Below are 72089 nucleotides of genomic sequence, written 5' to 3'. Positions count from 1 at the left end.
CAGGTCACCTTTAAAAAGGCCTTAATTCAAAGCTTAGGTCACTGCAAGAAAAAGGCCACAGTTTTCTGTGCATTCCATAATGCCTCGAATGTCACCAGAAGCAAGGGAGAGGGCCATTGGCATGCTGCAGGCAGGCATGTCATGTGCCAGTGTTGCCAGACACTATGGAGTAAGCTGCTCCACTGTGTCCTGACTGCAGAGAAGGTTTCAGCAGACCGGTAGGACAGATGACCGTCCAAGATCCGGTCACCCTCGAGTGACCAAACCAGAGCAGGACCGACATATCAGACTGGTCCATGTGAGAGATTGTTTCAGATCTGCCACCCCTACTGCTGCTGAAATTACCAGCAGACACAATGCCCACATCAGTGACAGGACAGTGAGGCTCCATGCTGCTGGCCTTAGAGCAAGGCGACCTGTCAGAGGCCCTCTGCTCACACCCGACTGGCTTGGGCCAGACAGAGGCTGCGATGGACTCGTCAGCAGTGGCATCAGGTCCTCTTCACGGATTAGTCACTCTTCAGCCTGTTCCACGCAGACGGGAGGGACAGAGTGAGGAGTTGTGTTTCTTTTTACCATCAGTATAACAGGATAGCAATGAAACCTCCTCCCCCAAATCATAGTCAACTAAATCACAGCAGAATCCAAATGACACTACCTCACCCACTGGGACATAAAAAACACCATCCAAATTGGAATTCTCTTGGGTCCTAACCAGACAACACACTCTGGCCAGGAATCAGATTAGAGTGAGTGACACTAAGCATAGACAGGCCCACACATAGTACATGCTCAATGTACTGTAGTTTTTCTAAAACTAGGACAAAAAAGCTCCTTTTATTCGCAAAACACTCTTATGCTTTTCATGTCTTTGATACACCTATCAGGTATTAAACTCTGAAGGGACTCGAAATAACCTTTTCATAGATTTATGTTGACTTCTGTGTACAATGATGTAGTAGATGTGTGGAGGATGATGGTTAACATTGGTTGTGCTATAAGAATTCACTCCCATTGCAAATATGAGCTTGTAAATATATACTTCAGTGGCTTGTGCCTTGTGTGTTTGCAGACTGTTTCATCATTTTTGTCTTGGATGCTAGCGAGCTGTTTATTTCTTCACCACAAAACTGCTCATGGAAAAGTAAAGAAGCCACATGACCTTGTCTGGTATTTCCTAACCAGTGGGGTGTGTACCAGCTTAAAGTTCATAGACGGCTTGTACTCTGCTGCTACAAAACAGCTCCCAACAAACATTGAGTTCATAGGTCTGAATAGTTATGCAATCAACATTTTTCAGTTTTCTTCTCTTTGATTTTGGCTGACATTTACTGCAACTCAGTTTACCCTTGGAAGTCTTCAGGCTGAACATTCAGGTTTTGAATAAAATCTGAATTAAAAAAAAGGAGGATGCATCAATTTGTAAATGTACACAACGGGACGGTCACGCGAGCCGTTATGCAGATGCTAGTGATCTCCCCACCAGCCTGTCTCCTTCCTCGGGCTGTCGCAAAAAACCCATCACTGGAGTCAGTCTATGACCACACCCATTCAGGGTGCTCCTCTGAATAAATACTCGGACCTGATCGAGCTCGGAACTCTGTCATCGACTTTGTCCCCATTTTTAGCCTTGATTGTACTCCCCGCTTTGTCCCGGACTATCTCCCCAGATCACCTCCTTGGCTCCATTAAACATGCGTCTCCCCGGCTTTGAATTTGGACTGAAACCTGATCGTGACTGCCGGATCTGCCCCTGCCCTTCGTTACCGTGTCTCCCCCCTGGCAACGAACCTTTCCTCGTCTTGGACTGCGGATCTGGGCTGTGCCTGCCTGCATCATGCACCAGCTCCCTGGCTAGCCAAAGCACCACATCTGCCTGCATGCATGGGTACTCAGCTCCCCAGTCTGCAAGCAGCCTGCTTCCCAGCTCCAGAGTGTACATCCCCCACCCCCTCTGGTCTAGGCAATGCATAAGCTCTGGGCAATTCCCTGTGTTCTGTTTGTGGGCTCCCGAACTCAGCTGCCTCTTGACTGCCACTTGGGCTCTTCAGCACTCCTGGATATTACAGGGTCTCCACAGGAAGGGTCTGAAGACTTCTGCAAGGCACTGAATATAAGAATATAATATATGTGTGAATATACTATGTGTACAGTATACAGTATGTGTAATCAGAAAATCAGCAGCAAAAATTTGATACATCAGTCAAATTCCGATAATGCTACCATTCCTAGGTACACAACAAAAGAAATGTCAGCTCTGGAGGTTGTTCACACTCACGGCACAATTTACAAATGTAGAGGAAACTCCTGCTGGCCACAAATGTGGTCACTCCAGTGCAGCCACCTTCTGATACACACAGACCTTGGCTGATGACCCCTATGGAAGATATGGACAGAGAAGGAAGATAAAGGAACTGGAGACTTGATGTGCCTATGTTATGCAAAGAACTGCATTGAATTTGTAGAGATAATGACTTCACACTTAGTGGCGAATCATTCATGCAATTCAGGATCGGTTTTGCAAGAAGACATGACGCACTCTGCATGCACTCTGAACCACAGCTAGAGGAGGCAGGAGGTGACCACTGGTGCACAGAACTGGGCCAACCCCATCCAAGCTACTTTTGGAAAGCCTCAACACTGGCGAATTAAAGACAGGCATATAAATGAATAATGAAACCATGTTACCAAAAAAGGAAAAAAAAAGTGCTGTGGAATGAGTCATGTCATATTTGAATTTATTAAGTTTCAGTGAGATTGCATCTTCAATTAAAAACAAAATACTTATGTGATCATTACCCTGGGAATTTTAGTAACCTTGTGAATGCACAGCAGGTTGCTTGGCCTTGCAGTTCAACAACCCCAGAAAATGCCAAATGATACAGTATAAATGTCATGGCTCTTATGGTGTATAATGAGTTCTTGTAAATGCAAGGAGAAGTAAATTAAACTGCATCTTTTCCTCCAAATAGCATTTCTGTTTTTTTTTTCTCATAACTGGCTTGGCAATGAATAGAATAAAGCCTGAAATGATACACATTTCATGCCAGTACTTTCTGCATCCATGCTGAATTGAAAAACAGACCAATGTACACATCAATGTACACGATTCTTTCAAGATGAAGAGAAAATGCACCCTAACAGACTTAAACTGTATTTTCAGAAGAGTTAGTGTTTTTCTCTCCTTAGAGCGCTTTATAATTTGAACCTGTTTTGTCAGGATACGCTTTAACCATTTTCAGATCACATTTTTGGGTCATTCTAGCAGCCTGATCACAAGAATCTTTAATACTGCCGCTAAATTAGACTTTTATGAGCCAGCAAAGGATTCTGAAATTACACCACATTCCAGCACTAATGCAGACACACTTCAACACACTGTGTTTATCAGACTCCTAGGCTATTGTTAAGGTTCAGACTTCTTTGATGCCAGAGACGTTGGTTTCCCACATTCAATATTGACGTCTGTCCAGGCACAACAAAAGAAGGCAACTGTTGTGCAGGTTTCTAACAGCTGGCACATGGATATTTTGTAAAGCCCTGGTTTCCCCAGCTCAACTGCCATTAAATTCAAAAAGCAACCTTGTGAGAAGTGTTCTGGCAGAGCATCTGAAAAGGTCACTGTCACGTAGTGTTGCAAAGAAAAGTGTTTTAACACAAAATGATTCCCGAAAAGGTCTCTGCTGCGGAACGGCGGGTAGTTGAGTAGCCTGTAAGCCGATAAAATTACACCTTGCAAGAAGGAGCTGCTATTTCAGTGCACCTGTTTTTTTTTCTGTGCACTGGCTATGGAAATGTAAATGTTCTCGGTGGCTGTGCACAGCAGGTTCAGACACTGTTGGGGCCATGAAAAGTGATGTATGTCAGCCATAATAATTTAGCACCCACTGCCAGCTTGAATACCTCATTTCTACAATCCCACCTTTCTACCCCAAAAGGAAACGTAGCCGGCATCCGAATGTAATTTACCTAAAATAATACTTTGTTTTAAACTGTATTCCTCTGTGACTTCCATTCATCTCCATACATGGTTCAAACGTCACATTGGCCAAAAAAACATTCCTATGAAAGGAAACACGGACTTCGACGATGTCTTCAGCTTTCCCATAGGAGCTAATGTTCTCGTATTCGTGTCCGGAGAATGTTTCATTGCAGCCCACAAAGTAAAAAACATATATAGAAGATTAACCCTAATAACCCTCTGATGCCTTACAGCAAGTGTTCCTCAATCATGTGTGTGAATGGATAAAGGGATAAGTATTTCAAACTGAAGGCAAGGCTGGACGTATTTGCAACAACTTGGGGAATTACTGCAATTCTTTACCTTTGCACGTGTACATGATAAAGTACTATACCTTGTTACAGTAGTGTGGTGTCAGCAATGGTATTTCTCTTAAATCAATACTCGTGGAAAGTAGTGCTGACCTCAGGCATGTGTACTGACTGTCCGATGTACTCCTTCTGTATCTGTAAGAGCAAAAGGAGAATGTCTCCTTTCTGTTCTACTGCCAGGGAAAATCTTAATTCTGCTCAGGTCTGCTCCTTGACAGCTCCTGAATGTTTTCGGTTCATTAAATTCAGATGTTCCTTTCTGCACTACTACCTCTGACAAGCCCATAAAAAATGAAATAAGAAAAACCCAAAAAGGCCAAAGTTTATTTAATCATTAAGGCCTTGTCTGCCGAATTTTAACATTCTCTTTCACTTTTCTTACTGGAGCAAAGTTTTCTAGGTCAAGGTATATCTTGAAAATTTACCAGTGACTGTTCATATAAACAAGCCGTTTTTCAGATGTCGCACACTTGTAGGAACCCTGGTTCCCCCCACACTCCCTTTCCCTGTGAAGCAGGACAGCAATAAAAATGACTTTCACTTAGGTTGTGTGCAGGAGGGTTGTGTAGGCAGGCCCAACATTGCACTGGGAGCTGTGAAGTGATGTGCAGCAACTGTGGACTATTACCATACGTGCATCTACACCTCAAAGGTCACCTGATTCTTTGTGCTTTAAATAATGGGGTTTTGCTTTAAATAAACTGATAGTCATTCACTGCCAGGCTGAGAGGAGATCTGCTTTAACAAGGAGTATAGAGTACTGCTACTGTAAAGGAAAGCTACCACTTACATAACTATCAATTTACACCAAGGTTTCAAAATGACTGAGATAAAAAACTGATAGCAAGACTACAATGACAGATATCTGTATTAAACTCTGACTTTTAAGCATTAACATGCTTATTGGAGTATGAATATTAATTTGCGCATCATTCAACAATATTAGAAAACAGAGCCCTCGAAACAGACTTATAATTCTTTAAAAACAGTATATAAATTGTCAAACTTAGCAGACGCAGACAGCTGTTCCTCCCTGAATTAGTGCTCATCAGCATGGCACAGTTAACCTTGACTACTGAAAAGGTAAATGCTTGCTCTTAAAACGCCGTCCTGACAGGTGTTAATTGATAGATATGCACAGAAGGCAATTCAACAAAACCTCTGAAAAAACAGTTCCTTGTATGATTATCCCCCCAATTAAAACAACACAAAATATATTTCAAATGATATCAAGGCACCATTTGAAAGTCCTCTGATCCCACATTTTGATTCATTAGGGATGATTCTCTCGCCTAGTTTATCTGTGACCTTACAGGAGGCAGGTGCTTTCCCTTCCTTTACAGAGCCCATCTGATGAAAGGCAAAGTCAGCTGAAGGATATGAAGACGTGGGGAAAGTAACCTCCAGCTGCAGAACCTGAGGGGTGTTCAGAGCGTGTGGGGCTCGGGCTTTAAAGCTCTGAGCAGCTCCGACGCACGTTCAGAGGGCCTCTGTATTATCAGCCATTCAGCTGGATCGTGACTTCAGATGGTGGAAAAGAAAGAGGCAGTGCCACATCTACGGCTGAATGAGGCTGCGATCAACCCGTCAGCTACTGCCTGTCCTTCTTGCATGACTTTCCTGTTAACATTGCGCTGCTTTCCTCTCCGTCTCAAGGGTGATTCAGGAGACCGGAGATCAGGGAATCACAAGAGAAAAGGCATATTGCCTAGCTCACCTGAGACTAGCGTCTCACATGCTCTCATCCTTATTAAGGTAGGGGTGCCTGCTTTAGCCCAGAACAGCGAAAGGAGAACTGGATCATTTGGGCATAGTACAGCAATAGTTTTTTTTCCAAAAAGCCCAATGCAGCATATGTAAAACATAATTTTGAAAGCAATAATTTTTCAAAGGCAAAAGGCTTATCAGTTTAGCCAAACGTTTCCCATGCTTAACATGATTATTTTTAAATATACCAAACGTTTTCTATTTTTCGCCTTTTGTGTTTGCGGAAACATGACCAAAACACTTAAACTGAAAAAGAATCTTGTTTGCCTCCCTTTTTTATTAAAAAAAAAGTCTCTGCCCATATAACAGATGCAGGATAAGCTGTTCCATTTTTAAATGATTGAAAAGTGTCAGATTCACTGTTGGGATACTTTTTGAAACAAAACTGCTGTTTTTTCCGGTTCTAAAGAATCTTAAAGGATGGATTAATCTCTTTCATCCGATTATTTTTTAACTCGTTAGACTGCCATACATTCTGTAGACATCCATTCATTTTCTAACCACTTCTGTGGGACTGTGGGAGGAAACTGAAGCCGAGACAAAACCCACACAGGGAGAACATGCAAACTCCACACCGATAGCCCCAAGGTCCAGAATTGAACCCAGGGCCTCAGTGCTGAAAGGCAGCAATCATAACCATTACCCACTATGCCACCCACTCTTTAGGCCCATACTAATTAGTTATTATCAGCTGGCTCAATAAAGTTCTGATAATTAGCATTCACTTCACAACATGAGATGCTTCAAAAACCCCGTAGGTTTTTACTCCTCTTCTATTTTTAATGCAACTAACACATTATCTAATTGCAGGGCTCATATCTTCAGGGATTGGCTGTCGTGCATAATAAAACTGTAACTAAGTGGCACTTGTCAACTCCTTACGCTGCTTGTAATCAGGCTGCCGAATGCCATGGGCACAGCCACAGTGGGCAGCAGGACGTCCTCATTACCTTCATGTTGGTCACCACTCCTTTGCCATACACAAGACACACATGTTATGAGGATGGCTCCTGTGAGGGGGGCTTTCTGGGGAGACTGTGTGGAAACAAGACAAAATGGATTCATTTTTACATTACAGGCAGCAACACACTGTCGAAAAGAGCTTACTAATTAGATGCTTCAGTGTGGTGGCTGACATTGTCCAAAGAGCAGACTGGCTCCTAGTACGGACATGCGTTGTGTTAGCTCATGTTGGGACAAACAAAACCATGGCATAAACAGCTCACTTTCCATAAGAGACAAATTCAAAGACCTTGAAGAAACAGAGGGTCAAAACAGTGTTTTTTGCTCAAGCCACTGCCTGCACCACACAAAGATGATGAGCTGCAAATGTTAATCCATAAACACATCACATGGCTGAGCACATGCTGAGCTGAGGAACGCTTCAGTTTCCTTGGCCACTGGAAGGCTATCCATGGCCCAGATTATCTGCACAGATATTGAACAAGATGAGGAAGGTGGGCAGCAGACAAGGCTTGGTTCACGGCTTTGCAGAGAAATTCCAAACAAATTCAACTAGAATGGGGAAAAAAACTACAAGAAAAAGACAAAGGGAGTGGAGTCGGAAAGAAAAAAACATGTGTCATAGAACCAGGAAATTAAAGTCCATATACCTTTCATCACATCAACTAGCAGTTGAGATGATGTAATCAGAATCACAGACAAATGCCCAAAAGAGCCATGGTGAAGAAAGCACTTTTAGCATATCCAGCAGAGTGGGGATGTAAATATAACTCTAGACTACACAGAAGACCTTTAAAGTTCTCACAATCTATATGGGGCTGACTTTCAAAAACACATTCAGAAGGCACATTGTTAGGAGCATGCTACAGACCACCAGCAGGAGATATCAGCTACACAGCCAGCTTATATAATGAATTCAGGAATGTATATGTAAAAGAAGAAGTGGTTCTAATGGACGACTTGAATTTTCCGAATACAGATTGGGGAAAAACCATAAGAGTTTTCAAACTTTCTTACGCAGTTTTTCAGAACACCCACAGGAGGGAAATCTTGTATCTTTTCAAATAATCAACGTAAAGGAAGGAAAACAACTGAGGGAAACATTGGGGACCTGTGATCATAATTGTACCACACTTGACCGAGGGTGTAGAGTCCAAAGAAAAAATAATTAGGATTTCAGACTGTGAAGGAATGAGAAATCGCTTCAGAGAAGGGGTTGAATAGATAAGGAATCAACAGAGTATGGTTGGTAAAAGTTTAAAGTTATCATGCCTGAAGTACAGAACAGAGTCATCCCTAGAGGAAGTAAATTAAACACAAGAAAGTAGTGCCCCCAATGATTCTGTAAATCCCTTCAACCATTTTTTGACCAACTTACTTCATCCAATTCAGAGCCACGGGGGAGCCGGAGCCTATCCCAGCAAGCAACAGGTGCAAGGCAGGATACACTCTGGATGGGACGCCAGTTCATTGCAAGGGCACACACTCATACCAGGGCCGGTTTTCCCAGAAGCCAAGTAACTTACCAGTATGTCTGTGCACCACAGCACCCAGATGAAAGCCACATGACCACAGGGAGAACATACAATCTCCATGCAGACAGCACCCCAGGTCTGAAACTGACTCCAGGGCTCCAGCACTGCAGGGCAGAAACGCTAACCACTGCATCACCTTGCCAAATATTAGAATCTAAAATAATTAAAGAAATTAATTAATAAATGTTTTTTATGCACCACAAAACCAGAAGAACAGGAAAGGATTAAGTGTTTCTATTTTAAATTGTATTAGTGTAACAGGAAGAAGTGTTACAAATATTAGAAGCACTTAACAAATCTCCAAGGCCCCATGATATTCTACTGATTGTACTTAAGGAAACACGAGTTGTCATTCATAGACCATTAACACAAGAGTTGTCATTCATAGGCCATTAACAGAACGTTTCCAAGTCACTCAAGACAATGGTAACATCCACTGACTAGAAAATTGCTAATGCATAGCCCACCCATAAAATGGTATTACAAAACCAAAGAAAGCAATTACTCACCAACAAGTTTTGTTTCTTTTACACAATAAGTAAAAGAAGCAATAATTAAACCTAAACTTGATTATCATCTGCATTGCAATAAGATTCTAGACAATAGTCAGTGTGAATTGAGAAAAGGTAGGTGTTGTTTAATATGTTATAGTTCTGCGAATAAGCAATAATGTACAGTTGTAACACAGATCATATAATAGGATGTATTTTTTTAGATTTTCATTTTTTGCTTCTGATAAAAATCCTCATTAAAGAGTATTTCTTCAATTGAAGGAAGTAGAAATGAAAGGCAATACTACCTCTTGGACTAAGAACTGTTTAAAGAAGAAAAGAGTGTACAGATTTAACAGGTGAAAGATTCAATTAGTCAGACATCCCTAGTAGTAAACTGCAGGTTTCTCAGAATCAACAGTGAACACCAACCATAGGACACAAGTAAAAAGTATAGGGGAGTATATGTTAAATTATGCAAAGAATGGGCATTTCATGGGAGTCATGGGATATCCTTTCTTCTTTCAAGATACAGCTGAATGAGATTCGTGGATCACCTTACTTCATGCAACTAAACGTGATGGACTGAACATTTTGATTGCCAGCTCTCTCCTTCATTCCAAGGCATGAAAAGCACAGAAACTGAAATGTCATCAGTTTATTGAAGATATGTCTAATATGTTTTTTAAATTAGAAAAATATTTCGTTTTAGTTTAATTTGCTTGTTTAGAAGTTAAGAAAGTGTTGGAGGCTGTAACTACGTGGCATCTAATTTTCTCTCCCCAGCCTGAAAGGTAGAAATGTCCCCAATTCTCCTGTATCTGGCTCCGTTATTTTTCATGGAGATAAAGTCTGAAATTTGGGTCATTCTCCTTTCCCCCAGGTTTCATAAAACAGGCCAGCGAGCAACGGGGAAGGTAGGGAGAGAGGGGTGGTATTTTTAGACAATTTTCATGCTCTGGGTAAAAGGACGAAAAAAATCTATGAGGAATTAATTTTTCACAGTGTATTAAAATAAACTGACCCATTATTTCACATACCTCCCTACGGGAAGTTACAATTGAGGGAATTGAAACTGATGAGTTAAACAACTAAATATAATGAAGATGATGACCCAAAACTGTTGTTACAACATTTAGTGTTGTTGTTCACAAGGTTCTGAACTCCTCTAAGCAAGCAAGCAAGCAACACATTTTTTTTTTTTAGTCACAAGAACATGACTTCTTTTCTTGACCTGGGCCTCTGTTGCCCTGTGTACAGCATTGTACCCCAACTGAATGTTATCTGGCAGGAGTGTTTAAAAACAAATGTGACCGTGAATCAATAAAAAGTACAAAAAAAACATGTGACACTTCCATGTGTGGTGTGGAAGCCAATTTAGAAACCCTTTCCCACCCTCACTCTGGAAGTCAGAGCTCTGCTGGCCACAGAATACACAGGCTTGGTCTGATTTAGACTAACAGGAAGGAGGGATCTTCATTGAGACAAACTGAAAAACTCAAAGAAATGTATCCTTTATCTTGGTTGCACTGTGTTAATAGTAATAATTATTTTAGGAGTGTTTGGTAAGTTTATTTCAGCCACATAACACCATCCCAATACACAATAAAATAATTGCTCTACATAGTCTTTATGTATGAAATGGGTTTGTTAGAGTTAAATATTACATGGTATTCAAATCTACTATCTTATTATCAACATCAGATGAATTGGGTAAAAATCCCTCCTAGCATTTGAACCAGCTTTGAAATGACTCCCTTCCTTGAAGTTTGAAAATACAGGACTAAGTGTTTGGGTGGAAAACTCTGGTTTGATCCTTTTGGGAATCAATTAACATTAACATTCACAGCAGGGGTCCCCAGTTCTGGTTGTTAAAGCTGGTGTCTGCAGCTTTTCCAGATCTCTTTAAAACAGCATCACCCGAAGAGCTGGGAGAAGCAGTTAAACTGGTCCAATTAAACGAATGACGATCTGATTCAGGCTGGTAAGAACCCTGTTGAACTGAAAACCCACAGACACAGGTGACCTCCAGCACTAAGCTTAGGGACACCTTTTTTATTGCCACAGTGTAAGACAGGTTTCATTGGAGAGTCACAAAAGAAGAACATGACGTTAATACAAATATGTTAACTGAAAGGAGAAACTGACCTCAAAGGGTCAGTTTCTAATTCAGTCTTACAGTGCAGGGGCGGGGTTTAATGGGGTACTTCTTTCACTAGTGGACATTGCGCAAGGCAATACATGACACTTAAAAAAAAGGAAAGCAAATGAAAATAAAAGGGAACTAGTCGGCATTGTTGCGATACACATTTGTGTCCCCTTCCATACTTGTTGACATCTACCCTGAGAAGACTATGCGGTTTTTCTTTCCCTGCGAGTACAGCGTCTGAACACAGAAGCAAGAATAACAAACCAATGTGAATGACGGTGTAGCAAAATGCAAATTGTGTAAACTGCTCTTTTAGTACTAATGTGATCATCATTTAGGTTCCAGGAAGGACAAGGATCAAACTGCAACACGTGTGGCCACTGCTGTATGTGACAGATGGCTTATTGATAGGGAAACGTCCAGCATTTGTGAGTGAGCAAAACACTTTTATTAGCTAAATAAAACCCATGGAGTGGCAGGGTAGCACCATGGTTGGCATTGCTGCCTCGCAGCACTGAGGCCCTGGGTTCAACTCCTGGGGTGCTGTCTGGGTGGAGTTTGTATGTTCCCTGCACGTTTGCGTGGGTTTCCTCCCGGAAAGATGATTGGCTTCTTTAAAAACAGGCCCTGTTGTGAGTGTGTGAGCGTGTCTGTGTGCGTCCTGCCAAGTGCCAGCTTCCCATCCAGTTTGTATGCTGCCTTGTGCCCAAGCCAGGATAGGCTCTGGTTTCCCCTGTGACCCTGTACTGGATAAAGCAGCTAAAAAAATTAGATGGATGAATACAATCCCACATTAGTCCTTCTGTGGAGCCTGACCTGCAAGGAATTCGGCGCTACTTTGATTCATAAAAGTCTTTCAGCGAAAGCCGACTTACCAGAAGTGACGTCAGCAGGTTTATGGTTCCAATAAAACAGGCCCGTCTTTCTCCCATCTCCATGCTTAACCCTCTTGCAGTAGTTTACGCTTGAGTCAGAAGACAGTGTTGTCATGAGAGGTTTCTTAGAAAAAAAAACACAGGAAGTAAAAGGAATCTGGGCTAAGAGAGTGACGGTGGGGGATCAGGCTGCATTGCTCTGGAATGGAAACCCTGCCTTTTGAGAACATAATTAAGTATGTTTATAATTCTGTGGTTAAAAGGCTGGCACAGTTTTTAGTAAATCCATTAAAAGTAAAGGCCCATAAAAGCTTCTTGTAGTGTCCAAACTGTGACAAAAATAAAAAACAAATAACGAGGGGATTTATTTATAAAGTCAGGAAAAAACATTTTAATGGAAAAGCTTTACTTTTTAACGAGGGGAAACTGTATCCATTACAAAGCAACATCCTGTGACAGGCTTTTTACTAGGAACCTTTGTCTCTGCTCTTCAACCAGTCGGATTCAATTTTTCACTATTAGCAAACCTGTTGTTGTTTTCTTGTTTTGAAACATACATTCCCTCAGAGATGTGTTGTACAGTGTAGGAAGCAAAGAGTTGAACACAGAGTGGTACTCTGCCTGTTCTACTGCATTCAACATCAATCATAACCAAACACACAAATGTACTGATCCGTCTATCACCATTAAGTCTTCCAAGGTGCTTTTCCCAAAAAACCTCAGCTGAACCAACATCTACAAACCGAGGTCCAGCAAAGTTCAAGGTCTACAAGATTTTTCAACAGGGCAAGAAACTTTTTCCGATATAGAACCCTGCACAGCAGCGTCATCACTGAAAAATGTTAAACACGCTGTCGGCAGTTTCAATGACAGTGGGGTTCAGTGCATCAGGGGCTGTCATTCATCAACTGCAATGAAGTGTTATACTTTTGTCCCCATTCCTGTTTGATCTAATTTGAAGAAAATGAGACCCAATGTGTAACAATAACCACTTCTATTATAATTAAATTCTATATGTAAAGCCCTTAAACATTCCATTATAAAACAGAGGTCACCTTGACCCCCTTGGCCTCTTACCATCCACCATAATCTAAATCCTTACCCTGAAACAGAAGCCTTTCACTGAAGTTATAAAATGATTCAAGGATTATTTTTGTCATTTTGAAGAGGTTCAGCGTTTTTTTTAAATATAACTAGAGAAAACCTAACTTCTGCCTGACTGAAATTCAGCATTCTTTCAAAAGCATTTTTTAGGAGAAAAAAAACACGTCTTATCATAATCTAGGAGAGAAGGAAATGACTCTTAATCCTTTCATTTAAGAGTGATTTGCAAAGCTTCCTGCGTTTTCTGAAACAGAAAACAACATATATTTCATTTTTATGTACACTAAAAAAGGTGCAGCATAATAGGACAGCAAAAACCATCAGATTTATGCTCTTGTCTAATTAGAGAAAACAGCTTAATTCCCTTTGTCACAGTCCCACAAGCCCTTCCCAGCAGTCATTCAGTCAGACTCCAGGCGTATTGTTATCGAACAAGCTGTTACTCTTTTCCACCCATTCTCCCGGGATGCTGCAAAGGCTAGTTTTCAATCAGGATGAGCCCCTGCTCAAAAAACAAAAGGGTATGAAAATACCCCAAACGCCCCAAAGCAAGCTCGCTTACCATTAGGCTAAATGAGCATACTTGCAATTTGTTTCCACTCAAGGTACCCCTTCAATAGATACGTTCCCTGCTAGCCCAACACTCTAAGTCTATGAAATTAAAATATGCACTCTAGGAAGTTCTTAACTGAGGTTTGAGAGGGATACTGACCGATAAAGCCAATGTCAACCAGCTGTTCTAATTCAAAAGCAATACTGTTGCATGCACCCCATCTCTACCTCTGCAGTTGCCCCTCCTCACTCCTCACTCTTCATGGGGGTCCTAGGCCCCCATCCTGTGTCCTGGGGGCTGCCCCTTAACCATACGGGTTGAGCCAGTACTTAAACTACTCAACCACGCATAAAGCGTTTGGTTCTTGGATGTCATTTTTCCTTGTGGAATAAATATTAATATGCACCAGACCCTTCCCTGCTTTATTAGTCCGTGTCTCACTCTTTCTCTTTATGCACAGTACAGATATTTACCTGGCTGTCAAGCTATGAGTCAGTCCAGTCAATGCCAATATTCCTATAAATATGATTACGATTCAAAACCAGTATCTATTGCTCTAAAGGATTTTATATACAGCAGCTGGCACAGATATACACACAGCATGATACATGTGACAAAGTAAAAAGTAAAAAATTCCTCTGCAGAAGGGGTTATTATTCCATTGACTCTGTCTATTTTTATTCACTGTTCTACACTCTACTGTACTAAAAAGACATGCGTAAAGTCGAGAATATAGATCCAAAACAAATACATTTCTGGAAATTTCAGATTTAGAAGATGCCATTTGGTTTAAAGAGTCTGGACATTCCCACGCCATCTGTTTGAGATTCGTTACTATATTTGTAGGGGCACTTTCTCAGGTTTTATCCACACATTACGAAAAATGTGCCCCCACACACGCAAACATTACCAAGTGAACGTGGATACGAAGTACAGTATACCGCTAACGAAGGGCCCCATCTTGTGGCCTCTTCGTGTAAAAAATACCACGCTTTTTTGTAATACAAAAAAGAACAGAAATCACCGTCTTCTGCCAAGAGTATATTTGTCGAAGAATGCTCAATTCCTCATATCAATAAAACATGCGCTGTTCTAAGATTTTAAAAAATCAGGACTCATTTTAGAACCCTGGCTAACAGGCCTAACATTAATCTTCGTGTAAGAGCTGCTTCTCTCCTTTCCGTATGCAGTTACTGATAAATATATATTTATTTTTACCTGATTTGAGCACTCCACCGAGACAAAATATCCTTTTGTGGTGATGCTAGCATAAGGTGTAATTGCATGATTCTTCCTTTATTTGGAGTAAAAAAATCACCAGGAGGTTTATAACTTATCCAAATGAACAAAAAACAAACAAACAAACACCAGCATTCAAAAAGCATTTAGTGTCTTCTATTAGAATCGCAGGCATTATTCTATGCTGTATATTTTTGGGGTCAACAAATTCCCCGGTATTTCTCTGAGAGCTGAAAAGCAATATCGGGAGGGCTAGAAATTGATGGACCTCCATCAGAGTGCTTGTTTGCTCATAATGGAGAAGAGCAGTTTAACCCGTTGACTTCCACACAGAAAAACGACAAAAGTGGTGAGCACAAAAGCCATTTTTCCCTTTTGCATTAATACGCAATACCTTGTTGATCTATCACATACAAGGGTCATCTATCGATCGGAGACAGTGGAGGAAGGATGAAGTAGGAGCTCATGGCCAAATTTACATTTAGGAAAATGTGAAAAGAATATGATCCTACATTATTTTAATAGCTTAAAAGTTTAATTCCCTTGAAACTGCAACTGTCACCTGCCAGGAAGAATGAAAGTTCAATAACCTCAAATGTGACTTTGCTGGATTTCAATGCTTAAATTCTGCAGCAATACATGCTCATATGCACATTTTTAGACACATTCTTATGTACTTAAGCATTTTCAAAAGACTGTGGATGAAAACTGCTGATCGGCTTATACAAAAGTGCCCTGTTGGCAACATACAAGCTAAGTTTTCATGCTTTTGTACAGATAAAACCTCTTTTGAGTCTTACTCCATTAATAGTACATCATAACGTCTGTCACTGTACTGTCCTTCACATTTGGCAAAATTAAAAATGCTGGAAAATGTAAGACAGTCTTTTTTAATGACTTGAATTATCCACCAGCACCATAAAAACCTTTGAACTCCACTCAGTGGCTAGCTGTTTGGGGTCTCCCTTCTTTATTACATTAAAAAAAAAACACACTGACATTAAAGTTTTCATTTTTAGCTCACTCTTTAGCTGTTAGATCCTTCTACCAGCTCTGTCTGCCCTTTGCCTGTTCCAGCGCATGTGCTGTTTGTCTGGAATGAGAGAGGATTTAAGGCATCAGCTGGCGTTTGAACCAAATCAAAAATAAAAATGTTATTTTAGTCTGTGCAGCCATAACAAGGGCATGACAGAGGGGACAGAGTCAAGGCAGGGGTGATGGGATTGCGATTTCAAAATGGCTAAATATAACTTTAAAACACAGAACAGACTAGACATGGTTGAGCCATAATGCATGTGTTCTAACACCGGACAGAAAATGAAGTCAAGAATTGTACTTTTCTGTATTGTTTACTCTCCTCAGAGAAATGATGGGTTGTCTTTGCACGTTTGCCTCCATGAAAAGAAATGTAGTCATCATTGAAGGAGAATCAACTTGTCAGTGATATCATACTGACACATTTGATCAAATTAGCTCCAAAGGAGCCAGGCACATCATCCCAAAAGGTCTGCCCTTTCTCCAAGTTGGGATGGCACGAGCTCTTCTGTGCCGTTGCTGCGTAAGGACAGGTAGGTCAGCTTATCGGTCTGCAAAGACGTTGATGATTGCATTGCTTTTCAGGGAAACCAAGGAAGACAGATAGCCTATCGTTCCTTTTCAATACAATCACCAGCACATGACCAGCAGCATCGATTATAGTCACTTGGGAGGTGGCTGCTCTTAGGAGCGCTTTCAAAAGGTTTGAGGTGTATGGCACATTCAGGTTGTAAAATCTGGGAAACATGGATGGAGAGAACCACACAACTGTCATGCAGATGTCCACTAAGGGAGGACCTTAGAATAGAACCCAGGAGGTGGCCAGAGGGGTTCTGGAGGACAGAGATGCAATTGAGAGTCATACAGACACGTCATCTGTGACCCAGTATGCCAGGTGGCGTTTTAGAGAGCTCAGATCCTGATGTTTTACTTCCAAGGTGACGACTAAGAAGTAGTAGGAACGAAGCAGAGCCGTGTCTCAGATGTCATCCACAGCACAGACAAGGCAGAGCAGATGCAGGAGCAGGGCTGGATCCATGACAGCCTGTTCTAGTTGAAAGGCTGGGGGGGACAACTGGCTGGAACAGTGATGGAGATTTTGGTAGAAAGGCTGGGTTGGGCTTCCGTGAAATCAAAGCCATGAACCACACAGTCGTGGTGTGCAGGGGCACAAAGGGGTGTTCTGTTACGGTCTGTAGAACCGAGACGAAGATCCACAGTACGATGTTTCGCGGGCAATAATTTTTGAGTTCTGAAGGTTCCAGTTGCTACCTTGAAAAACATTCCTCGACCCAAGAAGTGTTTGAGCTTCTCTCTTTCGAGTTAAAAGGCAGACCACGCAGTGGAGCTCCTACAGATTTTAAGACAATATCCTTCCGAGACGGTGAAAAAAATCACCCATTTGTGCCACACTACCATCGTCTGGGAGAGTGGCTTTGGCCTGTGACATGGAGCTGGCCCCTGCGAGTTGCTTTAGGGGCCCGAAGTTGCCCTGTGGATCTCGGAGGCAGGAGGGGGAGCCCTGTGCCTGGCTGAGGAGCAGAGGGAGGCTGCCATGAAGCAGTCTGCAGTCAAAGCAGCTAGCCTCTGACCCACTGCCTGGCCAAAGTGGCACATGAACTGTAGCCAGTGTGTGAATCCAGTCTGAATCTCTCGTCCCTCTGAGGGAGAGGTGGCCCGTTTTCTGTGCAGGGGAAAGACTCTGACATGAAGGCACACAGGGGTCATACTGACAGCTGAGATGGTGGATCCCTGGAGCCAGGCTTCACTCCTCTCTGCCTTTCTGGGTTTTGTTTCATGCTGACCCTTGGGACTGCGCTGGCAAGGGTACGATCTGTCACAATAGGTTTCTAAATAGAATTTAAAATGTGTCACACACTGGAAAGCTAAAATACATCTACCTTTTAAATTTCAAATAGAGGAGACTGAGAGGGGATCCGATATGGATATCGGAGATCCTGGAAACTATTGACTGAGTTAATCTAAAGCTATTGGATTGGGCTTCAGGATTGACAACAAAATAAGCACCTGGGGACAAAAATTAAGACCTTGCATTTCAGACTGAGAAGAAGAAGCACTTCTTTACTCATAGGGTGGTGGGAGTTGAGCATAATTTGTCCAGCCAGGTTTTTGAAGCTGATTACACTAGATAGACCAAGACCAGATCAAATAGTTAATAAACTGACCTAAAACCTATTTCTTTAATGTTTCTCTAAATATGCAAACACTGCTTTTGAGTGCTTAGTGCCTTTAGTATTAATGCAGCTTAGTAGCCACTTAAATAACATGGGGCTACATCTCTGCTTGCTCTTTTACCTAAAGCCCAACATCCAAGAATCAATATGCATCTTGACTGAAAAAGCTTTTGACATGTGTTAAAGCACATTACTATAATTCAATCCTGACACTTGCCACAGAGTTCAATAGAAAAGCATGTCATGCTGAAGTAAAAGGCAAACAGGATCAGACAGATCTTGAACAGAGATGTACAGTAACAAAACTGTAAAATGACCAGGCTTTTTAGATATTCAGTCAGAATTGCTCTGGGGTAGCTCCATTGCTCATTAGGTTGAGAAAAATATTCAAATGTATCAAGTGTATTGTTCAGAACATTCACACTATTGATTGCATTTTCTTCTAAAATTAAGATTCTCCATCATATGAAACTATATAATTCATTATATTAGAGTATTACACTGCAACTCTGCTGATATTCAAACCGTCATTGAATTCACATTTAAAATGTTTTATCTCACAGGAAACATTCTAACTGTTAAAATGTGTTCTATTTTTAAAAAAGGTCAGTTTCAGTTAGGTAGAGTTGAAACTTTGATTGAAAAATCTGACTAAAGAATCATATCAAACTGGTGGCCCTACTGCTCTTGATCCACACAAACAATAAGAACTGTCTTCTGCAGTTTTCTGAACAGCTGTGAAATCAGATCTCAAAAGAAAACAGAACTATGCTTTTAAAAAGGCTTTTAAAAAGACTAGACACTTTCGCTGCACTTTCTAAAGAGCAAAAAAGTGACCACAAGTGTTTTTTTCTTGGATGCCAGAATTTTTATTTTAAAAGTGCTGTGACATTGTGTTGCGTACGTTCCACATAAAGGGAACTTCTGATTCTGAATGGGTCTTCTGATTGTATATTTTATGCTTTTCCACTTACATGAAGCGAGTACATTATATCACGTCTGTATTCAGAACAATCAAGGCTGGTAATGTTTAGTTACTTTAACATGTAACCCATCTGAATTTATGTTAAGAGAGGGTAAGAGATCAAAACATTCATACACATTTGAATAAACCATCCTTTATGGCCAGCTTACAATAGCAGGCTGACATTATGCTCTTTTCAACTAAGGGGCTTCTATTGACTTACATCATATGGCCTGCCATTGCAGTGCCAGTGTAGGTACACCTCATCCATCATTGTTATGGCTTCTACCTTAATGCACCAACACCTTGAACAAATGACAATGCATTAACTCATAAATAACAGTCCCACTGTCCCTGACAGACCACTTTCACAGCCCCCTGATTAGTTTGAGACCAGTCCCTCCTTCCAAGTCAAAATGACATCCAGCTGTCTGGTTGTGAAAAGCTGGGCCTACTTTTCAGGGCCACTTTAAAAAAGAAAGAAAAAAATTGCTCCAGCTGTCTTTAAGTGCAGTTGAGGAAGAGGACAATACACTTCAAAACAATAAAACACAGTATGAAGACCCTCATAAATATTTACTGTGGTGTGAGGCATACCAGGTACAGAACACACAGTAAAGAAATCCAGCGACGAACAGTACCTGCTCCAGAATGAATAGTTAAGGCCATTTTCACGAGGTGAAAGAAAATAATGCTCCGCAATTAGCTTTCACTCTATGCAAAAACATAACATAACTCCTGGCTTTATTCCTCTGGTAGAATAGGATTCGCCCCTTTGTTTCTTGTTATAAGCCCCAGCATCAATTGTTTTTGTGCTTTGCAAAAGCAATTTCTTCGACGTGAAACAGGCTTCACCTCCTCTGACATGGACTGTGAGAAAAGCGGTACGAAAGTATAACGGAGAGTATTTTTATAAAGCAAGCCTACAGTGCAGGTCGTAAAATAGAATTGCCAATTATTTGTCTTATACCCACCCGGTATACAATCTCCAGCTGTTTTTTTTTCACGTCTCGCCATGCCGCTCCCTCACGCGTGGAAGAATGAAGAAATGCGATCAAACTTCTCTGCCCCGCCCACCTGCCTCTACTTGTCTTTTAACAACTCCCTGCCGGAGGTGCAACACCGATTGGAAGAGACGGACGACCCTGTCCTACAGCAATGCAATCCTGCCAGCGGGAAGACTGCAGGGGTCGCTGTGCCGCTGGCAGGCGAGAAAGCTCTGTCCTACCGCCTGCTCCCGATCCCTCGTTTGGATGTGCTCAGCTAATTGTGCTCAATGTCTTGGGAAGTTGCGGTCGCAGACAGCAGGTGACATGTCCCAGTCTCAAACCCGAGTTCACAGGCGAGCGCCAGCGTGTTTATGGTATGAGCTCATCGTTAACCACCAACCAGGAAGAAATGTAAATGCGGGCTTCACTTTTTTACAATGTACAAATTACTTTTTTACGACGTACGTACTGTAGCTCACAAAATCTAATGTATATCGGACTATGATCTGGTAACACAGATGTAGTGACATTTTTTAAGCATAGTTTGGATAGCTTGAAAAGAAAGGAAAAATCTGGTGCCTTAAGAGTAGGACCCACCCATGGTACTCTCGACTTCCATAACCACACCACACACTTCATATTCTGGTTGCTTTAGCCTCAGTCCTGATACTGGAAGCACAGTATTCAGTCCACATTCTTGAAGCGAAGCGAGATGTGACATCAAGAGACCATGTACAAGAAAGCTCTGTCACTGCTCCTGAATGCACTGGAAGATTAATATCCCAATCCTCGGACTCCGGGGATGTGCTTCATGTGCTACGAGGGCTGATTAGTGGATTTGCCACACCTACTCGTTTGCTAAGCCTTTGGAGGCGAGAAAATAAGTGTGACGAGAATATGAAAGCCATCCTGAGTAGGCCATTGCACGTTGTCGATGTCACAGACATCCATTTATTTTCTATCCTCTTCTTCCTATTCAGCGCTGTGGGGGAGCAGGAGTCTATCCCAGCAAGCACTGGCACAAGGAATGGTACACCTTAGATGAGACATCAGTCCATCACAGGGCACGCACACACTCCTACCAGAGCCAACTGTCTCAGAAGCCCATTGAGCTATCAGTGTGATTTTGGGATTGGGACAAAGGGGATAGCGGTCAGTGTGCTAGTCGGTCCCACCCTGCCCTCCCAGGGGAGCCCCTCTTGGCTCCATTGTTTCCTGGGGAGCAATGGTTAGCTACAGGATAGGCAGCAAAAACAGAAACCAACTTACACACACAGAGGTAAACTGTAGGAGTCCCATGACTAGCATATACCTCTACGTGGTGTGGGACATTAACATATGCTATTAATATTTAATGGAGAAAATTGTAAGAAGAGTGAGTGCACCTTTCCTTTCTCCGAAGGCTCATTCATTGCATGGGAATCAAGAGAGAAGAAGCTTAACTTGGGGAAAAAAAAACAAATCTTTCAGGACCTTCTAAGAAGGAACCCCTGAAACACGTAGACATGCTAAGCAAAGCTGTAATTGCTGGGATTAAAAAAGCTGATAACAGAAAGGAAAAAAAAAACGGAATGATTTTGGACTATGGGAGGAAACCCAAGTAAACACAGAGAGAACAATACAATCCCAGGTGTGGGACTGAACCTAGGCTCCCAGCACTGCACTGTAGCAATGCTAACCACTTCACCACTATGTCACTCAACTGCTGAGAACACCTCTTCAATGACATCCCCAGCTACTGCAGTGCTCTCCAACTAGGCGCTGTGCCACGGCTATCACTGCTCATCCCTAGCAACTGGAAATCCAAAACATATTCACTTGCAAACACAAGCCACAGAACATTCTTCTTTCATTTGTTTTTTCTTACTTTTTCAAGGGCCAGAAGGGCAAGATCACTTCTTGTTGTGCTGTTTCCTTAAGGTTAGGTCCAGAATTAGGATCTTTTGCACCAAAAACAACCAGAAAGGTTAGTCAATGGCAATTTATTGTAGTTTGTATTTGGCTAAGACTGCAAAGTACCCTACCATTATTTGTCACGATGGCAGCAAAAATTGAAATGCTTAAAATAAATTTTACTCGACACGACAATGAGATCATAAAGTAGGCAGCGTGTTTCATTATATGAAATCTTCACTTTGAAGATGATCATCCTGTAGCACTGTGCAAGGATAACTGGGGTACAGAAAAAGATTATGATCAAAACCCATGCCAATTTAGAGATATGTAAAGCAAAACATGTTTTTTTTTGCCAAACATAGCAGAATGATTATTCAAGGAAAACATTATTATTACCCCAGAGAATGCTGGATACTGGGGGACAACACATCCTAAGGAATGATTTGCTACCATTGAACTTTGCAACTGAGAGCGTGCCTAAATCAACATCAGTCAAGGAAAGAAGAAAATGAGGAGAGCAGACTCAGTCTTGGCATTATGTCTGCAAGAGAACAAGGAGAACTAACAGTCTCAAAAAAGCCATTGCATTCCGCAGAAGTTCTTATTTTTTCCTCTGGCCTTTCTCATCAGTTCTTGATCTTGAGAAAGACTCCCAAAGAGACAGTGTGAAAGTGCTCTTTAACAGAGCAGCATGAAAAATTATCACAAGCATTACACAATGAGACACAGGAGACCTTTCTAAGCAAAGGTGTTTATTACCGGTAGCAGTAAGAGCAAACTCCACCATATTTTTACGTCTCGCACTATTTTAGTTAGCACTAATTAGCCCACCTTTGCAACTTTAGCAGACTCGAAAAATGGCACCCACACAACTTCCTACGCACACACTTACTTGCAAACTTTTAATCATTCTTCTGCAACACATCAATATAATCCGTCCCCGGAAACCACAAGGCTGTTTGAAGCCAATTTTTTTTTCCAAATTGTTTCATTAATATTTTGGGTTTTTCGGTAGTGCACACTTGGTAAATAAACCATTTTGTCAGTATTTTCATGCTGTTTTCTGACATAGATACCACATAAAGCTCATGTTTTGTCTAGTAACTTCTATCTTCCAAACAATATTACATGAGTAAGATGTCTAGAATCATTTTTAACCTACATAATGCACTGTGAAATTGAAAGACACACTGAATCAACACTAGTCTCACGGACTTAGTGAGAAATGTCTGACTCCTGGCCCAGGTGTACTACACAAGGAGGTAGGTTCACACTTGATTGTATCTTCAGATGTCTTCAGATTGGCATACTTTTACAGTTTTGTGTTTTCAAAACTTAATGAATAACTTTCTTTGCAGTGCCACACAAAAGTATTCAGATCCTTCCTATGGTGTCACATTTTGTGAAACTTTTAAAATGATGCTTACACATTTTTTAAACTTAATATTTTATCCAAAACCTGAATGGCCAAACAGTAGATAAAGTACAGTGAAAGTCAGCAGAAACTAAAGAGAAAACAATGAGACGTGTTAATTGACAGAGGCCCCTCTGTGTGGCTCATTAAGGTAATCTGGAGCTCCTAAATTAATTTAGTTTTGCCACAGGAAAGAGTTTGCAATAGTGACTTTTCCATTTTATTTCATATTAACCATCCTTTGACTTATAACTTTATGATCTTGGCTTTGAATGAGTGGAGGAGGTTGTGTCTGTAACAATTATTAATTGCTACTTTGTGTCTCAAAGTGTTGTGACTCCAGGCTTTAAAGCAACAAAATGGGAAAACTGTGCCAACGCCTGAATACTTTCAAAGGCACTGTTTTTAAATGTTTATGCAGTTTTTGGATTTAACCTATAACACTGGTCATTTTACCCATATAGAAATCTATGTTGTCCACAAGATGATAAGAGACATTCCAAAGCCAACGGTAAATGACACTGGTAACAAAACAATTGTCTCAATTTTTCATAGCCAAATGATTTTACCTATGTTATATAACTGGTGTCCCAAGTCATTAAAAAATCTATCTCATAACTAATGAAGACTGTCCACGTTTGACAATATAATCTAATTTGGAATTACAAAGATTTGCATTATAAAAACCTATTATAATAATGCTGAGTACGTGAAAAATGCAGCGCTCAAAGACATAAAAGCAATTAAAATTCGAGAGAGACATCGGAGTCTTTATTGGAGACAGCTTTTTGTTAACCAATTAATGGAAAGAACGGAACACAGCAAGATGTCACTGCCAAATAAATCCCCATAGCAGCAAAGCCAGCCTGAAATATTGTCAACGACTCAGACTGAAGAGCTGTCATGATAAGAGAATTCACCCATCCCCCAGAAACAAAATGAAGACAAAGTAAAGCAAGACACGTGCTTTAATATGATTCATTTTATTTTATATTTCTTTTAAATGCATTGGGCGATGAGTGGATAAAATCGGGCCGTGCAATGCCTGGCTACACTGTTAAGCCAAGTGGACAGCTGTGCTGCTGGCATGGCCAGGAATCAGAGGAAGCATAGTAATCTGAATTGTGTCCCATGTTAAATTCGTTTCAAAGCTAAATTTCAATATCAAACAGGACTGGATGAAAGACAGAGTATGAAAGTATAAATGAGATGCAGAAAAGCCTCCTATACTGTTTTAAACCCCCCCCCCCCCACAATTGGCAGAGATGAAAGTCACAAAATCACAGAAGTCAATTTTTTAGAACCGCATGCTACAAAAAAATGAGCGAGGTTTGCGTTGAGATCTAGCCATCTATCAAAGGCTGAAGAACAAAAGAAAGTTTTTGCGCTGTGCGCAGGGTTTAAATGCTTAGAAAATGATTTGTTTCAGGATGTTTCGCACAGAAACAACACCCTGAAATGAATTCGTTTTAAGCCTAGTGTGCAACACAAAAGTTTTATTTCCTTTTTCACGTTCTTTGTGCACTTCAATTCAACCACCTCTGAAACCTTCTGTTGGTTGGAATGGTTTTCTAAAAAAAACATGTGTACTGTATAATCACAAATGAAAAAAAAATTGATTGTGCTGCCATTTTAAAAACGCACAGTTCTTGCAGCTGTTTACTAAGCTTTGCTTTTGGCCAGTTCGGGTTTGTATTTCCACCTGTACATGAGTACAAAGTGCTGCCTTGATAAAGCTCTTTCTCCTCTGTAAATAACATCCAATACATTTATATCAGGCATCTAATGGCGTCGAAAATGACATTTTCAGAGATGCTCTTTTAAAATGTGGAGAAGCTTACAGAATTATATCTGATTACAGTGTTCAGTTCACCGCTTTTCAGCTGTACTAGAAATTATTGTAATAAAGTCTAGAATCAAACAATAAAGTTATATAGCCTTTATTTTTTTCTATGTAAAAACTTAATTAGATATATATTTAAAATGTTATGCACAAAAATAAGATGTCATATAAGGAATAATTGTCATAATTAGGTAATAATTAGGAAAGAAATTTGCTGTTGGATTCGATTCTTGCAGTCCCTAAGGGTTGTCTTTATAAAAATGACTATAGAGGATATCTAATAATTATTCATGCACTAATTTACAATGACTTGTAGCTATTTGCTTTCATACTTTTAAAATTCAGTTTTAAACCTGCATTCAATTTAATCTGGTCTATAGTTAAAAAACAAGTATATGTTAAGCTGATAGCATACAAATCCATGGATTTCTCCTAGCAAACAACCAAATTTGTTGTCTTTACTGCTGTCAACAGAATCTATCACAAGAAAACATTGTAGACTGTATAGAAAATATCTCATAGAATTACATTTTTGTATCATACAAGCTGTTCACCTACAAAAAGATACAGCGTGTGCATGCAGTAACAAAACTTGAATTACTTGTTCTTTTAACTGAATTAATTTCTTGTTCTTCAAAACTAAAAAAAAACTCAGAAAGAAAATCTACTTTTTTTGGCAGCTGAAAGGTCCTGTAAAAAACTGGAGAACTACTGTCTGTAATAATGCAAAAATATCGTGTGTGTGTGTGTATCCTCGTGCTAACAGACTGCAATATGATTCAAGCTCCAAGGACCTGACAGCCCAACAACAAGCATCAACACCCTTCATTCCTTGAAAATTTAGAACAAGGCAATAAGATGGCGCCGACAGGGAAGGCTGCCGTCCTGCGAGCGATCCAAAAGACTACGGAACAGCTTCTACCTCCAGGCAATAAGACTTCTAAATAGCCAACCTGCAGCTCCTTTAGCAAATCACCTGTAATGGCTACATGGACACACAGTTTTCACTGTATTCAGCATAACCGCACTACATGGATATATTGCATACACCATGGACACATAGCAGCTCTACTCATATTAAGTTTTATTCAATTTCTATTACATCTATTATTATGTAACCTTATTTTCATAACCTCAATTTTGTGATTTTTGTGAGCTCGCGGAAAAGACAATTCATTGCCAGCAACTGCTGCTGCACGCCGTATTGTTGTGCGTTTGATAAATAAACTTTGATTTGATTTTGATTTGAACAAGAGAACAAATTAGTGGTAATAAAAAAAGACCTGCCACAAGAGAAATAATTAGGAATGGGCAAGGAAAGGGTTCAACAATGAACCACAAGGCTTTGGAATATCAAAATCATTATCACATGCTTTCCTGGCAGTGTGACTCTGCTATGCTGACATAACGTACAGACTGTTAAAATGAGATTAAATTAATTCCTGTTTCACAGAATGTTATCTTTGCGCCGTCTCCCACACGCAGCGGAAGTTTTCTTTTCTTCATTGTTCTGTGGTTGAAACTTGTATTATGAAGCTTGGCAAAGTGCAGACTTAACACTTCCATTGTGACTTTGAAGACGGTTTTATACTCGCAATGTAGAGTATGTTTCATCAGGTTATACCGATCTCTTATGTCCATTCACCTACCTGCTATAATTTGTTAGCATCTGGGGGAGTCTTGTTTTCTAATGTTAAAGCACATCCCACTGACTGAAAATAACATAACAAAGTGACCTATAGATATTTTATCTGTACGGGTTTTATTGTAGTGATATTGTCCCTATAGAAATCAGTACAGATACAGTACCTGTCTCTTCCTGAGTGCAGACGTATGAAAGAGTCAAGTCAGATGCCAGACTTGAATTAACTATCTTAACCACATAGCAACACTGGAAAGCAAATGGGATTTATTTCACTGGAAGATCTTTTTATTGTATATTCATCTACACAGGATTTAATGCCCTTGAATGCGGATGATTAAAATGAGTGGTTTTTCATACAAAGAGTATTAATTAAGAGAAACAACAACCTGATCTCCTGCCTCATAGGAATGCAATGTCTGTATGTTTTTAATAGTACACAAAACCAGCTATAGCACAGTCTGATCACAGAGTGAGTAAGCTAGATTTTTAGGTCTGGAATCTTATACTCAATGGCCAAGCTATTTTTCATAAAGCAGTTAGCTGAAAGCTGAAATCATGCCCAAAGGTAAAATTAAACTCTCTTAACTATGAATATAGTGGTCATTACTATTCATGAGTCCAATTTAGAAAGCCACAAAGAAGAAGGTCAAGGAGTCTGGGTCATGATAAGACCTTACATAACTGCATTCTGTAGCAGAATTAATGGCATTTTTTAATCAATGTGGAAATAATGCAGATTATAAAGCAGAACTGAGGCGGACTGTATCGCACATGATGCTCTTGACATTTTCTTATTTTGGTCATTTCCACAGAATTACAATTCACCTATATGGCTTTCAATTGCCAGACGAGTTTCTTTTGCAAATGCTTCTGTTCACCCAGATCTATACATACAGTATATGCATGTGGAGAAATGAATGTGCTTCCATAATAATATAAGGCAGAAAGATGTTCCTCAGTTTTTGTTTAGTTCTGCTCTCAAGGGAAAATGAATATGACCTAATTAACTATTGCAGTTGCTTTCTTTAGAATGCCAATTGTTAAAATATCATTAGATCAATTGTATTCCTTTTAATAATATCAGCATTCCTTAATACATGCTTTCATTTAGGGGAATAATGGTAGAGGTAAATGCTTGTGCTCAGGCACCTTCTCAGAAAACTCCAGATTCACACTAGTGTGGACTGCATGCTGATAAAACCATACTAATAAAAAGACTGACCACAGCAGCTCTAAAGTAGTCTAGAAGTGCATTTACAGACTATACCACACCACCTTCTGGACACATTTAACACTACAGCTTCCAAAAGGATTACAAAATTGATGAAAATGTGATAATTATAATAATTGCTTACACTTATATAGCGCTTTTCTGGAAACTCCACTCAAAGCGCTTTAGAGGTAATGGGGACTCCCCTCCACCACCACCAGTGTGCAGCCTCACCTGGATGATGCGACGGCAGCCATAGTGCACCAGAACGCTCCCCACACACCAGCTATCAGTGGGGAGGAGAGCAGAGTGATGAAGCCAATTCAGAGATGGGGATTATTAGGAGGTCATGATTGGTAAGGGCCAATGGGAAATTTGGCCAGGACGCCGGGGTTACACCCCTACTCTTTTCGAGAAACGCCTTGGGATTTTTAATGACCAGAGAGTCAGGACCTCGGTTTTACGTCTCATCCGAAGGACGGACGTCTCATGATACCATTGACACCCAGAAGAAAAGCCGAATTGTCAATGTTTCTAAATACAAGGACCTATTTTGCTGTTTGCTCCAATTGCAATTCATTTTGAATCAATTGTAGTTTTCATCGCTTCACTGTGAATATTTTTGCTATTTTCTTGTGGTGTGATGGAGAAGTAAAACAGAAACCAAAAGTGACCCTTCTGATGGTGAATTTGCAGCAGAGAAATCACTGCAATCAGTTTCAGTTTTTATGATGATGAAATTGGTTTGCTGACCGAGGCCTTGGAAATCGGGAGCCTTTCTTCACACTGGCTTTGGAAGCGTGTCCCAAACTGACATGTGACATGTGTCCCGTAGCCCTTCCGGTGTTTTTCTGTTGTCATCACACCCTAGCCCTTGGCCAAGCACTAAAGAGGAGAACAGCCTTCAGTTGCTTCCCATGAGGCATTAAAAAAAAAGAGAGAGACCTTATTTGTTAGGGAAGCAAAAAGAAATAACTAAGTAATCAATAAGCAAGTATTCATCAAGGTTGCACCTGACTTCAGGTTGCCCACCTTGTGGTCTGATTTAATCAGATCTCAGAAGCTAAGCAAGACTAGGATGTGAGATCTCAGAGCACAATCACTTTGGTGCTGAGAATGGTGTGGTAGACCAGTAGGCGGTGCTCTTTCCTCTAGATCAGGATCTCCAATGCCACTGTGCCCCAGTTTGGTCACCAGGTACATTGTGCTGTAGAAGGTGTTGTCCTACACGTTTAACTGAGGTGCTCAGTAATTGGTCATTACATATCCCATTGCACCTGAGTAAGTAGCACCTGGTCCTAGAATCATGATTAAATTCCACGCTTGGCTTTCACAACCTGATCTCCAAAGTTCTCCATTAATTCAATTGGTGAGGTGATTCCTCACTGCTCTGTCTGAATTGCAGTGTAGTGAGACACCTAATGCGTACACATCAGCCAAGTGGGGGGGGCTGCATTTGAGTGGTGGATGAACTGGGTCCCCTAAAAGTAGACCACCTTGGAGTTCTTCGTGAAGCCTTTGTGGCTGCAGGTGGGCTCCCAGGATAGTTTGGCGGACTGACCGATCATGTGCAGACAACAGAAGATCAGGTCTGCATTCTCACGGTGCTCAGTCTTCATCAGTAGTAGGAATAGTATCAGTACGAACCTCCATCCTAAGTGGTTTTAAAAGGGGTGTGTTGGCACCTGTGCTCGGTGAGGTCCATCATGTGGGGCAGTGCAAGTGCAATCTACCATGTCTCCTGCTGCTGCTGTAGAAGCTGTTCAGGTGCTGTGTGTGGTCTCCTTGGTGGCTGGGTTCCCCAAGGTCTTGTCCTGCAGAAAAGCACTCAGATCCCCTTTTTTTTGAGTAACTGTTTAGCTGTCCATTCACATGTATTCTGAAACACACACCGTCCTTAGATGAGAGCTTGCCGCTGTTGCTCTTGATCCTAATGTGGAAGTACAAGAAGCACTTCTTCCCAAAAACTGTCTTGAAGATTTTTTCACGAGGTTGAAAACGGTAGTGTTGTTGGTGAGTTAGCAGGGTTTAAAGTTCAGGCCTCAGAACATGATGCAAAGCATAAAGGCCTCAGTATGCACTTTTATTCGTTTTCCTAGATGAAAGAGAAGCGATTAGTGTGAATATTGAGTAAAGCCAATTTAGATATATGAGCATAAACATCTGTATGTCACATTTGCTCTGGAGTGAATATTTAGCCTCTCCAAAAGACCTGATATCCTAATACAGGAGCATATGACAGTCTCTCCAGCTATTCTTTTCATAATTATAATAATTAGTACATTAATGTTTACATGGATCCTCACAGCTTAAAGACACAATTCTAACTACAGTATATTAGTCATCTTGGTGATGGGACTGTTTCCTGCTTAGCTGATTTATTTCTAACTGAAAATGAGACTCCTAATCTCGAAGGGGATTCCTGGTTACGCTGAAATAAATAATTGATCGTGAATTTGTTCGTGGAGGTGGCAGCAGAACTGAGATTGAATGTATCAAGGAATGGAGCGGCAGCCTATTTCTTCAATTATTTATTCGTTTTTTTTTAGCAGGAAAGGCAAGTGCTCTATCCCTATGTGTCCATTTTCCATTTCTAAGGCACCAGCAGGTATTTTACCCTGGCACATTAGTCATTATTAAAAAAAAAAAATTAAACAGCTAATGACATGTTGGATTATTAAAATATCATTTCAGCATTTAGAAGTAACTAGTAGTCTCTCTGCAAATTCTGATACTGGTTTCTGTTATTCTAATTGTGAAATCATTTCTGAAACAGCTATTAAAGAAAATTAAAATTCTCATCTGAACATACCATCAAATCGACATGCATTATTCAAATATCTCATTATGCAGCAATTTAAGTACAGTGCATCCAATATTCCAGAACATTATTGCAAACCATAAACTAAAATACCCCCTTCTCTTGCACATAAGGTTTTCTCTCAACTTGTCTTTTATGTCTCTCTACTGGAGACTGTGATAGGCACTGTGGGGCTCGCTGCTGAAAAAAAAAAGCTATTTGTTATGCAGTTCCATCTCTGAGGCAGGTACTGCTAAGCACATTTTCCAAAAGCAAAAAAGTTTGTAACGAACTTAGGAAAAAATGGTTTCTTGTATTTAAAGGAAACGGATCAATATAATTGCCAACAGCCATATCACCCTGCAACTCACAACTGGCAGCTCAGCAGCTCAGCCTGGTCAGTACCTGGATGGGAGACCTCCTGGGAAAAACTAAGGCTGTTGCTGGATGAGGTGTTAGTGTGGCCTATGTGGGTCCTAATGCCCCAGTATAGTGACGAGGACACTGTACTGTAAAACAGACGCCGTGCTTCAGCTGAGATGTAAAACCAAGGTCCTGACTCTCTTTGGTCATTAAAAATCCCAGGGCGTTTCTCGAAAAGAGTAGCGGTGTTACCCCGGCGTCCTGCCCAAATTTCCCATTGGCCCTTACCAATCATGGTCTCCTAATAATCCCCATCTCTGAACTGGCTTCATCACTCTGTTCTCCTCCCCACTGATAGCTGGTATGTGGGGAGTGTACTAGTGCAGTATGGCTGCCGTTGCATCATTCAGGTGGATGCTGCACACTGGTGGTGGTGGAGGAGATCCCCACTACCTGTAAAGCACTTTGAGTGGAGTGTCCAGAAAAGCGCTATATAAGTGTAAGTAATTATTATATTATTAATTGCCCCTTTGTAAGCAGTTCTGTCTAAGACATAAATGAGGTTCATTGGAAAACTGCTTAGTAATTTTCATTTGCCATCACTTTTCTGGGCTGTTCTTGTTCCTTATCATTCGAGATTCACTGAATGCAGCTCCCGTATGTACACTAATAACCTCGCGATTCTATCTATTCAAAAAGGAGCAAGCAGATACTGAAGCAGATACTGATGATGAAGGTTTTCCTGAATTACCAGTCTTGGTTATTCAGGGTTTCTTCCTAAAACCAACAGCAAACGATAATGTGAGAAAGCTCAATTCTGGGAGATGTTCTTTCCAGAAATGGTGTACTAATAAGCTATTTGTACTTCAACGGGTCTATAGATTGTGAGTCAGACTGGAGTTCTAATATATATTGGTTTTATTAGTTACATGGTATTTGCTGTACACCTGCGTTCTACCGTATGCTTATTTGATAATTATTGTTTATGGTATATGAAACAGGTCATATTAAATCTTTTTTTTATTGAGAGTATCCTAATCCAGAAATTTAAGTTTAAAGTGACCTGTTTCTGCATGGACCAAACATTAAAACTACTTAAAGGGTTTTCCCCAATCTCTTAATAACACTTTACCATGCTGGACTATACCTTGTAACATAGGGTGTTAATCTGGGCGGTGCGGTGGCTCTGTGGCTAAAGATCTGCGCCTGTGGCTAGAAAGTTGCTGGTTTGAATCCTGTGGCCGGCAGAGGAATCCTACTCCGTTGGGCCCCTGAGCAAGGCCCTTAACCCCAACTGCTCCAGGGGTGCTGTATAAATGGCTGACCCTGTGCTCTGACCCCAAGCTTCTCTCCCTGTCTGTGTGTCTCATGGAGAGCAAGCTGGGGTATGTGAAAAGACAAATTCCTGATACAAGAAATTGTATATGGCCAATTAAGTGATTTTATCTTAATGTGCTGTCTTAGAATGATCAACCGCACAAGAGACACAGAATATTGCTTTAAACTGAGGAAGAATATGGTTGTGTTTTAATTGAAAACATCTATTTAGGAAGCAGAAACCAGCTTTTACTTGGTATATATGTCGTTTGTCACTATATTCTGTACAAGAGTGCCACCTGCTGTAACTAATAATTATAGACAACGTTATCATACAGCTGCATTTGTACAGGTTATGCTTGGGAGTTATATGCATCTCCATTTCATGTCCTTCAGATACCCTTAGAAACAGTAATAAATATTAATTTGGCTTTCTCCAGACAAATATCTTTCAGAATTCAATCAGGAGAAAGGAACTGAGGAAAGGAGGAAGCCAATGGCTGTCAACTCACCTCTGCAGTTTGCCACAGATGGATATCCTCTGTAGTTCCATAGAGTGCCATTAAAAGGAGGAGTAACAGAAACTGTGCTGATACAGTTTGTGTCACCAGGGTCCTCTCTACAGCATGTCAGGCAGTACGTTAAGAACGCAAAATGATGCCATGCCTCACTGCACTATAAATAAATGAACACCTAATGTATTTTGCAGATTATCTTTGTAGATTTTTTTTTTACTGTTGTGCACCATTGTGAGAACAAGGGTGGTTCTCTGATTTGATTCTTTCTTTTGTCACCGTTTATTAAGTTATTCATTTGGCATAGCACGAACACTTTTTGACTGAGCCCCAAGAGCTCCCTGCAGTTTAATTTTCAGTACAATAAAGCCTAGTGGGTCCCATTGCTCTCCAAACAATCCTGCAGGCTGATGAGAGTAAAGGCTCAGGTACTGTGTTATGAAAGGTCTGCAACACTGGTAGCTGGTTAAAAACTATTGCTTCACTTCATGCATGGCTCTAGCATAACCAAGCTGCATATACTGGGGGCGGAGTGGTGGCTCTGTGGCTAAGGATCTGCGCCTGTGGCTGGAAGGTTGCTGGTTCATATCCTGTGGCTGGCAGAGGAATCCTACTCCGCTGGGCCCCTGAGCAAGGCCCTTAACCCCAACTGCTCCAGGGGTGCTGTATAATGGCTGACCCTGTGCTCTGACCCCAAGCTTCTCTCCCTGTCTGTGTCTCATGGAGAGCAAGCTGGGGTATGTGAAAAGACAAATTCCTAATGCAAGAAATTGTAAAGGGTTAATAAAGTGATATTATTATTATTTTTATACAAAATCTGACCTCCTCTTTACTTTCATTATTCTGCTTTTTCAGATTTCCTCTAATGGTAACTTATTTATATTACGTAGTGTGCATTTGGAAAAAAATGCAGTGTTCAGAAAAAAAGTTTTGTCCTGGAGTTTCTCCGAAAAGAATTTTTCCTTCTGGTTTAGTGAGAAAATGAGAAAAGAAATGTGTAGTTACCAACATAACAGCAGGCTAATAGGCAAGAAAATTAACCGAACATGCCAAACAGGCAGAGACGTAAACTATAGTTGCCTAAAACGTTTTTTAAAAATATTTTTTATGTTTTACACACCTCCAAAATACATACCATTTCTTAACTTGAAAGCGTGTTCGAGATAATGTATGCAGTTTATACACAGGTGCATTCTGGATTGAATAGCGTCTCTTGGGTGTCACACCAGCAGCTGAGCGAATATTTACCAAGACTGGAAAAATCTGCCACAATTGAATCAGCTGTATCGCAAACCAAAGACAATAGTATATTAGATTTGCTTTGTTAAAAGACAAACTTTTAACTAACCTGTCGTTTTACATAATAATCCATTATACAGTATATCCAGGGATAAATATTCATATTAATGTGGGATTTCATGATTTCGTTTTAAACAGTATGTGGACAGAAGCTATGTAACTTCATAATCATGAATTATTAGCTAATATCTAAATGAATACCTACCTTTTTTTTACGTCTACAGTTCAGTTTATTCTGCAACGATTCCATTGTCGGTATCATCAGGGCTGGCGGAACCCATACTTGGGCCCAGATGCAATTAAATACAAAAGCCCCCCCTCTTCCTTCTCCCTCCGCCAGTGCACACAGAGCAAGAGAGCAGAATTCAAACGGGCTAACATATTGAACTTGATACTTAGTAACTAGTTATTTAAAAGTTTACGACTTGACTCGTCGCAGCAAACTTAGAAATGATATCACTGAAATTCACCTGCCTTGCGGTTCTGTTCCCTATAGACAGCAAAGCCAGAGCTGACAAGTCTTTCCTGCGACATGGTGGACCTTAGATTACGTTTTGATCAATTTCAGTTTGCTAAACGAGCGTTCAGCCCTGGCGACAGCACCTGGAATTCTTAAAAACACTTGACATGCTATCACTGTGTTTGGAAACGCAGATTTCATCTTAGTTGACCAAATACTGCAGTGCTTCAATAAAGACAAAATGAGACAGAAACTTTAATTGAGTTGCCAAATCTCCGCCATGAATGTCTCCTAAATACAAAGCAAGTTCGTTTTGTCAAACAAAATGCCAAAAAGACGGCTGAATTCGCTCAAGAAAGAAAAAGGGTTCTTCTGTCTCACTGACGAGTGTCCAGTAAGCAACTGAACATTTTTCCTCTGTTAATTGTCTTTTCTGTTCTTTGTGTTTCTCGCTACCCGACTTACATTTCTGGATCGCTTTCAGGTTGCACACTAACGAACACAGGTTAGCCAAATGTAAGCTCGTCTGTTGCTCAGTCTTACAGGAGAGCTGGATAACGCGACCTGTTCCACATAATTTGGAATGGACGCGCCAACGACCAATTGCAAATCCTCCGCACAGCGGTGTTTTCCAATAGATCAGTGTTTTATTTTAAAATATGGCAAACTAGTATCGCTATTGGATAATACACCGCGTTCCTCGCCCCTAACATACGAACTTTCGTACATTTTACGGATGGTCTTTTCTAAAAAAAAAAAAAGACGTAACGTTAGCAACGGGCCCCCCGTTAGATCTAGGCCCGGGTGCAGTTGCACTCATTGGGCCCCCCGTAGCGTCGACCCTGGGTATCATCTCAGTAGTTCAGGAAAACTTTACAATTTGAGAGTGCCCCAAATCTCAGATTTTACAGTCACTTTTTTAACGCTCAGAGAAACTATCATTATCCTGACTCACGTATAGATATTCCAAACACCGTCGCCCTCCGGTGATTTAGAAAATCAAACGAGACATACTGTATGTAGAAAAGTATGTTTATTACTCATGAACACCGACATTCGGTCTGTACCGGTAAAGGGATACGATGATTCCTGGCCGTAGCCTGTCATGTTGATGAATCCTCTCGGTCATCACTGGTGAGAAACATCGGTAGTTGAGGATGCAAATGCGAATCAGCACAGCAGTTTATAGCTGTTTCAGGCCCCTGACAAAATAAAATCTTTGATCTGCCCCACCCCTTGCGCATTGCAAACAAACAGACTGATTTCCACTAGATATAGAAGCAAGAAGAATCTAAAAACACAAAAGACCAGCCATCAAGCACTGGATTTGCAAATTTTGCCTCTGGCAGGTGGGATTAATTTAATCCACTGGTTTTAGCTCAGTGGAATATTCACAAAATAATTTAAAAAAAAACAGGTTGGGGAGACATGTTCTGAAGAATCTCTAGAACTTAACAGCCGAAAGAGCAAAGCATCGTGGGAACACAATGAAGGTGGTCAGGTCACATGACACCACACACAGCACAGACAGTGACCTCTCGAACAGGCGTCATGAAGAAACAATGGCATCGTCACCAAGTACAGCCCATGGCAACAGAGTGAAACACTGGCAGCACAGCAAAGCAGAAATAGGACGGGCACTCCTTTCTTTTACCCCTGGGTGGTACACTTTGGCTCAACAATAAAAGAGTTCAGATTAGCTCCCAATAAGCCAGTGTTGGGGATGAGTGGTGTTTCTGGAGTTTCCTGGATTGCCCCCTCACGCCAGAAATGGATGAACAGCGAGGGACTTTTTTGTTTTCCATTGGTTTGGTATCGACCGGCGTTCCCTGACTAGCTCGGAGCAGCTGCCAGTTCAGTAACCGGAGGTGAAGGAGTTGTTGGCACTGTCCGAGTTAAAGCAGGAGCTGTGTGAGGTGAGGTTGTAGGCGAAGTAGGCCACCGCAGAGCCCAGCATCAGCCCCGTCATGTAGGAGACTGTCATCGTGTTGCCTGACGAGAAACCAGAAGGGGCTCAGTGATCTATGAACCCTGAGACTCCTATTCATTCCAATTAAGGCGGACGATCTAAAGAATGCAGACTGCACTTTGCCTATTACAAAAACAAAAGTCCAAATGTGTGGTAAAATCGTTTTTTTGGAGTGGGTGTTATGAAGGACCACTGTGCAACGACGTGAAATAGGTATTATTCAACATATTTCAACAACCATAATGTAAAGCTGTTTCAATTAAAACTTGTGTGCCATGTGCATGAGTATCCGTTTGAATGACAGGATAGATTTCTTCACAGCCTAGACAGATCTGTGGAAAGATCTTCACAAACGCTGACACTTGATGAGGATGTCCTACATCCACAATAAAAAGTCATAGAAAAAACAGCGCACAATGCAGATTAATCAGGAAAATATTCAGCGTAAAACAGGTGTGGGGAATTTCCTTCCTTAAGACTGATAATCCTACTTAAATGATGTGACCTGGATCCAGCCTAAAGTTTAAAATGCATTTATCTTCATGATAATGTGGACAGTGGGAAAAAATGCGTTCCGAGACCCACCTGCCAGTTCTCTCTGCTCCGGAATGACTTTCCCTGCTGCCTGGATCATGGGCACACTGCCAAAGTAGCCATTGCTGATGCCCATGAGAAGGGAGAACACACAGGGCCAGGCAGGATGAGTGAAAGCAGGCTTGCTGGTGGGGTAGACGCACATGATGAAGAGGGGGATGAAGACCACTCGAATACAGGAGAACAGAAGCAGACGACTACCATTCCAGTCATAGGGCAACGCTGCCAGGATCTGCAGGAAACACACATACCAGGACTGTGAATCAAGGTCTACTTCTGTAGCACTGAAAACAACCAATCCTCTGTTGCTCATAACACCCAGGTCCAAAACATTCAGACTATATCGCACCTTCTATCTGCCTTTGCTAATCCTTGTCATTTTAAACTGCAAACAAGCAGCTCCCTCTCTCTGACTTTTCCAAACTCTATTACCTTTTGAGAATGACAGTTGTGAATTGCACTGCAGAAACCTGTGTTTTTCCAAATCAGCGTTAAATCATCCCGACTTTGGAAGTTAATTTGTTTTGTAATCTGGTGCAAAATATTTACCTTTTTGTAGCTATGTCAGCTTGACGTAAATGTCTGAACAATAATCTATGTGTTGACCCCCTTTTCCATTTTTGTGTTAATGTTATTTATTCATCAATTATAAACTGAATTGAAATGTGTTTGTAACTTGATTCTGTCAACCTTAAACTATTACTTTTCTGGAGGCTTACCATACCCCACTGGCAGATCAGATCAAAATTTAGTTGCTCTCTTTATGTCATTTCATTTTATGCTATTTTTTTCCCCAAACGTGGAAAATGACAGGTCTGAAAAGCAGGTTGATTGAGATCTCCTGTTCCAGATGTTTGAAAGAAAACCTTTATTTTCTGTTTGTCCTGTATTATCCCCTCAGACAGGGGAAATCGTGAAATACAAACCAAAGGACACAGGTAGAAACTATATGGAAGACCATCCAAATCAAAGAACAGTAGAACTTCTTTACCTAAAGAGTTTTAAGACTATGCTCATCCAACAACTGGCTCATCCCAGTTGTTGAGGCCAGTAACTTGGCTTTGCCTAAAAGACTACTGGACGAGATCATCAGACTGATTAGCTACTAACTACCAAACGGACTAGATGGGCTCTCTCTCATTTGTCTTGCATTCAAATGAAACTTACTTTGCCAACAAAGTCAGACATGTTGAAGATTGCCATAATCAGGATTGGAAGCCACTCGCCGAGAGTGTGATTGCGAATCTCGGACTCCAGGCCAGGGAACAGGCAGAGGGTGATGAAGTAAGTCACCGCGATGGACAGCATGTAGGTCCAGATCACCCGGGAAACAATATAACGATGCAGGATCATGTCTGCAGGACAGGCAGGAGTTGATGGAACTGTTTTTACACACAGGTGTTAATAATAATACACTTCTATAGCACTTTTCTGGACACTCCCCTCAAAAATCTTCACAGGTATTGGAGACTCCCCTCCACCACCACCAACTTGGAAGCTGCGATGGCAGCCGTAGTGTCACAGCCGCTGCTAATCGGAATCCTCCACACAAATGGTCTCGCCCCATCAAGCACCAGCAAATCCCGCCGATCTATCCCTTCATCCAATCAGAGCGCTTCACTTGTTAACACACCCACCACTTCCAAACATACTTAAGCCTCCTCAGTTTCACTGAACGTTGTTCAGGGTTGTTAGCTTCCTCGGAACTGCTTGCCTCGCATTTATAACTACTTGTTCTTGGTTTTGGATACTCGAACCCGGAACTCACCTTTGACCTCCATGTCGCCTAGCGTTTTGGATTTGCCTGCCTTCTCCTCCTGGATTATCTTTGGTATCGAACCCAGAACTCGTCCTTGACTACGCCTCCGCCTCACGTTCTGGATTTACCTTTAATCTCTCCTGACTCGCCTCCACAACTCTGCACAGGGTCCATCATTCAATCTACACCATGCAGCGTTACACATAGTGCTCCAGTCGCTCACCACACACCAGCTATCAGTGGGGAGGAGAACAGTTCATAGATGGGGATTATTAGGAGGCCATGATTGGTAAGGGCCACAGGGAAATTTGGTCAGGATGCCAGGGTAACACCCCTACTCTTTTTGAGAAACACCCTGGGATTTTTAATGGTTTTACATCTCATCTGCAGGATGGTGCCTTTTTACATTATAGTGTCCCCTGTCACTATACTGGAACATTAGAACCCACACAGGCTGCAGAGTGAGCGCCCCCTACAGGCCCCACAGGCCTTAGTTTTTCCAAGGACGTCTCCCATCCAGGTACTGACCAGGCTCACACCTGCTGAGCTGCCAGTTAGGCTGCCACTTGTGAGTTGCAGGGTGATATGGCTGCTGGTGTTCGAGTATGAAGAAAGATATGCCCTTTAACCCATGTCTATTCTTTCATTCTCATTTGCGATTTTTCAAGGCCAAATATCATATTTCAGTACATTTCAGTAAACACTTTGAAGCAAAAGCTTTCCTACTAGAGATTTTTCATTTTATGCACACCAGTACAATAGTTTTGATACGTCTTTCTGTTGGGTGTGGCATTTGTTCTAGAATTATCATTTTTATTGTTTTATTATTATTGTACTTTATACATCCGAAGAAGACTCCACAGCCGAAACATTGTTTTTCCTTTCTTCTCTTTTCAGCATTGAATAAACCTTTGCAGCCTATGCATGCTGAAGTAGCTACCTACCTGTATTATTTTATTATTACTGGTTTCAGGTGACATCACCTGTCCTTTGTTCATGAACCTGGAAGAGCATCCAGTGAATTCTCTGCAAATCTCCAAACCAGCTGGACACATTTTTTAAATCTGTGGCCTTTGTTCAAACCAGTCTTAGACAGAAGTCAATTTAGTACCATTTATATCCTTTCAGAAACCCAGAAACAAAAGGAGAGGTCAGTCCAGTGGTTAAGTGTGGTCCTTCCAAGACAAAAAGGACCTTTAAAGTAATCGAATGCTACAATACCTCAGAGGAAAGCCATTTCATTGTTTTGTTTGTTTTTCCAGTTTGGATAAAACAGTGTGTATCATAATCATCATCGCTCCCCACCTCACTACAACCCCCAAATTCAACTTCCTTACCTCTTATGCTAGGCCAGCTCCTCTTTATTTTCGGCTTGGGCACATCAAATCGCACATACGTTCCACTGCCTGCAAATTCTGCTTCTGTTCCAGCTTCAGTCGGAGAGACGCCTATCAGTCCGTTGTCCTTAGGTGCAGAAGATAACACAGAACATGCCAGACTCGAATGATCAACCCCCTGAAATGCCTGTATCACCCAATGAATAAGAACCTAACTGGCTTTGAAATGGTTTGGTTTTCAAAATAGCCATGGCTTGAGGGGAGCTGACACCAGCAGTGGCTGAACCCTCCGATCTCAAGCTCTTCCACAGTAGGGCTTTATAGCATCTGTTCCCCTTTTAAAATCTCATTTTAAACTCTCTCATGGAAAGCAAAGGCTTTGTTTTCTTCTTTGCTGAACTGTGTTGGCTGTCTGTTTGACAGAAGTAGAGGGGATCTTTGCTGGAAAGTTGTTTGTGGAAAACACCCTTGGGCATTCATCTTTATGCATAAAGGATAGAGACACCCATCTCGGTGACTGAATGCCAGCTGTATCTTTGCAATAATTAGTTTTGGTTTATCAGCATTTTCCAGTTATTAAATATCAATGTATTAGGATGGAAAATGCATCTAACTACTGCAAGAATAAATATTTTTAATATATCGGCTCATACAAGATAACATCATGTTTGAATTTCATTCTATTTCTATAAATAGTAAACAAATTGATAGCAAAGTATCAACAATACCAGGCTATAAAGGAGATAAGCGAGTTTCTGGTTTCTCAGACAACACCTGTTTAACATGTTGCCTGTCAAGGACCCCCCCTCAGTGAAAACCCATTACTTTGCTCCAAGGAGTTTTCATTTATTATTTAAAATGTACTGTGTCTGCCTGGCACATTGGGTTCTAAACCATGTTTACATTTACAACCTTCTACAACTCAGATAAAATACATTTATGAGGTCCAGTCAAGCAATCTTGCTGTAAAACACAATAACTCACATACACAGAAGCACTACAAGGTAAACACAAATTTGGTCCGTACAAAAGTGCTCTCGTGAATTGTTTGGCAATACAAATCATTTGAAGGTGTATTTTAAATATCACAAAGCAGGAGAGTTCGAATGGCTTTCTCAAAAATAGTAAACATGCCCTGCGGTTAGAACATTATCTAAAACAACAGGATACTAAATGCATTTAATGATTTCTGAGTTTTGTTTTCTTCTGTTCTCACCCCAAGGGGTAAACAATTTCCAGTGAAAAATTACATTAATTGGTTCCAGTAATCTATACTCCATTACCTATGGATCAGATTAACAAAAGTGCTCAGTTTGAGAGAGTTAATGATTTATCAACATTTATTGCATCAGAGGTTTAAGTCCTAGTCAGGGAGAGGATATTAAATTCTTAACTTTAATCATGCATTCTCACAGAGTACTTTAGGAGTCTTTCTGACTACAGAAATTAAGCTCCAGCATTTTAACTGTCACTTTTGGCAAGAGCTGGCTCCCACGCTGAATTGTAACCAACCTCTCAACTGTTTGGCAACATTTAAAAGATTGTCTGCTTGAAGCACAGAACAAATCAATCTGCAGCAAAATAAATGTTAGAAAAGCACGGGCCCAAATGGTTTAATAAATCAATTCAGAACAAAGGATCATCATTTTTTGTTCTACTACTAAAACTGTAAATATAAAATGAGTCGGGAGGCACAGTGACTGGCATTGAAGCCTCACAGCAGGGGGCCCTGGATTCAATACTGGAACTGGATCTGAGTTTGTATTTTCTCCCGGTGTTCAAGTGGGTTTCCTTTGGGTGCTCCAATCTCCTCTCACAGTCCATAGACATACTGGTAGAGGAATTGGCTTCCGGGAAAACTGGCCCTGGTGTGAGTGTGTGCTTGTTCATATCTGTCTGTGCCCGGTGATGTTGACTGGTGTCCTGACCGGAGTGTATCCTGCCCTGCACCTGTCGCTTGCTGGGATAGACTGACTCCTCAGCGAAACTGTATTGAATGAAGCCGTTATGAAAAGGAAGGATAGATAAAATGAGTGAAAAAAGAACAGCACTCAGCTGAAGAAATGCAGTGCTCTAAAATGCAGAAACAGGTAAAAAGGGGTAGTACAGACCCCAGTAAGTAAAAGAAAATAATATTGCAATGGAGGATAAAACACAGTTAACTGTCGGTTTAATGGCCTAATAGCAGTAAAACGGTGCCCATTATTTACGAATGACTGTTGAATCACAAATTACTTTTTTTCAGCCCCAAAACACACTATTATATGAGAAATATATACGGAAAGTATACTATATATGCTTTCTGGATCTTTTTACTTATTTTCTAAAAGGTTTAATCAATGCAGGCAATGAAAAATTGTTCCTGTGCCTATTTTTTAAATCAGAAATATACAAGCTCGTTATTTTGAGTGTGGTAAATAAACCGCATAAAATTTGCTAAAGCATAAGAAACACAAGCACCCATCGCAAGCAATTGACCTACTCTTATAGGAAACCATTAATATTCCTGAATTTTAATCTATGTAGGTTTTTTAACTAGTTTTATTGTTTGGGGATTTCCCTGTTATTGTGGGAAAGTCCAGTATTTTTCTGATTTTTACAAACAAAATTAAAATTTAATAATAGTTAAACCGAGGGATTACTGCAAACCTAAGTACAGTATTATTAACAGGAAAAAAAGGAGCAAAGTCTCTGTCATAAAAATGCAAAGCTTCAGACAGTGAAAGATAAATAATAGATGAAATAATTTTTACTCTTAAGTATTTACTAAGGAAGAATCTAAAAACAACCTTGATCCTGAGAAAAGATAAGGAATCTGTTTTTAATAGCACCTAACACTAAGATGAGTTGCAGGTAACAGAGGAACTTAAGATGAACAAATCTTTAGAGCAGATGGCATTCTATTAATTATAAAAACGCATAATACAGGCCATTGCCAGAACTCTATTGTAAGTCACTCAATACAAGAGCAATACCTATTGACTGGAAGACTGCTAATGTAGTACCAATCCATAAAAAGGGTGACAAAACTCAACCAAATTATTATAGACAAACTAATCATACTTCTATTGCATGTAAGGTTAGGGAAACAATAATTAGAACTAAACCAGAGGACCACCTGCATGGCAATCAGATTCTTTGGGAATTTCTGAATATGCAACAGTTATAATGAAAACAAACAAAATGTATGAGATATTTAGATTTCAAAACATTTTTGATAAAATTGCTCATAAAAGAATATACAAATGTGCAGATTCTTTGTATTCAAGGCATGTCTTTGGTTTTAGAATAGGTTAATTTATAAGAAATAGTATAGGAAAGGTTTCGATTTTGGTGATGTAATTCGTGGAGTACCTCAAGTATCATTATTTGAACCAATGATTTTGTAAGGTGTTTATTTTGACACATCATTGAGATATTTTAGCCAAAGATGGAAAGGAACAAAAGAGGTAAACAGGATGTTACAATAAAGTGTTAAAAGTGTAGAATTTTTATCAAGGGGTGTCACATTAAAATGATACAAGTGCAGGCAGGACTAGTGCAGAACTACACTGTATAACCACATTTTTGGTCACCACATTATAAAGAAGATTTTGTTACTCTGCCTTCAAGTAATGTGATACCTTGACAAGATAAAAGAACTAAATCTTTTAGTCTTGAACAGAGAAGACTATTAGTTGACCTGATCTAATTATTTAAATTCGACAAATGCAGCAACAATGTCAACCCATTGCACATTGCCATAACTGAGAGTGAAACACAAACCAGAGGACACCTGTGTAAAAAACAGCAAAGCCTGTTTATAACTAAGACCAGGGGGTACAAGGAGTTGTGGGAGTCTGAAACAAACTAACAGGCCATGTTGTCACAGCCAACATCTGGGCATATCGCTATGATATTAGCAATCTACAACAGATCCTCAGAATGGCTTCCTCTCATATGTAACCCTTAGGTTTTATCGCCTCGCCTTTTATTTTGTAAAGAAAATCTAAAACCCATTTTAAAATGTATTTTTGAAACAACAACTGATTTTACCATCATATCAAGTGCCAGAAACTAAGAAATGTAGCTAAACTGTTGTTGTAAATTGCCGCACACTACCCAGCTGAAATATTCAAAGCATAATCATTCTTGGGAGTGGAGTGCAAACTTTACTCCATTTTTAAGAAGAAATCTTTCATGCCTGTGTGTTGGGAGCCCATCTCTGAAATATGACAGGCTGTTCCACAGTGACTGTAAATAACCAAGCTTTTGCTGGGGCAGCTTTACACCAATACAGCCCTAATATATTGTGGATAAAGGATGAAAATGGATGTGTTTTCCTTCAGAGATGAATGATAAGGGAGAGAGGGAGCGAACGACTTGCAGATGACCTTTAAGCTAATCGCACAGTCACAAACCCTGCGTCGTTATGTCATTACTGGGATGCAGGAGTCTGGAGAAGTAACCACTTAGCTGGTGTTCCTGTGGTAGATACACTTTCCTGTGTGTCTAATTTCACGATAAATAATGCCTGAAGGGTCTTCAGGTTCACAATGGGCTCCTTTGTTGTGCCTTCTGAGAAGCAAGATTAAGCCTACATTTGCTTGTTTTCTTTTCTTCTTGTGATGTTCAGTTGTACCTGCCCTCTAAAGATCCTTCACACTGAATGCTAAAGAAGACCTTGCAACAGAACTTCCCACTATCTGGTTTGTAACCCTCCTCCCTCCAATCTGCACATGAAAGATAGAGAGGAAAGTGCTGAGGCTACAAGTATGTCTGAACAGGCCAAACAATTGATCTGAGTTATTGATCTCTTGAAGGCTGAGTTTAACCCAACCACTATAATTTATTATCGTCAACTTTTTCAAACTAACTTTAAGGATACTATATTGGATTAACAAATTTCAAATCTTTATATCCACCAACATTTTCCCTGTACATTGTAGCACCCCTGGTGTTGAGCTCCCCACAGACGCAGGGTTATAATTTCCCTGTACTCTACAGAAAAAAAAAAACTTACAAATCTTACTTCCTCTGTGACGACGTCGTGGTGCACACGGTACCCTGTGCCGGGATCAGTGTGACCCTTGACCTCCGCGAGCCCCCGCTTGGCTCGGCTGGTGTAGTAGTGCACGAAGCGGGTCCTCCTCACCAGCAGGTGGAGTATGAAGCACATCAGCTCGATGCTGATGGAGATGAAGAAGAAAATGATGGTATTTTTCTTCTCGTCTGAGATCAGAAGCTTGGTGAAGATTCGGCTCAGTGAAATGATCACTCCAGCTGTGCCTGAAGGCAGAGAACACAACAAGATCAAACAACACTGTGTCCACCTCACAGACACACTCAAAATTAATTCTCAACCTGGCAACATGCTCTGTAGACACTTTGCTCAATAAAATAATGCTAAACTGCTTTAAAGACACTATTATAATGCAGAGCACTTTATGTCATTATCCATCAATGCTTACATTTATTTTCAAATGCATTTTTTATTATTATAATAACTTTAAAGGCAAAAAGTGAGCTAAGAATAACATTGCAAATCTTCACGATGAGAATGAAATGAGAAGTCAAAACCTGTTCTCTGAGAAATCCTGTGCTCTGCCTGAGAAAACCAGGGCTAAATCTTAGGAAACTGGGACTCTGCCCGAGATAATTGGGGCACTGTCAGCTCTGTCTACACTTTGCACTCTGGAGTTAAATTCTTCTGCAGTTCAACAGCTCAATGAAATAGTCAAGTCAGTTCAATGTGAGGTATCATTCTCCTTCCTAATGTGTTCTGAAAGTGGTACAGTCAGCAGCATGGCTTCCTCAGCAACCAGGTAACAACTGCAGGACCTATTAATAAAAGTCCACGTTGTTGGAAGCCGATCATTTCCAAAAGCCAGTGCAAGAGAATATTATTTCTCTGAACATGCTGTGAAGCCGTTTTTGAAAACTAATTCAGCTAATTTGAATGCATCACAGCTATTAGATCTTACAGGCAGCCCAGCATAGATATTTGACAATCATTTCATTCCATTTTCTCCCGTGTCCAAATCTGCTAATAAACTTGCTAAACTGGCCTCATTTGCCATGACAGCAATTCATATGACTCCAATATCTTGATTGAACTTAAATGACCAATTTCAGAAAAAAACTGCAATTGTATTCTTTTCTATTCATGTCATGAAATCATTCTAAAATTGTACCCTGTGTCTGCTTCCCCTTTAGTTTTTGGCACTTAAGAGCTATTAAGGGAGAAACAAGTAGGTCACATTCATTTTGTTATTAACATTTAAGCAGTTGTTTTGACTTGAAAAGATCTGAAGGGCATTTACTTACTCTCACCAGTCATCACCCCTTGTGTGTATCGCTTAGGAAGCATCCCAGTGTAACCATAGAAACTGGACTGTTGAACTGAAAACGAGACATTTAGGAGAAACTTTTAAGGCTATGTCAGCAGAAATACACTAATTAATATAATTAAGTTTTACATAGTGGTAACAAAATCATCTTCTAAGGTACATGGAGATTCACTTGTTGTTTTTAGGTTTCTAAATTTAATGGATCCCAAAGTAGACTAGATCCTTCTTGAAAGTAATTTAAACCTAGACATCTAATTAGTTTTTAAATACATACGACCACGCAAAAAGATTTTGCCCTGTTCAGCTGATTTAACCGACTTTGCATTCTTAATGAGGAAACAATTCCATAGCAAACATCTATGGAAATTTCAGTCATTTTGTTTTAAGCTTATAAATCCTACTAAATCTGCATTTTGTGGTACAAAAAGCAGTTCTTCAGCTTTATGGATGTGTATAGAGCAACAACTGCTGCTAATGATGAACACCTGACATTCAGTCAATTAGATTTCACTGGTAAATGTGATGGATTAGTGTAGACAAGCTTAGCTGCTTTTCTCCCAAGCTTAGCTGTATTAGCGACAGTCAAAGCTCTTATAATAAGATGAAAACAGTGGAGTGCATCTGAGTAAATTGTTGATGCTCATAAAATACGAGCGTCATTCAGTCAAACCCCAATTAAGGCAGAGAGGAGACGTGATTTAAATAGTGAGCTTTACTGGGGTAACTCATCAGGCTGAGGAAAACGGCAACTGGTCTGTTAAGATGGGGCTGTCGGAATTCCTCTTTAATAAAGGAATAAGGCAGAAAGTTTCTGCAAAGGGCGAGGATGGACTGGAGGGAGGCTAAGAAAACAAAATGTGTAAGAAACAGGATATTGACTGCACAGGTTTTGATCTTCTTCCACATTTTGTGTTTAAAACTTCATAGTCCCCCTAAAGGCATTTAAAAATATTCAGGATGGCGTAAAAGGAGTTTAATCAGAAGAACTAATGTGATTACATGTTTATCAAGCCTTTCATCTTCCTGAACAAGCCTTTGAAGCTTAATTTACCTGAACAGCAGTATTCCCTGGGCAGGGGAAGAGCACACTGTACATACTGCCTCCCTGTGCTTGTCGTTGATTAACTAATGAGTGCTAATTATGCAGCTGGAGGAGTAAGGGAAGGGACAGGAACGTGTTTTATTGTTCTGTAGTCGTGTATCTCAGAAAAAAAAACATTTTTTTTCCTACCTGGCTTTGCTTCATAAACGGAAACAGGAAGTTCCCATCTAAACCTTATCTTACAGCGTCACATCACGCTTAGTACAAATATAGCATCCGGTTTCAATTCCGTTCAAGGATTTTTATTCCCCTGGGGGGAGAGCTGTTTTACGGAAGAGTCCAACACATATAACATAAACAAACATGACCGACAAAGAGTCCCGGACAACAGTGTTTTAGACGATATAAGTTATTTTATGTTGTGAATGAGATGGCAGAGGTTATCTCTATTACCATTACATCTAGGGACACAGAGATGTCTCCTTTCACAGTCGAGAGAGTGTGTCACACACTCTATAAAGCTGTTAGCTTTCTTTGGAATCCTATATTTGTAGACAGCATTTGGGCCGAACTGCTTTGCCCTCAACGATTTTTCCTGCTTATTTTCACCTCATCTTCAGAGGACACTCAGTCTTCTGCTTTTGGAGTGCCTGAATACTGCAAATGTTGCCACTGCTTCTGTAACAAACAGTTCTTTCCGGACCCTATGCAGACGACACAATCCAGAATAGTGAGGAAGGAATACACTAGGGAAAAGTCATGCAGGAACAGGGATGAACGGGGGGGGGGCGTGTCCATACGGTGCTGGTGATCCGGGGAGGTGTGGCCAAGGCGAACGGTCCAGAATAAATCCAAAAGGGGAAATCCAAAAACGAAAGAAAAAGGTCCAAGGCTGGGAAATCCGTCCAAACAAGAGATTAAAATCAGGTGCCGGGTCGGGACCGGCGGGGGGAACAAGGACAGGAGCAGGAAGTTAAAAACATGACGGAGCCAGGCGCCACCAGGTCCTGGGCTCACGATATGGAAATCAGATGCAGAGCCACGAGTAAGGTGCGCACCTGGCTTATAAAGGCGAACCGAACCGAAGAGAAACAAGGAACAGGTGGCGGGAGTGATGCAAATGAGGAAGGGCTGGAGCGCCCTTAAGAGGAGGGGTTTGCGATCGTGACAGCTTCTTCTAAACCTGAACTAACGTCTTGGGAAGGACAGTCCCCATAGCCTCCCCGTCCATAGAAAAACACAGCCCTGACAAGCTAGGTTTTATATCCTCTATAATTCCACTGTGCATTGTGTTCTAAAAACTCTGTTTGCAGCAGCTCTCCATCACTTGTGCATGAGAGAAACCCAGTCACAGCTGACACCTCTGCAAGACACTTCTGTTTTGCCCTTATAGGGATTTTTACTAGCCTCTCAGATTATCCACATCTACAGCTGTACCTGTGCACCCAAAGGCAACCACTCCCACAGCCACCAGGTTGATGGCGTAGGCCTGCTTCTTCGTGAACTGCTCCAGCCAAACGTCACAGATGCTCACAAACAGGAGAGGCCCAAGAGCGAACAGGTAGCCTGAAAGGGAAAAATCCGACGCCAGCTGAATATGGAAGGATCCTTCAGCGCTTCCCCTAGTCTGTTTTCCTGTTTCTGCAACACCAATAATATCTGAACAAGACCAGCCTGGCAGCAACATCGAATTGGATGCACAGCACTCTACCTCTAACAAAAGTGCCTGCATATCACCATTGAACACCTGTTGTTTGCCGAGTTATACTTTGAGGTCTAATACCTTAATGTTGATTCAAAACCTAATGCAAATGGGAGCACCTGCACTTTTGTTGTTTTTTTTTCCTGAGAACTCCCTCTACCCTTAGAAAAAGCTAAGGGTAGCAGAATCTATGATGGCCTTATTACTAAGAGCTCTGTCCCCTTTCAACTCAAGTCATAGTACCACTGTAGCCTGAACCATCTGGCCTGCAATTTGACCCACTGTTTCAGACAGAACTCTTAGTAAAGTAGCCACACAGTTTGTACCAATGCCAAGCCTGCTCTACCAAATGACTGGCCCTCTGACTGGAGATTCAGACAATTTTGAGAGCCCAGGGGAGAGATGTCTACTTAATAGGCTCATCATACGCTTTGAATCCTGTTGCACTTATTACTTTTGTAATGGTCCCTTTTTTTTTGGCATGGACGTAATTTAACGCTCCCTGCTCTCGTAAGAAAATTAATATCACTTCTGTATTTATCAAGTGTGCGCAGCACAGCTGGTCTCTGTCTGCCATTGTGATTTTGTGCCAATGAGCCTTAATTAGACTGAGCAGACACTGGAAATGGAACTGCTGTTGCAAATTTACTTTGGGGAAAAGGGGAGCTTTAATACTGCTGCTGTTTGAAAGGGCTTTTCATAAAACTGCTTCACCAAAGATGAAATCTGATCCATGAGAGGATGTATGACACTGAGTCCCCTATCTTAGCTGCTGACAACCTGTCACACTGCAGACAGTAAGATTAATAAATATATTAATTATATAAATATATTAAATATTCAGTTCATGAAAGACCTTATATAAGTGGCTTGATCTGTTTCAAGCAATACTCTTCCACTCAGATTAGGGTCATTTTAATTGTAGCTTGTTTCTTCTTCTTTGGTTTGATTAATTATATCTCCATTCATTAAAAAACCAAGGCTGCAGAAATGAAAGGAAAGCAAACTGTCAGGAGGGTGTTCTGAATGTTAAAAGTTAAGAATGACTAAACAGGAACAGTACTTCGTGTTCACGAAGTAATGTGATAAGTCGATCATTCCACTCAAAAACCCAGATTTCTCACTTACCCACGGTGATTCGGGTGTGCAAGCTGAGCATCTCTACCAAAGCGTTGTTTAATATAACAGCAACAAGAGCCACCAAAATATATGTAAGGCTCATATCAAAGACAATCGATGTGCCTGTGGAGCAAGAAAGATATAAGCTCTAGGTATTATTTAATACAGTGAACAGGGAACCTTATCAGGTCTTTTTTCCTAACGCTCAATCAGTTTTATTATCTTATAAAGGTTAAATAGCATCTGAATTTGGTTTCTCATGTAGAAGCAAATGAGGTTTATTTTTTCAAAGCAAAAAAGATAACTTTCTGCAGCACCATGCTGATTTAGTTTATTGCGTTTTGCAAAGAAAAAAGGGTAAAAAGTTATAAATGGTTTCTATCTGTATTAAGACTGCCAGAGAGAGTGTATCTCATGCTAAGCATTTGATTTGTTGATATGCTTGCTGATATACTGTACATGCCCAATGCTGAAAGAGGTTGATTTAAAGAAATTGAAATAAATAACAAAGCACAGTTAACATAATAATATGCAATTCACAGTGTCAACTGAACATGAATAAATACACAAAACATAACTTGGGCTTTAAAAAAAAAGTTTCAGTGCTGAGGTTAGCACCCTCTGTATTTAGCAGAAAAACAAGGCAGTAAGCATAATACAGTACCTTTGAATTTATGATGCAAGTAGTCCACATCTGTAATGAAGCTGTTGTAAGGAAGCAAGAACCCAACTCCAGCCAGCAGCATGGCAAAATAAATTCCATGATAATGATCCTGTGGTTCAGGCACCTCAAAAGCTTGACATGAAGAGCAAAGACAATCAGTAAACCCAAAATACTATGCCATTCCTTCCAGTTTATGAGCAGTAATATGTCAAAGGACACATCTACACATTAACAGGATTTCTTAAAGGTCAGTGAAAGGAAATGAAGTTATCAGGTTCTGTTTGTCATCTCACAGACCTTTTTATAGGAACTGGCATTTCAACAAGACTTTGAGGGTTTAAATATTTGTTAAGTAGTGTTGTATTAAATAGACCGTTTTCCTCTTTCGCATTTGCGCATATTCATGGGTGACAGTGAGCTTGTCGGACCTTTTTGTGTCTATGTGTTGCGTAAAGGGTGACCGTTTTGCCACCTGAATAAACAGTGGGCAAGTTCCACTCCCCAGCAGCATAAAGCATGTGGACTACCACAATGCAAACATTCTCATTTAGAAGAAAATATCAAACAAGGCACTTTTGAGACTGCATCCATTTTTCACCCTGAAGGCCATCAGCCTGAATCCAAGACTGCAAAATTCCATCCAGGCAAGAAAATCCCAGGAACCCAAGATAAGTATTTCTGTTCTTCCTCTAGAGTTTTTTTTACTGTGATGCACTATTCCATTAGGAACCTCAAAGACATTCAAATGGTAAACCTGATAGCCTGATAGACTTGGGTTCTTCACAGCAAGAAAACTGTAGTGTGGTGTAAGTTAATATTTTATGGATGGGAACTTATCTTTTTTAGCCACTGCTCTTTCCTGTTCTATTCAGCGACATGATGGAGAGATGGCATGCACTATGCACAGGATAAAAGGGTTTTCTGTTGAGTATTTTAAACTCTGCCTACCACGTAAATTATGCATTTATCTGTCTGTTAAGATAAAGTGTGCAATCTCAATCCCTGCTTTGCTGAATTGGCTAAAGCAAGGCTTTGATCCTAAGGCAATCCAGGAATTATTAACATTCACCCTGAATCACCCATGTCTAAGTGAAATAAATAAATCCTTACACTTGTATAGTGCCTTTTAAGACACTCCAATTAAAGCGCTTTACAGGTAATGGGGACTCCCCTCCACCACCAAGAATATGTAGCCCCAATCTGGATGATGCAAGGGCAGCCATAATGCACCAGTATGCTCACCACACATCAGCTATCAGTGGGCTGGGGAACAGAGTGATGAAGCCAATTCTTAGATGGGGATTTTTAGAAGGCCGTGATTGGTAAAAGCCAGGGGGAAACTTAGAAGTTCTTGATTAATTAAGCCAGATTTATTCAATTAAGAGAGAACCACACCTTGTATGGCTAAAGAACGTTCAGATTTCGTTTCCAAAAGATCACTATATGAAATCACCTGCTAAACTGATCACAATGAAATATCTCCAAATCTACAGAAAGAGATTAATTAAATTATGAATTAAAAAGCTTTTTGGACTGGGGGAGGTACAGAGCCCCAGTGGATGCCACTTCTACCTGGCTCGGTGAAGGTCAGAACCCCCTTATCTGGGACGTCCTTGGTCTGGCTGTCCTCCTCCTCCAGCTGGTAGCTCTCGAAGCTGAAGCTCATCACCACATTGCCTTCTGGGGTCAGTGCAGGTGTGGCCTCTTTGCGGCCCTCAGCACCCACAGAGCCCATCCTGGCGCCCCTCTGATCCCAGTCCACTCGTTCGGGGCGGGAGGGCGTCTCGCAGTGCATCCAAAAGCACCTGCATGAAAATATCAATCACTTCAACGCATGTCGGCTTTGCAGATCAAACCCACCGTACTCTATCTTAATGACAACTGCGCCACTGCACAGCAGCCTGGACTGCAGGTTGCTGTTGATTCTCATCTGTCTTATTAATCTTTTGAACCAATATTGGCACTTTTTGGTAATCTGACTTTCTGTTCTTTAACAGTAAAACGTGTACAGTTGTCAAGACATCTGTGGTAGCTTTCTGAAAATAACACTATAAAATTCTTTTAGAAAAAAGAGCCTCTTCTGCCCACCACAGAATGAAGCAATTGCCAGTGTTCCTAACAGACATCACCACATGCCTTTAGACACACATTATAGAGCAGAGAACTGTTCACTGCGAATCTGTAGAGTTGATCCCAATATAACAGAGACCAGAGAGCACTCTGCCCAGTCCGGAAGCTGACTAACACCAGCTCTACACCCGCAAGTGCCAGGTACGCAGTTGAGCAGGTGTAAGTGAGCCAGTCGTGCACTGTCACAGTCAGCTCCAGTCACAGTCAGTTAGTGACCACATGGACTGGACTCAAACTCACAATGTTTAGATTACAGAGCCAGAGCAGCAATGGTATTGGGAACTAATGATCCCATTCCACTGAAGGCAAGTGAATGCGTACATTTAAATCAGTCTGTTATTTTGACAGTTTTAAACATTTTAGAACAATATATCATAGTGTGCTAGAGGTCCCTTTCTGTCTGTCAGGTTTGCACAACTAAATCTGCAGCCTGTCAGGAGGAGAGCGGATGTAAAAGAGTGGGGATGTTCCTGATGTCTGAGACACTTCTGGTAATTGATCGCCATGCTGAAAGCCTATCATTTGCCTCCAGCTGGGTTCTGCTTTGTTTGTCATGTCACTCTCCATTGCCTTCTCCAGCTTGCCTTCAAGCAGTTGTGCCTTTGAAAAGGCACTGACCATCTTACAATTCCCTGGGTTTTTTTAGAAATTGACCATTATTTTTGTCGTAAACATCTGACTTCTGAAAAGGCAAAGAAGTGTTTATATGATATGATCCCAGGGAAGAACGAGGAATGAAATGAGGACGAAATAAGGAAATGCCGGCAGGGCCCTCAAACACGCCCACCTTTGGGCCACTTGACTTTTAAAACGTCACAGGGAACACAGCCTCTCGCAGGAGGTTAAGCTCTGATTTGAGGAGGGGCACATCCCTCAGCTACAACACCCCATGCTTGCAAGCGCCCAATAGGCTTCAGGCATCAATGTTTCACTGAGACTGCTGCCTAACTAAGCCCTACCCTCACAGACACTTAGCCAATTGTGACCACATGGTCCCAGTCACAGTTGGCTAGTGACAGACTCAAAAACACTAAGTGTGACCGTCGCGGTTCCGCGCGGGCTTGTGCCCTCCGCCACCCCGTTCTGTCCCACAGCACCTGGGGCGCGAACCCGGGTCTCCGGCATAACGCAACAGGGAACCAGCTGCATGAGCTAAAGGAGACCTCGCCCAGCGCAGGCAGCTGAGGTCCCTGCTACGCGCAGTGAGGGCAATGACGTCACCGTATCCAAACTAGCTCCGCTACATAAGCACATCCTGCACTAGGGTCAGCAACTTTACTGGCTGAGGCCCAAGAGTTTTATTCAAAGGGCCACAAAAAGCAGAACACATAATTAATGTTTTGTTTTTCGAGCTTCCTCTTTTCTCACATTTCTCTTTCAATAACAAATCAGCCTTGCAAACTGACAGCAGAGTGAGAAATATTCTTCAGAAGTGCCAGCAAATCTAAAAATCAAGGAAGTTATATAGCAAAATATTAGGTTTGTTGAAAATAGTGTGACTGTGGTAAGGTATTTGTTCATATACGAGACAAAAGGCAAAAGGTTTTGCTTGATGATCATCACTTTTGTGGTTAAGTACACTGAGCATCAAAAGAAACCTAAGGAAATGTCACAATTATCAGAAAAAGTACAATTTGTAGCTGGTGCCCTTATATTTTATAGAACAGAAATGAGATTAGTATTTGTCAACAGGATTGATCAACAGGGGATCTACAGTAAAGTCACAAGGTAGTTGTGTATGTTGCCACCAATGGAAGCATTTCAAGCTATAGATCTGCAATGCATGCTTTACACCAGGTTACAGATGCTATCTTCTGGAATACTGTCCCCTCTCTCATATATTTTAGATGAGCAAGTTTCCAATATACCCGTTCACTGGTCTCTGAACCCTATATGTCACTGCAGCTCCTACAAACGTTCAATGGAGTTAAAGTCTGACAAGAAGGGCATCCGAAAGAAAGCTGTTGTTATCTGAGCTGTTATCATTAGGATGTGTGTTGTCCTGTTGGAATGTGGTTACATCAGAATGAGACCTTAGGAACGGTTAAAAGCAAGACCAGGACTTGATCAACATAGAGCTGTGCAATCAGGCTGCAATCAATCACTACAGGCTGAGCTCTGTAGTGGCATCACACTCCTGCCAAGACCATCACCGTCTGACTGCCCCATCAATCTTGGCAGATTGTTGTGTTGTGACTCACGATCCCAGACCATGGCCTATCGTTGAGAGATTGAATGACTGTAACATCTTGACATTTGAGAAATTGCTGGCTGTGAAGCCCCAGCCAGTGAGTGACAGTGTGCTGACTTAGTCCTGAATCTAAAATATCAATAGCACAAAGACTATGTGTTTTGATAAACAGGGCATATTGGTTCCTATCTGTGTTTTTCTATCAGGTTTTTCCAGACCTATCACTTCTATTGAACCAGCTCGTTCATTAATGAGATGATTAAAACTATTGCAATTGTCAAAATTCCTCAAACTTATTGGCATCAATTAATCAAATAGAGAGTTAAATAATATCCAAATGCATGTTTTACAGTTTTCAAAAAATATAGATGAATAGAAATTTATCACGATATTAAATAATATTAAACATGAATTAGAATTCAGTATTTTAACATACATTCTATTATACATATACATTCACCCTTTCAATGCTAAAAGAAATAAATTGCATTTAAATGATTCATTTAAAGCCTTTTAAATTGTTTTCTGCTACAACAAGATACAGTAACTTCTTAAAATTATATAAAAAGATATGACAGAACTGGCTCCTCATCCAAAGAGATACAATGAACTTTATCCAAAGAATTAACATTCAGCAAATAAAACTTAGAAATATTAATGCAGTACATTAAAAAAACTACACCGAAGAAGCAAAAAGTCTTTACTTTTTATTCAATATTGTTAAATAAGGAGTCTTCATTGCCTTACAAATAACTTCCAAGACTGTGCAGCTAATTAATATATTTCAATAATCTAATACATAGAAATGACATTTCTGAAGAGAAAAACTGAGTGGTGTTAGTTAAGGCTCATTTTTCATTACACACCATTTCAATGGACTGGAGATGAAAATCATTCCACTACTGCCATGGGCAACCATTATTATGTTAAACCGCAGTACTGAATGGCATTGAGTAAAAATCCATTGTAAAAGCACTGGAGACCCTGTGTTATAGAGAGTTATGAGAATGATATGATACACTGTGTGCAGCATACCTAATTTCAGAGTTCTTTTTCCACATATTATCCCTCTGCATAAAGGCTTTTCAGAACATTCAAACTTGCTTCAGACAGCTCACTATTAAGATCCTGTCAGTACGCGTTCATATATTCCACTTTTGAAGAAATGCCACATTTATCTCATGATCACCATTTGATGCACCATACATGACATGAGTGCTTGACATTACTTAGAAGGAAAGAATGTGTCTCAAATGCTGCCAAACCTGCCCTAATTTTCTCTATTTGCTGTCTTGTAGATTCTAGTTCTACTCCCGGATAGGACAGTAAGACCAAATAAGTACATCCATCTACAGACCTCTGAAGGCATTAGGGCAGCATTTCAACTGTGTGTCCCTGTGGCTCCAGCAGATGACATTACAAATGGAACAGCTACCTGATCAGCTGAGGCAACTTCCTCTGCAGATGCCAAAATCAGCAGTCAGTCATGGCCTTTGCAAAACCATAATATACAGCACTGCTGACAGATGGCTCCCACCTTCCCTGTGGCCTAGGAAAAGAGACTGCACTTCACAGCAACAAATGCAGTATTTTATACTTTTAATTACCATTCCTTCTTAAGATTGCCATTTTAAAAAAAGGACACAGAGAGGAAAAAAGGCAGAAAAATGATTTTAATAGACCAGCAGTCCTTGGATCTTAAATCTTGAACTATTAAAGGGTCTCTGCCTCCCCCTTTTCTGCTTGCTTTCCGTTTTCTGCTAACCTTTCCAGTGTGCTTAGAATATCCGTTTCCTGTCAAGTCTTGTTACTCTTGCCCATGCTACCATGCATCGTGTTGGACACCTTGGAACAGTCTATACTAATCAGCCAAGTCACCATCACTGTTCTCTCACATCAACCTTAATGCTGAATGTTGTTACAAAAGACCTCGCTTTAGAGTCGAGCAGTACTGGGCTGTAACCTCAGAGGGTGTTCTTACTGTACATGACATAAAGACTTTATAATATTGGTTCCAAACGAGAGAAGGTCATTTGCCTCATCTAGCTTGTTTGGTGGTTAGTAGTTAATTGAGCCAAGAATTGCATCCAGACATTTCTTGAAAGAAATTACAGTATCATCTTCACCGACATGGCTGGGTAGCTTGCTCCAACCTCCCGCTACACTTTGTGTAATGAAGTGCCTCCTGTTCTCAATTTTAAATGTGTCTTCTGATTCGTGTTTTTTTTGCCTCTTGGCATTTTGAATACTTGAATCAGATCCGTTTGTAGTCCTCTCTGTTCCAGACTAAAAAGGTTCAGTTCCTTCAGCCTGCCAGTGCTGTCACAATCACAATCTGTTGTCTACATTTATGTGATTTAAGAAGGAGGATACAGTAATAAATCACATACAGTACCTGCACACTTCCACCACGCTTGTGGAATTGGGAATAGCTAAACCGTACGTCCTGGAACCAATTTGTCCTACGGGATTGTCATCTTTTTTAAAACACTAGGCTGAGACTGCCTGACGAGGTGATAATTAAAGCATACACCTCTGGACTCACACCTGATTACAAAAGCCCAAAAGATGAGACTTAATCAGGAGCTGTCAGTTCTGCCAAGGTTTTTATATGTCAAGAATCGGTGAGAAAATAAAAACAAAACAAAACAGATTTCACCAGCACCACACATATCCGGGGCTCTGTAATTTGATCGGGTCCGCATCGGTTTAGGGCTTGGGTTTTTGTACTGATTCTGACAGATTCCTTGTAGTTCTGACAGGCTGGTTAGTGCAGGGAGCACTTCTCAATGTCGGTAGGAAGCTCAATGGCAGAGCGTCTAGCTGCGGGCAGGGCAGGGTTTAAGTAACCTGGAACTGATAAGATTATGATCCATTAAGCAGGGACATGTGGAATGGACAGTAGGCCCGATCGAGTTCTCACAGCACCAGGAGGTGTGCCATGTGTGAACATGGCCGGTTGCCAAGGAGACCTGGGACTGCGAGCCTGGGCTCGACTGAGTATAAGAACATTAAGATGTTTTTAGGTGACATTTTGGCTCTGGGGGTCATGTAAATCTAATCAGCCTCACAACAGCTTTGATCAGCAGATAAACATTTAATTGATCCTTACTGATCCTAACCATGAACCAGTGTAAGGTGGCCAGCTGAAACTGACCTGATAACATGGATCCAACATTTCCAAACACTATAAATAAGCAGTGCCATTCGACTATGAATTGTCCAAAATCAGCAGGTCACAGCTGATAAAGCTGAAAGCTAATGTGCTTTCACAAAACATAGGTGAAACGCTGGTTGTCAAGCATGAATTCCTGTTCTCCTGCGGGCCTCCATTACTCAGTCAAACTAGCTGGTGGGTATGAAGCCAAACATCACAATTTAATAGCACCTAGAACTGGGATTTCAATTTTCATTTGGTGCAAAATTTGATGCCACTGGGATTATAATAAACATGCTTGACAAACTGCTAGACAGCATTTTTAAATAATTTAATACAATGTTATACGCCGCACAGTAAATAGAGACCATTTTCTTTCCTCCCACACACCTTCACAATGACAGTGATTTGTTTGTGTTGTATGTCGTAAGTGCATTTGAAAATTAAGATTGTCACGCTGTGGGAAACCGAACATTTTCCGGTGTTACTTCTGGGGCGGTACCCAGTATCTGCTGCTTATTTCTGGAGGTTCTTGAAAACCTAAGTTTCTTGATCAACATATTCAAACAAGTCAAAGGGGGAATTGCATCGAGCAAGAAAATGAGGGTGAGGCAACTATCTGGGAACATCTGTTGTCGGCACACCCCATTACTCCTCTAGTTTCCAAATTTTTTTGTGTGTAGTGTTCTCGTCTAACCATTGCAGAGAAAAGGGTAATGCTTTTCAATATGTTGCAGTTCATAATTTATTCATGAGGAATGTGCGAATTTGTAAGAGTGGCTTGTGACTACAGTATGATTCATAGCAGTGGTTCCTAATTATGGCCCAGGGAGACTCCTATGTCTTCTGATCTTTGTTTCAGTCCACTTCCTAATTGAATGCTAATCAATTTCAATAGTCTAGGTGAGGTATAATTGCTTTCAGCTCTTGAACAGTTGAATGGGATTTGTAATTGGTATCACCCATGTATCACTTTCTGAGTAGAGCCTAGCTTTTTCAGGTATGCTGCCTGAAAAATATAACCAGCTGGATCTCTACAGAAAGGAAAGATGGCCACTTTGGGTGTGTCTGATACGTGTCATTTCCTGTACTTCAGGAACTGATCACCTCTGTTTCTTATCTGTTTTATTTAATACTGGTTTTTATTTTTGGCTGACTTCTAAAGATTTAGATCTGAGAGTACAGGGTATGGTGATTGGGATCTGGGACTACAGTTATGTTTTTAAATGGTTGTAATTGTATTATGGTTTTACATTTTTACTTTACTCCATTTCTGTGAGCAATTAAACAAGACAAATGCTCAAAATAAACAGATCACATTAAGAGCTCGTTAGAGTAGAAATAAAAGAGCAAACACCAAAATCTAGGGAGACTACATAAAGTTTTTTTTACACTAATGTAGTTGGGAAGATACACTTGAAGGTTACTTTTAAAAGCAAGGACAAACTGCAGAAACAGGTAAATAAGAAAGTAGGTCAATTAAAGGCAATAATTAGCACCAGTGATCCCCTAGCTCAGCTTGGAATTAACACTTGCCGAAAAAGCAGTCTTGCAAGACCAGGAGCAGGAACCACAGACCTAAAGTGTTTCACTGCAATTTAATTAAAAATATGGACATACTGTAAAATGTTAATGATCAGTCTAACAATGATTTACAGAGTAATTTATTTCATTGGGAGTGTTTACCCAAAGAGCCAATAAAATGTGCCCAGTATATCTTCAAACGTCTGACACCTAACAAAAGGCAGCTGCTCTTATCGAAATGGATTCAAATTAATAGATGAGATTTCGGCAGTCATACAAATTTATTTTGCAAATGCATGAATTAATAATTGTTTGTATTTATATAGTAATTTTCACTTAAAAGGATCTCATAGCAGAAAGCAGAAGAACTTCATCCAGCACCCAGTGTGATGTTTGGCAGCCCTTCATGACACAGCAGACCAGCGGTAGAAGTGATAATGACTTCACTAAGGCAGAAGAATAAGGGAGGCAGATTTTGCAAGCAGACATCAACCAGGTCAACGAGGTTCACACCTGTACGGTGACATAGGGTCTTTTTTAACCCAGTACTCAAGACGTGGTCAATAAAGTGTCACGATCGGCATCCCTCCTCTTAAGGGCGCTCTGACCCTTTCATATTTTAGTTGATTACGTGCACCTACCCTCTTTTTTGCCAGTTATTATTTAAGCCTGGTGCTCCTGCTATTCCTGAATCAGCACTGGGAGATGGACGCCCAGAAGCCTGCCTGCCAGCGGGTCCAGGAGAGACCTGACGGCACAGGCTTCATCGCGGTGTCCTGACCATCTGAGACCGGGGCTCAGAGAGCCTGACCTCATCGTCCTGGTTTTATTCCCTGTTCCCGTTCCGGATCCCGTTCCAGTTTTTAACCGTGTTTGTTTCGTCTTGGTTGGATCCCCTGGTTTTGGACTTTGGACTGCGCCCCGGATTCCCCCTTTTGGACTGCCTGAACGTGTTTGCCATCGCCACGCCCCCCCCGAGCACCGGATCACCGTAGTCACGCCCCCCTGTCCGTCAACCCGTCCTGATCCTCTTCCTCTCCTCCCCTGATGTCCTTCTCCACTCACGTCTGGATTGTACCATCTGCATAGGGTCCTAAACTACGCTTCAAGGGAGCCGGCTCCCAATCAAGGTCAAATCAAGATTCCTCAAATCATAGGCAACATCTACAAAACAGAATCCCGAATCACCATATTGAAGCTCTTAAGAACAGAAACTGGTGGTAGATACTGATTCACTGACACCATTTTGGGCAGCAACATGGTTTTCTAGATGTAGAGCAGTGTTCGCAATTCTGGATCACAGCGGCGTCTTGGCTTTCATTCCAGTCAAGTTTATGGAACATCTCCTTGGGCTCTCCATTTTGTACCCATTCAGCTATTAAATAGTTGGACCAGGTTAGAAATAAGCTTGAATCCACGTACTAGCTGATTTTGGAACTTCTGACATTAATGATTGTTTTCTAACACGAGATCTTATTATAGGTTGGTTTTAGACACAGTGTCATCCCCACCTCTTTCTGTACATCACTGATAACCATTGAGAGTTTTATAGAAAACAATTGTGGCACAATGATTCAAAACCAAGTTGAAATAGAAATCAATGTGCTATTCTTGGAAATAATCATAAAAGAGGGATAATGTCTGAAACTGAGGGTTTGGTGGGGTGCCATCCCTCAGCCTACGGTATTTGTCGTGGGCCTAGAAAAATAAGGAATCCTTTGGAAGATTCAAATTATCCACCACTGCAGTAGGTCAGGATAGGAAAAAAAGAGAAAAATCAAAGAACTGGCACTTGTAAATAGTTGCTTGGTTGTTTGTGCTTGTAGGTTGCAGGTAGTCTTACTCACCAGCATTCAGAGGGGAAAAAATCATTCTCAAACGCAGGGCAAAAGATAAACTCTGGGAAACTAACCAGATGGCCACTGGCCTGATTCCGCAGCGCCATCTAGTGATGGGGAGGGGTGCTGCACTCTCCGTCCATTTATAAACACGGATGTTTATTCATTTACCCATAAATTACAATATTTGCATATACCTGTTTTTAAGAAAAACGACAAAACACAAATGTGGGGGCCTCTGTGTGGAGAAGGGTTGTTTTTGTGTTTTCTAGACATATGCACAGCACGGAGCAGTAGGCCATTAAGAGGCTTGTGGGAGGTAACAGGGGGCGTGGCTTCTGAAATACCACAACAGAAAAAAGAGGCTTCGCTCTGCTGGGGAGTTTTCTCTTGAGACTTGGATGGGGAAGTATTTTTCCTGTCAGTTGAATTTATTGTGTTCCCCCTGTCTGAACTATAAATAAACAGACATCCTTTAATTATCCTCTTTTTTGTATACTGGTTGAGCCTGATTTCTGCTGTGCGTTAGGCCTCAGGTGACCATTCAGAAGGGGGGCTGTGACAAAGACCTTGGTGCAACCTTGAGAAAAAGTTCAAATCAAGCAATTCGTTGAAATACCAGTTCAAGAATTTTAGCCAATCAAAATCTCCATAAACAAAGACCAGTAAATACAGGGATACTCCCGAACCAGAACTGGGAAACATCGACAATCCCAGTACTGATCAGAGCCAGCCTTACTTAGTTCCTGAGATATAGGAAGATCAGGCTCCAAAGCAGCTATAAAATAAGTACAAATAATTAATTCCGCACTGAAAAGTAGAAAAAAACACTTTAAAGAATTAACATTTACTGTCCAAAGCACAATGATGCAGCTCCCTGCTCAAACCGATCAAATAAGGCGTCACATTAATAATATGTAGGGAACAATATGTTTCCCCAGGAAGTTCATTATGCGAGGGACATACGGCGTGAGAACTCTGCCATCTTCGTGAAATAAGCTTAAAGACATGCAGGCATAACTGTTAATAAACTGTCAAGCGCTATATTCACTAACGTTGACACAGAATATTTAACAACACCTGCTTTACTAATAGCATCTGACAGGAAAAAAATAGCGACTGACTACCACGCACACAGGCAATGATACTGGACTGACAAAGAAGCAGCAAGCACTTTAGAAGACGCACAGGCCTGTGTGACACTTTTTAAACAGCTTTTCGCAGGTATGACTCAACCCGGCACAGAACCTTAAAAGAGAACTTACGAATGAGACAGCTACACCTGGTTGAAGAAAATGCAACGCGTAACATTCTACAATGGCAAATTGAGTTGATTTACCCAGAAACATGATCGAAAATATTTGCAAACAGAAGTTGTTATATAATTTTGATGGGGGTACAGTCTAATTAATACATCTCCTTTTCGGTTATTTTCGAAATTAGGCCTACTATATACCATTATTACGCATAGGACAGATATATCATGTATAAAATAAGTAACCTAACGGACATTTGAATACGACTACTGCTTCAACTAATACTGATTTGTCTATCGTGGTTTTGGAGACTTGCACTTTTTTTTCTTCATTGATTCCCTTATCAAGTTCATTGAAAACACACTCGACACGACTAGTGTAGGTTGGTCACTGGTTTTTAATTGCATTTTGCCATCCAGATACAAGCATGTTTAAGAAAAAATTTCAGCTGGGATATTAAACCGTTAGGGGCAGCAGGTTTGTCCTGCGGAAGCCACAAATAAAAGCTTACTTGCTGAAAAATAAAAAAAGGAATTTAAATTTAATTATTTATATTTTATTTTTTAAAATAAAGTGATTTAAAAAGTACCCCCAGTGAAAGCCAAAGAACGCCGTTCATGTCGCGATTCATTTCTCCGTTAAGTAATGAAAGATTTTTGGTTAAGCCAAGATCGGGGCGAAAAATTGGATTTCATTTCGCTTTGTTCTCGACAGAGGGTGGCGCTCGCCTTGTCTTTCACAAACAAGGACAAGAATATTTGATGCAAAAATAAAATACAGCTGTTTAGAAAAGAAAACTAATTGTAAAATAGGAAGTTTGCGCTGTTGTAAGCAAGTGTATGTATTCTTGCCTATTGAAAATGTATTTAAGGGCAAAAGTATATTTAACCCTTTTCATCATATTAAAATTTAAAATGGTGTTTTTTAGTTTAAGTTTAAAGAAAAATTAAACGTTCAAAAATACGCACTAAAACACATCACATAAGCTTTAACAGACAATACTACGTAATTTATTTTTTTAAAGATGTAAACATAAGATATCATAAACAAAGAATATACGGTCGGGATCACTAAGGTGCATTTACAATGTCACATTTAATTAAAAAAAAGAACATTATCTGTTATGTTTGTAAATATTTCACGTTCTTCATCCATTTTAATTATCTAGTACTAGTCCTAACGTGAAATAGAGAACTGTGTTGTCAGCTTTTACTATGAACCCTGCTCGTAATGTATTCTGGCTTTATTCTGCACTGAAACCTTTTCATTATCTCCAGGCAAGTTGTTATCTCGGAAAACACACAACAGGTTACCTCTTACCTTTTGCAGATTTGGAAAACGCTGGAACTTGTTAAGATTTCATCCTTTTAAATGAAAAGCGGTGAATCTATCGCTTTTTCCATCTCGGATTCACAGGCTGAGTTCCATCCATCTGAAGGGTCTCTGGGCTACTACGTTCCCTTTCCACGCAAGGTGCAAAACCGAGAGTCGCTCACGCTGCCTTCCTCCCTCCCACTGAACAAAACCGATTCCCACACTCTGAGATCCCAACTCGTAGCATCCTACGAACAGTCGCTAAACACTGGCGTCTCGGTGAAATTTAAAGGGGACCTCTGCATTATTGCGACCACATACTAGATTTAACAACACTTTGCTTACTGCAGAGTCGGACTTTTTATCCAGTACTCGGTGTGGGTTTTCTGGCAATTGAAAACTGCCAAGAAATTATCCGGAGATAAATACACATCGATTGTAGCCATTTTGAAGGAAAATGCTGAGTAAATTTCACAGGGTCAATGAACAACCCACCTGTTGAAAAACATATGACGTTATTAGGCATTTAGTGACTTATTTTTTTGTTATCCCCACAATTAAAATCTGTCCTGTTATCAGGTTTATGACTTTAAGCTGCTTTTAATTAACACCTCGACAGACGAACTGCAATTATTTTAAGTATCTGTAATAGAAATAAGCAACTAGAAACCCAGAGGCCTCTCGCAACTGGAGTACATCCAATATATTTTAATTACTCCTGCTGCAATTTTTTCCAGGACAGATGAATTATTTATCACCCGATACGGAATGAATACAGATTGTTTTATGCTAAAGAGATAACATAGACACTTTGCAAGCAGCTTTACGATTTTAAAATGAACTAAGAGTGCCGGGACCTGCGGCAAGAGAGATCGGTGATGAAGTTCTTCTTTAACTTAACTTTGTAAAGGATTTCTATGCTTCCAGACTGCGAGAGACCACGCAAAATGTTAACTCTTTTTCTCTGGATTTAGTCAGAAGGTGTGAGGCTTACGTAGTACGTTCCTATTCAAACTTAAAACCAGAATCCTTGCACTGTGCAGGTTCAAGAGTAAACGAGATGAATGTGTTGTGTTCAGATATGAAACACATCTGCTGTGAATCCTCCTTCCTAACTAAACAGCCTGTTGCTATTCCAATAAGATGGGAACTTATGGTAATAGTTAAAATAAAGGAATGAGAACACAGAGAAAAAAATAAGACATTTTAAAAAACAAGACAATGTGTTAAATACAGATTAAATATGATAACAGATATTTGTGTTTTTTTTTACTCTTTAAAGATTAACCCAAAATGGAAATCAAGGGAGAACCTGAGTTTGGTTTTTTCCATTAATAAACCATCTTTGTTCTCTAGCCTGCATTTATACCAGTCCTCTGCAGTAGAGGATATTTATGCCCTGGCTGCCATGATGAGATGTCTTTTGTTCTGCAGAGTCCCCTGGAAGGACACCTCCATAGTTTCCAGTCTGCCTCTGAGTCATTTCTCAGACAAGGTCCAGCATAATGCAGATGTGTTTTTAGACCTTAACCTTAACACTCAGACCTGGCTGATCCTCCTCTCTTCTTGTCATTCTCTGTGGCTCCCAGGCAGGCAAACATATAAACAGGTACACTGGCTGGCCACAATATCAGGAACCCTAACCACTTCTCCATGTCAAACAGAATAGATTCTCCTTAAGTATCTGCAGACAATGCCCAGTTTCACGTGATTAAAACAACACGTTGAATGTCTGAAGCATTTTCCCCCAAGCTCTCTACCTACAGTACACCTGTTTTATCTACCACTGAAGTGTGCCACCATACTGGGGCATCAGTGTAGAGAAGCTGGTCCAGGGGGCAGAATGTCACCCACTTGTTCACCATTTCGCTGGTTTCCCACAGAGGTCTCCCGGTAAGGTCTGAGAACTGACAGGATCAAACTGCAAGGTGGTAACACTGATGAGTCTCACGAATGTGTCACAGGAGCCGGTCCTGACTCCCATGTAGTGCGTATTTAAGACCCTATGCAGAAGGTAAAATCCAGAAGAGACTGGAGAAGGACAATAGGGAAAACATGGAGAGGAATGGACAGGAGGACAGACAGGGGACGGTGCCGACCAGGATCCAGGTGCGAGGGGGAGTGCAGGCGAACAAGTCCAGTGGGAGTCCTAAAGGGAAAAAGAGGGAGCAATCCAAAGTCCAGATAGCCGGGAGATCAATCCAAGACAAAGACAGAGAAAAGGGATCCAGGAACATGGGGAAAAGGCCTTGCACCTCGGGCGTCTCCTGAGCCCGGTGAACAGGCGGGCCATCAGACGTCTGTCTTCCAATACTGAGCCCAGAGCTTAGGAGGCACTTAACTTATATAGTGACAGGTTAAACAGGAGACTGTCATGCCCAGTACACCTAGAGGGTGCTCTACTCTCCTTCTGTTCCTAGTTCCCTGTGATTATTCATGTCTTTCTGGTGTGCCTTGTTGTGTAGCCCATTTATTTCTTGCTTCTGCTCTGTTACTTGCTCAGCATTGACGTTCGGATGTCCTGAGACCCGCCTAGCACCAGGTCGCCCCACGTCCGCTACCTGAGGGCATAGGTTTCTATACGGCATTTCCTGAACAGCTGAGCCCGGGCTAACCCCCGTCTCGCCGCTACGCATAGGGTCTTTTACGCTCTCCTGCCATTCCACGGTTCGTCCTTTCCGACATCCGTGACAGAGACAGGTGCACGTAATAATGAAACTAATGATAAAAGGTCGGAGCGCCCTCTAGAGGAGGGATGACGACCGTGACAGAATGAGCCAGGTGATTAGTGGTGTGGACACAGCAAACGGGTAGGCAGAGACAAGAACTAGAGCTGACATCAAAAGACACATCACTGGGGACAGGGGCGGAGGGTGGACGCCAACAGGGATATTGGTTGCAAAAATCAGTGGAGCTGCTGGGAAAGGAGAGAAGCCATGTCCCTTAGCTCTGTGCAGCTTGGAGTCAGACACAGGCAGGGAAGCGTATGGCTGGAAGGGACTACAAATGAACCCAAATAAATGTTGGGTTCACAGTGCAAAAGAATGGGCATGTCGCAATTCAGAAGTATCAGTAGGGATCCTGTTCTGTCCTTATTGCTGAAAACTTTGCACAGGGAACATCATTAAGTGATGCACCTAATAACTTTGCATGTCAATGTAAAATAATACATTTTATATATATATATTATAGTCTTTGCCTATTTTGTGTGACTTACCTGGGACTTTCTCTGGGGCTCTGTATGTAGGTTAAATGTTTGTCTCAGAATCTCCTGACATTTAAGGTTTTACAATCATTTATGTCTTCAGAAATACTTAAAACATAACATTCTGAAGCATTTGCTTGTAAAGGAATCCTGTACCTGTAACAAGAATGTTGTTATCTAACCCTAACCCTAAGGGTTGTGGAGCGCTGGCTCTGTGGCTGGAAGGTTGCTGGTTCAAATCCTGTGGCCAGCAGAGAAATCCTACTCCGTTGGGCCCCTGAGCAAGGCCCTTAACCCCAGCTGGTCCAGGGGTGCTATATAAATGGCTGACCCTGCGCTCTGATCCCAAGCTTCTCTCTCCCCATCTGTGTGTCCCATGGAGAAGCAGCTGGGGTATGTGAAAAGACAAATTCCTAATGCAAGAAATTGTATATGACTAATAAAGTGATCTTATGTTCATTAGGCTGCAGTCCATACCTACTGTAGTTTTAGGATCCTATGAGTCATGTTTTCAAAATGCCTTATCACAGAAATTAAGCTTTGGAGAAAATGTAATTTCATATACTCCACACTCCCTGACAAACTAGTCACAGAAATACACATTTCGGAGAAGTGTGGGGTTCCTTTGAGGAAAGATTTTGTATCATTGTGATGGGGGAGAAGGTAGAAAATACGTTTCCAAAATAAAATAATGCAGTTAAATTGCCAAATAAAAAAACACTGCCAAAAAATATAGGTCATCACAACAATTAATAATTGCAGTGATCATTAATAATGACAATGTTTTATTGTCTGCTCTTACCTTATGAGATTCAAAAGTAGAGAAGCTGAGAAGAAGTCTCTCTCATTAACAATAACCTTTATGAGAGCCTTTCTTGATACATTATCTGAAGGCAATTTTTAATTGGTTAGGTTAGGGTATAGTGTCCAAATGGATAGAGTCAGTAGCAATCGCTAGATTGTTGTTAACCGTAGCTAGAGCTGTTTCTGCAATTTTTAGATCTGAGCCCAGACCGAAAAAGCTTATACAGCTTCTCTGCACATTGCAGACAAGTGACACAGCCTGTTCTAGAAGCTTTTCCAAAAACTGAGAAGTTCAATATTACCGAGTAGAGCAGGAATCTGATTTCTGCGTTTTTAACAGTAAAAAGATTAAGTGAACAATTACAGCGGAGGGAACAATTCCAGACCCCAGTGAGAGTGACATGTACTGTAATTGAGGCTTCTCTCGTTTCTTCCAGAGCCAAGCCATCTAAAATGCCACCAAGGGTGGAATTGTAATGCGTAAATGGAGTCTAGCTGGCTGGATTAATAGATCTGATTTTGCTAAACATATTAGATTAAGTTTGTGAGTAAAACGTCTAAATCAAAACAAATGGCAGGCAATCTCAAATGCCCAGTTAAAAGGATGTGCATGTCACTCACAGGAGGACCCTATTGTCAGGAATGGGCATATTTAGTGTATATACAGAATAAAAATAAGCACAGAATTCTGTTAGAAGTATTGTGGAGAGTCAAAAATGAACATTAAAATCTACTAAAATTTGAATCTTTGTGAAAACAGACGTGACAAAGTGCTCAAAACTCTTTAAAAAATAATACAGTATTATATTATTTTTATATAATAATATAATATCATATACTGCTTCGTTGGCCTGTATACAAGTCCCAGTGTTACAGAGACGTTTAAAAAAGCTTTATGCTGAAACAATTTAAAAACTGATGGGAAACCACAGGGAGGGGTTTCAGAGCAGTCTTAAGTTTCTATACAATTACCACTACATTTGTGAGAAATAGAATAATAATTTCTGTTAAAACTTTAATTGTTATAAAACTTTAACTGGATAACTGGCTGCATTCATCATGCATTACACAGTTTGCCTAATCACCTGTGGGGGGGGTTCGCATACAATTTAATTAAGAATGAACTAAATCATCACTGAAATCACATCAACATGTTCTTATTTCTCTGCCATATTTGATGAAGTTCATAATGGAAGTTCAAGTTAAAAAAAACCTTCTTTGTGGCATTCCTTGCTTACGTTATCCTCCAACAACCCCACCACCAAGAACAACACAGAAACCCCTAGTTTGCTTTATATGGGGTGTTTAATTGAGTCACCCTTTTATGTCTGTAATATTCCATTGCCAAGTAAAAATTTTAACTCTTACTCTACTCAGTAATACATCATGATTTTATTCCTAATATTAACCAGTACACAATTTTTTTTATTAATTGGTCTGTTGCTCACAAGACATGGAACAGATTTGATTAAAAAAAAGGCAGATTACTTTCAATTGAAAGGTTAATAAACACTGGCTCCTCGCCCACTCTTGCATTTGATGTTTTGAGTGTTACTGGTTGCAATGCACCTGCAACATCTCCCCACAGTGTTAATCACAACAGCCTCCTGCCAGTCAGACTAGCTTAAGGGCAGTTAAATAATCAATCTGTGAGTTGGTACACAGAACGTAAGCAGCCTGTAATTAAACACACCAGTACAAAAGCAAAACATCTGTATTGATTGGAGAATGTCATTACGTCTACTCACCCCAGGTAGTTTGGAATGATACTGTTGCTATTCTTGAACTGTAAAGAAATCAATATCTGTCTACATCAGCTGACTTTTCTAATTATTCTGACCGTTTAAATAACTTTACCCAGGCATGGACCAAATGCACTCAACCACACTGGAAGATATATGTTATATTTTTGTTCAGCAACGGCCAGACAGTCAAATAAGGAGAGGGGCTGTATTGCACTCAGGTCGACCACACCTTCCTGTCATCAATAGCCTTACTGTCACACCCTCATCTCACCAGATTCTCACTCAGAAGCACACTCGCACTAATTACACTCCAGCCCCGAGCACTTCTACCAAACGACACCACTCCTGCCAATCAGCCAACCACGACACTCCACCAATCAGTGCACCTTCTTCCTCTCACAATACTTAAGCCCTCCAAGACCCTCTGCTCTTTGCCTGGTATTGGTTGTTCTTTGAAGCTTCTACCTGGCCTTTGTTTTCCCAAACCATCTCTTTGCTTTTCACATAATGAACCACAGAACTTGCCTTTGACCATGTCTCTCGCCTAGCCCTCATTGGCTCTGGAAGCTACCTGCTTGTCTCCTGACCACCTAAGGTGCAGCACAGGGTCCATCCCCCTGTTTGCTCAGAGGGTCATTCATGACACTTACCAGGTTCCTAAATTCCAGGAATTACCGGTTCCACAGTACCAATATCAGGACATCTCGAAGTAGCATTACTGGAAGACTAGATGAAACTGTAGGCCATTAACACAACACTTCCAGCTGTAATTTGAAGACAGAGGCTGCTAATGTAGGTGCATCCATAAAAACAGATTCAATAGGCATTCAGGCTAATGTGCACATTTACATTGAGAATGGGTTAATATATAGTAAACCAAGAGTACTGACAGGTGGTGAATATTCAGATGGGGGTATTGTAATTAGTGAAGTACCACTGGGACCTCTTCGAGAACCAATGCGCTTCCTAGTTAATATCAATCATCTTGAATCTGGTACGGTTAGTAAACTAGTCACGTTTGCAGATGATCCCTATCTAAGAGGATTAGTAAACACTAATCAAACATAAGCACTGAGCAAAACACTAAGCAAATGAAATTCAAAAAGATTAAGATCAAATTCCAAATTAGCCAAAATGCCTGGCAGATGATGTTTACGGTAGGTCAAAGTGCAAGGTTTGGCATGCATGTTATAAAAACGATACAGTAAATCCAAAATAGCAAACAATAAGCTAGGAGAGGTTAATTACAAAAAAAAAAACACTTGGGTGTTGTATATCATTTACATTTTCCATATAATCATGGGGAGGCAATAAACAGGCAAACCGAAGTGTGGAATTAAAAAAGGAATGCTATGGTGAAATTGTATAACGCGATATTTAGAATATTGTGTACCGTTTTGGTTACCATGCTACAAAACAAATACTGCTGCTCTGGAGTCAGTGCAGAGAAGAATAGC

At 40.8% G+C, this 72089-nt stretch overlaps 1 protein-coding gene across 2 annotated transcripts; it reads right to left on the bottom strand.

The window, feature by feature from the left end:
- Positions 1–35970: 35970 nt before the first annotated feature.
- Positions 35971–65105, bottom strand: slc29a4a (solute carrier family 29 member 4a). Of its 2 annotated transcripts, none has more exons than XM_088937060.1 (11): positions 64885–65105; positions 53041–53273; positions 51469–51600; positions 50814–50927; positions 49421–49549; positions 46919–46993; positions 45624–45880; positions 40613–40739; positions 38684–38871; positions 37508–37748; positions 35971–36945 (listed from the first exon to the last, which is right to left on the bottom strand). In XM_088937060.1, the coding sequence occupies exons 2-11, from the start codon at positions 53261–53263 to the stop codon at positions 36809–36811; spliced, it is 1623 nt and encodes a 540-aa protein (XP_088793186.1). In that variant the 5' UTR covers positions 53264–53273; positions 64885–65105; the 3' UTR covers positions 35971–36808. The 2 variants fall into 2 exon arrangements, with proteins under 2 accessions (XP_088793186.1, XP_088793185.1); XM_088937059.1 differs by having other exon boundaries at positions 45615–45880; positions 64885–65104.
- Positions 65106–72089: the final 6984 nt, after the last annotated feature.

The sequence above is a fragment of the Atractosteus spatula genome, chromosome 18 (assembly GCF_055471065.1).
Source record: "Atractosteus spatula isolate fAtrSpa1 chromosome 18, fAtrSpa1.hap1, whole genome shotgun sequence".
Classification (NCBI taxonomy): Eukaryota; Metazoa; Chordata; class Actinopteri; order Semionotiformes; family Lepisosteidae; genus Atractosteus; species Atractosteus spatula.
The sequence above is the reverse complement of the archived record's forward strand: the minus strand, read 5'-3'. Positions and strand labels throughout refer to the sequence as shown.

Bases quoted from the DNA above. Each gene is read 5' to 3' on its own strand.
- slc29a4a (XM_088937059.1), bottom strand. From the start codon at position 53,263: ATGCACTGCGAGACGCCCTCCCGCCCCGAACGAGTGGACTGGGATCAG. The intron at 46,994-49,420 runs GTACAGCTGTAG...TCTCGTTTTCAG, and splicing joins GGTTGCCTTTGGGTGCACAG to TTCAACAGTCCAGTTTCTAT. The intron at 40,740-45,614 runs GTAAGTTTTTTT...TCTGCACCTAAG, and splicing joins TCACAGAGGAAGTAAGATTT to GACAACGGACTGATAGGCGT.